The sequence below is a fragment of the Nylanderia fulva genome, unplaced genomic scaffold (genome assembly GCF_048542155.1).
Source record: "Nylanderia fulva isolate GAGA-0341 unplaced genomic scaffold, ASM4854215v1 Scaffold209, whole genome shotgun sequence".
Taxonomy (NCBI): domain Eukaryota; kingdom Metazoa; phylum Arthropoda; class Insecta; order Hymenoptera; family Formicidae; genus Nylanderia; species Nylanderia fulva.
The window spans coordinates 132,324-193,809 of NW_028190274.1; the positions used below are offsets into that span (position 1 = coordinate 132,324).

The following is a 61,486-nucleotide window of genomic DNA, read 5'->3' on the forward strand; positions in this document are numbered from 1 at the left end:
TCAGTAAATATATTCATACACACACATGTAAATGATAAGTAATTATATTCATACCTACACATGTGAATGATATATATATTATATATATAAGAATCGCATGTAAATATATAAGCCAAAAAACAAATATATATATATATATATATATATATATATATAATATTATTGTGTTCAAACTATGTGATAAAGATAGACACAATTATGTATGTATGTTTTACTGTCATTGACACGCTTAGATAAAAACGCGTGTGCGAGATGATTCAACAGTAAAATATTATGTTGTCTAAAAAAATATAATATGTTGAACACAATAAAATTTAACGTATAAGACGGGCAACAAGAGCCAAATCGCGGATGACAATGCGTTATCCTAACGAAACTAAATAATTTTTCATTAGAATTAAATACCGGTGCACAAGGCACCAAATTTTTACTTGGACACGGCCAAGATTTTAAATATGAAATAATCTCATACTTGAGATTTAATTTCAATACCCCTTTAACCCCCCTACGGAAAATAAATAAATGAATGCAAGAGAAAAATATAGATCCGAAAGTCGAAAAAAGGGGTATTGAAATTAAATCTCAAAATATGAGATTATTTCATATTTAAAATCTTGGCCGTGTCCAAGTAAAAATTTGGTGCCTTGTGCACCGGTATTTAATTCTAATGAAAAATTATTTAGTTTCGTTAGGATAACGCATTGTCATCCGCGATTTGGCTCTTGTTGCCCGTCTTATACGTTAAATTTATATTTATATTACAGAGCCTTGTTAAAACTCTTATATTGATACAATAAAATTGTTTTTTTTGACATGTAAATTTTTAATATATGGAAACTGCCGATAATAGCGAAATTAAAATTGTCGGTAATTATCGACAATTTTAGTTCCGCTTAGATGAGGGCGCTAACCCGTCGGAGTTCGGCCAACGCTCCGGCATCCCCTTAAACAATTAATGTTCAGTATTGTTTAATTTCATTTGACGATTTGATTTGGCGCGCTAGTGCCCCTCTTTACTCGGCCGTTCTCGGCCCTGGGTATTGATTCTGTAACTTTTTCTAAAGTAAAAATGTGAAAAATGAAAAATTTCCGCTAATCACGCATTGATTTTAAAATGAAATCGATGTATAACTGGCGGAAATTTTTCACTTTTCACGTTTTCACTTTAGAAAAAGTTACAGAGTCGATATCAAGGTCTTGAATACGGGCGTCTGACACAATTTGAACTCTCCGGTGGAAACATAGTCTATGTTAAAACCGGTCATGACATACATATATATGTCTTTTACATTGGCAGAGCGTGATGTCGCTGTTTCCCCTATTAAAGTACAATTTCATGCAGACGCTCGATACTCATTTTTAGCGTCAAATCTGATCACGTCACAGATTAATAGACAGATTGCCAAAGGCCTGTCTAAAGAGGAGACCGTCATTTTTGCCCCTTACCGACACACTTTGCCTCTGGTTCGAGTCCAGGCTAATAAAATCCTTTAATTTTACCAAAAAACTTTGTCTCTAATGCGAGTTCAGGCTAAAATCCTTTGATTATACGTGTAAAATAAAAAGATTTTAGCCTGAACTCGCACCAGAGGCAAAGTGTTTTGGTAAAATCAAAGGATTTTATTAGCCTGGACTCGAACCAGAGGCAAAGTGTGTCGGTAAGGGGCAAAAATGACGATTTGGCGATCTGTCTATTAATCTGTGGTCACGTGGTAGATTTTTAAATTCGTCGAGAGATAAAAGCTAAACTGTGTTTAGTTTTGACGCTCGACGCTCATTTCAGTCAATCTACCACGTGACCAGATTTGACGCTAAAAATGAGCGTCGAGCGTCTGCATGAAATACCTTTATGCGCTAGAAAGAAATAGACACTCATACTATTTACAATGTGTCTTTTAAGTCGCAGCGAACATCGTCTATTACCTTATAAGCAGTTATTCTTACTATGCCATTTTTACTGGCAGTTTTAAAAGCACACACTTTTGGATAAGCGCATAAGCATATGCATAAGAAATTCGATTGATTGAATTTCTTATGCATACATTTATAGATTAATCAAGATTTTTATGCTTACGCTTATGCGCCTATGCAAAAGTGTGTGCTCCCGCTTTACTGAAAATCTATAAAATACACTATTTAGTAAAACTATTTAGATTTCCAGATTTCCAATTACTAACAATAAAAAAATGCGGCTATATATGTATCTATAGAAAGGTATCTCGCTCCAGTATAGAGCTCAATGGTCTTTATAATATGTATATATGCGCATGCGTAATTTCCCAGGATTTCCCAATCGAATTATGAGAATGTTTTATTAGTCAAAATAAGAAAAAATGTTATTATATATAAACATTAGACTTATAAATACTTTAACAAGTTAATACAAAAATTTAAAATACAAAGAAAATATAATGCTTGCTTTTGTATAAAATTTATAAAGAAAATGTAATCATTTGCTCTTATAATATACATTAATATGTATGATTAATTTAACGATATTTATCCAATCTATTTATGCTGATTGGGTGATTCAGTTTTTCAATGTAATCGTATTTTATTATATAAATCATATATAATATTTATATAAAAATATTGTAAATAAATGAAAATAAGAGAAACATTGTGAATAATAAACAATAATTAAGAAAGTTTGAATCGATTACCTTCAATTCTAAGATTTTAATATAACGTATAATAAATAGAATGTATAATATAAATATAAACAGATTAAATAAATATCATTGACTCGTTCTACTATACTACATTAGAAACAATATCGATATTTATGATAAAAATACATATAACAATAGGCATGATAAAATACACATTAAAATAGTCTTTTCTTGCAACTTTAAGTGTAAATTTTTTTAAAAGATGTAATATAAATTGTAATATAATGCAGCAATTTAAAATCATATTCATCATATTCAGCATCGTATTTAAAAAATCGATGAGAAGTCTAATCTTGGTTTTTTCTTAACTGTATAATAATTTTAAATATTAATATAAAAAAAACTTATTTCAAAAACATTACAAAAATAATTCTGTAAATATAAATAAACAATATATATATATATATCTCATTTTTTCTAATATATTCATTATATAACCAAAATTACGTATATTGCAGCTTCAACTTATATAATTTAAAAATTTTGATAATTTACAAGTCAAATTTGTTTTTAATATGCAAAAATGTACGATTAAAAATAAAAATAAAAATAAAACAGTTGTTAAATTTTATCGAAATGGTCTATTAATTTTTTTAAATTTTGTTTTTTATATACTTTTGAATCAAAATGAAACCGCAGGTTCGAAAAAATAAAACTGTTGAACTTTTTCACTTTTAACGAAATATGTAACAAAATTATATGTATGTACATATATATGTATACGTGTGTGCGTGCGTATGCGCGTGTGTGTGTATTCGCCTTATTTCTAGAGTATACAATATCAACACAATTTGACTGGAAAATCTTAAGACATTCTGTATAAGTAATATAATAACTCATTACTATATACATATATTATTGCAATATACGCGCGCGCACGCACGCACGCGTACGCGCACACAAACACGCGCATACGTATACGACACGCACACACGCATACATACATTATTTTTATTTCTTTATATACGAAGATTCCAAACCAGAATATTTTACTTGTTTATTAACTTATATTAATAACTTGTAATATATATCATATTGAAAGATGAACGAGAGAAAGTAATAAGTTTTTTTATTAAAGAACAGAGAATTCAGATAGAAAGAAATGCTTTTAATAGGTTTGGTTGATTAAAAAATTGCGATTTATTAATTATGAGTAATTTAATTTAAAATGTTCCATGTATAATTTACTTTATTGCAACATGTTCAATCATTGTTGCAGCGTGTATAGATTATCTGTATGGTTATATAATATAATTTCTCTTTTTACTGCTATAAAATGTTCATTATCAAAACTTTAAGTTTTGTAGGGCACCCCGTCTTGTGTGTGTATATATATATGTGTATGTATATATATATTTAATTATCGCCATAACTATGTATAAATAACTTATCTATTTGTATACATACATACATATACATAGCTATGTGTATACATTATATTTATAAGATTTATTTATACTCTCGTGCATATAAATATATTTTCTTAATTATTTCAATATGAACACTGTAGTTATAATACGAGATATTATTCTCTCCATTAAAAAGATTTCATCAATATTTCATTATTTCCAACTATCAAAGTCGATTTTGTCTTCAATTTAAGCTCGAGTCATTGGACAAGACATAAGCAAAAGCTTTCTTTGACTCTTTTAACGGAAGAAAGTACAAAGCTTAATTTTTATTAATATTGTTCCTTGCTTTATTATATATTAACTTCATAGAATATTTAAAGATTTATCAATTTTTTGGTAGCATTCTTCTGTCTTTTTCATGATACATTCGGCAAAGCGTGCAACATAAAATATATATTATAAATACTAATATATTTTCTTAGTCTCTAAGATAACAAATGTTCGTGCTATTTATAGACCAAGAGTGCCCTTTTACACGATGATTAATTTTCAAATAATTACTGCGCTGTCTGTTGCTGTATTTCGATCTTTTCTACTGTCATATCCGGATTCATAGCAGTGGCTTCTTGTATCGCCTCTGCTAAAGCTCGATCGTGATCAATCGGATCACCATCCGATTGTATCGTTATCTTCTGTTCCACTCGTGTCTCCACTACACCATCTTTCTCCGTTTTATACTATAAAACCAACGATTAATTAAAAATTATATAATACACAAATAATATAATATATTGATAAAATGTACAAACCGTAATAGTTTCAACGGTACGGGTTTTACTGGATATGGTCTGTGTGCTGACTATTTCTCCTGTGGCGCTATAGTTACCATCTTCACTCTCGAGAGCTACTTTTCTCGTTTCGGTTGTCACTACGGGTACCGTAGTCGTCGTCGTCACATTGTTCTCTGGTTCTCCCATATAAACATGCTTCTCAGTTGCAATCACGGCTGGGTCTCCCTGAATCAAAATTTATTCACATATCTTTTATTTGAGAATCCATTAAAATATAAATTAAAAAAAACAGTAAAAATTATAATATAAAAAATAAATATTGAAATATTAATAAAGAGAAAATAAATACAATATAAACATGCCTCTCAATTGCAATCACGGCTGGATCTCCCTGAATCAAAATTTATTCATATATCTGTTATTTGACAATTCGTTAAATTGTGGTATAATATTTTTAAAAACAACAAAAATTACAATATAAAATTAAGGCAAAGATTGTATATCAAGGCTCTTTAAATATCCCTCAGGGGCACTACAGACTCATCCCTGTAGTGTACGGGTGTCGCAATCCCGAGGTACCCGAGCTGGAGTGCGTGCGAAGGATGAATGGGGTGTGATGGGCGTGCAGGCCCTAAAAAGGACTTGTCCACTGCACTAGGTGAAGGAAAACACCGAAGATAACACCCGGGGGGGAGGCCCCGTTAGCTGAGTAAGGCAACCTCCTAAGGGGAAGGAAAACCCCCGACAGAAAAAACCACTTTTTCTTTTTCAGATGGGATGACATCGAAGAAAAGAGACGACTTCCCAGGGTCGGATACTGGGAACCGGCGTGGGGGGGGTGTAGGCCTGGCTCCCCTCATGTCGTCATCACACGACAGGTCGTCTGTGGCTTTGCCGGCTGGGGCTACAGATAAGGAAGCGACAGTGCCGAAGGACACTAGGAGGATCCGTAGGGCTCATGAGGGCCTTATGGTTCGGGACGATGGAATCGATCCCAAGTATGTCAGGAGACTACTTGCACGGGTCGATTCCAGGTGTCATGTGTTGGAGGAGTACCGTGTGCTCCTCGAACACAGCGAGAAGCACACCGTTAAGTGTTGGTGTTCGCGGGTACGCTGGGACTTTGTCCAAAAGTGTCCCGCGTGCGGAACCGTGGATTCTCCGTCTCCGGTCATCGGGAGTGAGGAATGCTCGGACGAGCCTGAGGACAGCGGTGAGAGACCGTTCCCGTCTCCGGAGAAGATGCGTGGGGCAAGCGACGACGAGGAAGCTGGGGGAGACCTCACCTTCGTGTCGCTCCCTTCGCCGTTTTCGGAGGACGAGGCAGAGGAGAGGGATCCGACGTGGAGGGTCCATGACGTAAGGATCCTCACAGGCAGAAAGCAGTACCCTCCTAAGGAGAGTGCTGCTGATCAAGCAGGTAAGCGCGGCGCGCGCGGTAGGGGTCGCCCTAAGACTACGGGCGACTATGCTGGTCTCGCGGAAGCCAAAGAACGGCTGAACGAGGCTACGCGTAGGGAGCTCCTCCTTGCGGATCTGCGGAGGGTCCTGGATCCATCTTTGGATCCAGTGCTCACTGCGGTCGGGCGAGAGAATGCGCCTTCGGACGAGGCATTTAGGACGGGGCTCAGGGGTAAGACCGCTCCTGAGCTGGAGAAGCTTGCGGGGGTCTTCACTGCCCAAGTGGAGAGGTTGGCCGGGGTCCATGGCATTGAGGATCTCTTTGCCAGGGAGCTCCGGACTTCCTCGATGAAGCTGGGTGGTGTGCTCGAGGAGTTGGCGGTAAGGGCCTCTACAGATGCCGACCCTGGTATGGACGCGCTTCGTAGCGCAAACCAGGGTCTGAGGACCAGGATCTCGGCTCTTGAGAGGCAACTTGAGAGCACGAGACAAGAACTGGCTTCTCTTCGGGCTGTATTGCCCGAAGTGGAGGCCCGATACTTCCCGGATACCGGGAAGAAGAGGAAGAGGACGCGGCGGGACCGTCCCTCTCCGGACCAGGCTGGCGGATCCCCATTGCTGGCTGCTGACGAGCAGCACGATGATTGTCCGGTTACGGTGGCGGCGGTGTCGTCCCTTATTGATCGTCGTATTAACGACTTGAGGGGCGACATTGCGTCAATTGTCGTGGCCTCGTTGAGGTCAGAGCTTGCGGGGCGGGCTGGGCCCGCTCCCTTTGGAGCGACGCCCATGCGTGCGCCCGTGCAGCGAAGAGTTGGTGGTGCGGTTGCACCGATGCGGTTTCCCGCTCTTGGGGGCTCTGCTACTTCCGCTCTTGCGGAGGTCTCGGCGGATGCCTCCGGGCGCGGGGCTGTAGATGGGGGTCGTGGTCGTCGGCGTCGTCGTCGTCGCTCGGGGCCTGCTTCTGATGGTGCTGCGGCGAGCGCTCCAGCTCGCGGAGGGAAGAAGAGGCGTGTGCCTCCCTCTCTCCCCTCGTCGTCGGTGGTTTCGCTGACGGTCGGTGCGGTGGAGGGGGAGGAGCGCGAGAGAACATATGCCTCGGTTCTCCGTGAGGCTAAGCAGCACGTTGATCCGCCCAAATTGGGCATCAAGTCGATGCGTCTTCGTCGTGGGGCGACGGGCAGCATCCTGCTGTCCGTCCAAGGAAGGGACTCCTCAAGATTGGCGGACGAGTTGGCGTCCAAGCTGAGGGAGGTGAACTTCTCTACCAAGGAAGGAGTCAAGGTTAGTCGTCCCTCTCGCATGGAAGAGATTAGACTGAGAGGGCTGATGGCCCTCATCACAAAGGAGGATATCCTTTCGGAGGTAGTGTCGGCTTCCGGCTGTGAGGCGAGTGAAGTGAGGATGGGGGACATCCGATTGTTCCCCAACTCCGAGGTGGGCACTGTATGGCTTCGCTGCCCGGCCGTGGCTGCGCGCAAGCTGGTCAGGGCCGGGAGCATCTCATTGGGCGGGGGGTGGTGGGAGTTGACGGTCACGTCACTCGCTCGCCGCCCTCTGCAATGTTTTAGGTGCCTCGCGTTTGGCCACACGGCCAATAGGTGCGAGTCGGAGGCAGATTGCAGCGGTTGCTGCTACCGATGTGGCCAGAAGGGACATATGGCAGCCGGATGTGTGGCGCCGCCCCTTTGTTTGGCGTGCAAGAGGGCCGGTAAGCCTTCACAGCACAGGGCTGGTTCCGGGGCCTGCGCAAGGAGGATTATTCCTCCTAAAGGTTTATGGAGGGCTGGTGAGCGCTCCTTCCCTCAAGGTCGTCGGCGTCTCGGTGGGCCCTCCCCTGTGGGTGGGTCTCCGGAGGCGATGCGTGTTTCGGAGGGCGAGGGATCGCCGGGGGCGCCGCTAGGTGACCTCGCGGTTCCCTCGACCTCCTCAATGTCTGTACGTTAGTCACGTCTAATGTGGTTATGGGAGCTGCGGCCTGCACTCGTCCTCCTTTGCGGGAGGCAAGCAGGTCCGGTTACGCTCTCTGTCCTAGTCCTTGTCCTAGCACACTGTGGATTATGGGAGCTGCGGCCTGCAATTTGTTCCTTAATCGGAACTGGCAGGTACGGTTACGCTCTCTGTTTGTGGTCTTTAGTGTTGTCATTAGTCAACCTCGTCGTCTCTTGTCGTGGGTGAAATACCATCCTTTCACCCACTCAATGTGGTTCAGCCTTTGCGCCTTTTATGTTAGCCCTCTGTGGGCTGGGCCTGTGGCCCTTACTCAGTTTGGTCACGATTGTGGTTGTGTACATGTTTTGTGCACCGTGTTCTAGTTTTGTGATGTCCTTGTGACGTCTCAGTCTGGTGATGTCCATGTGACGTCTTGTGTTTATTGTCGGGCGGTTTTCACCGCCTCCGTCGGGGACGGCACGAGTGAGGAGTGAGGGCTCCAATCTCATTGCACGCTGTCCCTGGGACGAAGAGAGGGAGTTCGGAACCCGGCTCCCTCTTGCTGCCCTCTCCCAGGTAGGGTGAGAGTGCACGGGAAGTGTGTTCCTGGAGGAAACACCACCTTCTTCCAGGGGGAAGAGCCTCGAAAGGGGTCATGGCCGAGGGTGTCCACTGGAAGTTTATGCGAAAGCGGTTCCCGGTGGACAATACCCGTCAAGGCAAGGGTTTCAGTGAGGTTTTAGGTTTGGGTCAGGCCATCTCCTTCTGAGGTGGAGAATCCCCCACACGCCTTCTGAGTCCTCCCTCAGGACCCAGTCGGTACGGTTTGTTGGTTAAAGCAAATTTCCTCACTATAAAAAAAAAAAAAAAGGCTCTTTAAATATTAAATCAATAAGTACAACGAAAGAAGGCCTTAAGGGGATCCTAAACGATTGGCCGAACTCCAACGGATGTTTTGAGAAGTGTTTTTTCCTTTTTTATCGACAAAATATAAGGTTAGATAAACTATAAATCTAGATTTATTGGCTATATGAATTGCTTTTAACTGAAATTAGAACGCTTTCTCCTTTGTTAATATTAATACTTTAATTTGTATAGGAAAAGATTTATCAATCTGTATAATCTCATATATCTTGGTTACAGAATTATGAATTCTAAGCATTTATAATTCTATAACCAAGATATATGAGATTATACAGATTGATAAATCTTTTCCTGTACAAATTAAAGTATTAATATTAACAAAGGAGGAAGCGTTCTAATTTCAGGTAAAAAAACAATCCATATAGCCAATAAATAGATTTATAGTTTATCAAACCTCATATTTTGTCGATAAAAAAGGAAAAAAACAAGTTTTCTCAAAGCATCCGTTGGAATTCGGCCAACCGTTTAGGATCCCCTTAAGAGCTATACGTGGATGTTCTTGAATATATTCCACCGAAAATAAGTTTTTCGATGAAAATAAACAAATATGTACAAAGCACCTACTATTCTTGGTGTACTACGAAAACTTGATTATTAGAAATAATCCCTCTTACTTGAAATTTAATTTCTTTAAAACCCCTCCAATAACGCCAGAGAAAATAAATAAATAAATAATTGCGAGAGAAAAATATAGATCCGAAAGTCGCTGAATCAGGGAATCAAACCCGAGACCTTTCGCTTGCCGGGCGACTGCTCTTCCAACTATTTCTTAAGCAATTTCTAAAGCAATTATTCGCGTATGGCTCTTAAGGCCTTCTTTCGTTGTACTTATTGATTTAATAAAATTAAGGCTCCTGGTGCTGACTGACCATGTTGAAATTGTGACGTCAAAGACAAGAAAACACATGCTAAAAATTCTTAGATGCCATTTCGAAATAAAAAGATATGTTGATGAGACAACACTTCAGATAATTTTAACAAACTCTTAAATACCTCGAAAACTATTTTTTTTTCCTTTATAATCAATCTACAGTTGTAAAACGGATTCTAATTAATATGAGATTTAGCATGTCTTCGCACATGCACAGTTATTCCGCATTTTTCGAAATATTTTAAAAGTGTGCTAAAGCCATTTAAGTAGTGTTAATCGAACAATTGTAATTCCAACATTTTAAATTTTTCAATAGTACTATAATTCTTCTCAATAGTACTACAACTTTTGTGTTTGGTACGAGATTTCTATAACGCTACAGTCGATCTCGTAAGAGGCGTTTGAAGCGTCTTGGTAGCGAATATAATAACGTATTTTGTGACCTCATATTTGCTGTAACGTTTTGTAGTGCTAAGAGAACCAACTGTAATGCTACTATAAACGTTCCGCAGTACTCGTAACGCATACCGTACTGCAGCCTAGGTTTGATTGCAAATTAATAAAGAAAATAAAAACAACAGGCAATCAAAGGAATTAATTTTTTACAATTGATAAAATTGATAAATTCAGAAATTATGCTAACGCTGTATTTACGATATCATATTTACACATTTACATCTTAAACCTTTGTATCATATATTGCGAGCTTTTCCCAAGCAAAGAAAAAAAATATTAGGAACCTACCGAGACTCGATCCTAAAATCTTTTAGTAGATTCCAATTTCGCTTACATATTTGCTACAATATATGTAACGAAATCTGCTCTAAAAGATCTATATATTCTGTGTATCGAAAAATAATGCATAAATTACATTTCTTTAAACATTATGCGATACAAAGATACAAGCAAAAATACCTTAATGCAAATATGCACTGCATTGAGATAGCTGCTAGGACAAATATTATACCAAAATATGTTATATGTTCATGAATACCTGTAACCCTCTGCAGCTCTTAAATATACACAATATCCTAATATGTATATTAGTAGAGCAAAGTGATGATTTGATTATTATTTGATCTGACCGTTATTTGATTACCTGATAATATTGATTGTAGAAAGCTTGTTGGTCATCGTCAAGATCAATTGGCGTGCCTGAATCTCCGCTGCTTGAACTCGATGTACTTAGTCTTCGTGAGAACAGCTACGCCATGCAACGTGTTAACCAAGCAACAAAAATTTCACCAGAAACAAAAATAAATAAAAATAAATGAGAATGATTATATATATTATATACGAGTATGTATATGAGTGTGATTAAATGTTCCCAATTAAATTATTATTATTTTATGCTTAAAATATTAACTAATGTTTTATATAAGTATAATTTGCATCCAATAAAGTGTTAAAATAATACCATTTAAAAAAAACAATCAACTGAAAAATGATGAGAATTAAACATTATGTATGGACAAAAATATTATGTATATATGTGAAACAATCTTATATTTGTGCTATATGATCATATGCGATCTTATATATGTATGCAGCACAATGTTATATAAAATGATAAAAACTTAAATGTTAAATAATATAGTTAGATCAAAATCCAAAAAATGTCCACATGTAGCAAAAAAACGCTTACATGCTTTACTTATTAATTTCAAGCGCACAAAAGATTTGAAAAAAGAAATATCCAGAAATTACCTGTTCGCCAGAAAGCACATGACTCGTGGTTCGAACCTCTTGTGTCACTACTCGTTGCTCCTGCCTCGTTGCACTAGTCGCGGTTGTATGTGCTACAGTCTTTTCTTCTACCTAATGTAAAAAATAAATTACAACTAGCAAATAATAGACTTAGGCAAAATAAAATATAAAATATATATATACATACATAAATATATAATATTAGATTGTTCGAAAAGTTCGTTTCAATATAAATTTGAACGGAATATTTTACACAAAGAGGAACTATATTTAAGCACCTATGTACCGTTTCGTTCAACCATCTTGACCCACCTTTCAGAAAGTAACATGATGCCTTTCTTCCCAAATGAAGGTTTCTTACTGACAAAGAATTGATCGAGATGATTTTTGAGGATTTCGAATGACTCGAATTTCTTGTCTCAAAGAAAATTTTTAAAAGAAAGAAATAGGTAGTAGTCAGATGGGGCAAGATCGGGAGAATATGGAGGATGAGGAAAAACGTCCCATTTTACGTCTAATATAGCTTCCTACAGATAGATATCGCGACGTGAGGTCTGGTGTTATCATGGTGAAAGACAACTCCACGCCTGTTGGCCAGTTCAGGGCGCTTTCGTGCGATGGCAGTCTTCAATTCGTCCAGCTGAAGGCTGTATTACCTATGTAAAGTTAGCTAATAAGCAGAAAATCGCCCTTGCATTTACTGATTATATAGAAATGCAGAGCGCACGAAATTTGAAACGAACTTTCCGAATAATCTAATATATATATATATATATATATATATATATATATATATATATATATGTGTATGTGTGTAAGATGTATTTTAATAAACAATTGTATATTTTCTAAACTTAACGTCGTATAAAAAAATATTTTAGATAAAAATAATATTTTAAGAGAGAAAAAATTGCGAATCTTGAATTTTAATTAATATTTTTCAAGGTCACTTAATTACAGGTTAACTTCAAGTGAAGTCATCTCAAAGTAACATTCTTTTTTATATATATAAATCAACTTCTGACAATATTCGGTACAAAAAATTATAAAAATAAAATGGTCAAAAGATGAATAATTTACAAGATATTTTGTACTTTATAATATAACATAATGTTACATAAATTCTAAAATATTTATTTTTTTGATTGTATTACCTTAATATTTTTATACACAAAATATAATAAAAGTTTAGGTAGCAAGCGTACGTCATTTTGATGTCAAGTGACATCATTAGACGTTAAAATAAAAATCAGTTTGACGTCAGTTTACTACTTGGGCGAAATCATTTGGTATAAAAAACACTAAAAAGTTGTTTTCGGATATATACAGTGTTGGCAAAAAGTTCGGGAACGGTTAAAAATCTTGAAAAATATTGATTTATTGGAAAAATGTTTCAAATAAAAGTTGTAGAGCTTTAAAAAATCTATTAGCTAATGATAGCTGATGATATTTATTTGACCTTGAGATGATCTTGAAAAACACAATTCTCGTCAACATAAAAATCTTAAATAGAAATCCCTAATTTTTATTACATATTATTGTAGCTTTAGCTCGAGAGCTTTCCAAAACACTAAAATATTTTTCTCGTACATACTTTTTGACTTATAAAGGTTTAAAGTTAACAATTTTGGACATAAAATGTAAAATATCGTGCAAAATATTCAGTTTTCGGTTATCATACGGTATGATTTTTCCTCAGCGGAAATGTCGAGGGAGGTCATCATTTTTTGCATGTTCCCAATTTTTGCCATCATGTATTTTTATAACTAAACCTTAAATTAAAATTTTATTAAAGTAAACTCTACTTGAAATTAATTGAAGAATGTATGTGGTTTTGTTAATATGTTATTTCCACAAGGCTTAGTTTGCGAAAAACCCTTTATTTTCAATCGCTTATAACTCGAAAATTGATGCCTCAATATTTTTACTGAAAAAAATTGTCTCCAAATAACAAGATCTACTTGCATATTTTAGTGTGACACTTTATGTCAGACATCCTGTATACATATAGCTATTAGTTAAACAGCTATGTATTCTCTTTATACATCCTGACATTTTATACATAAATGTATTGAGATAAAATGATTTGAACATTTTACAAGATATTTTATAGTTTACGTAACACGTCAAATTAAAATATAAAATATTTCGTAAATCAAATTACTTACATGACCATTATTCACATTGATCTTCCTATGACTATAATCTATTTGATATTACAAATGTTCCGCAGCGTTCTTCTTCTCTTTTCTTTTAATAAGGAGAGCATAAAAATACTTCGAAGGATTTGTAGCATCAAGAAGATTGCAACCTATATATCTATTGCTACCTATATATATGTATCGAATATTGTAAGGAATCGATTTATATAAAAAAAAAAAATGTAATTTTATTTTTAAAAAATTTGGTTGATTTTAACATTACTTTGAAAAATGACCTTAATTAAAATTCAAGATTATAAACATTTTTTTCTCTCTCAAAATCTTACTATATATTTTTATACATCAAGTTTAGAAAACATACAGCTATTTCCATTAAAATGGGACACCCTATTATATAAAACAAGTTCAAATAAATTCCCATTAAATTAATATTCTACATACAAAATAACACTAATAATACTAATTACACAAACCTGACTTGTTTTTTGATTCTTTTCAAGATCCTCATGCATCGTAGCAGTACGTGTAGTGACAGCTGTTGCTGTCATATATGGAGTTCTACCATCATCAGATGCTTCTGCCTAAATACAACTACCATGTAACTAAGATCTTGAGACATACAACTGATAAATAATTAAAAAATGTAAATAAATACAAGTTAACTAGTAAGTATATATGTAAGAAAATAATCTTTATAGGCACGTGCTAAATCATAAAGTATCCCATGGGAAAATGCTGAAACCAATCAGCTGTCATTTTTTAATGCATGCAGTTATTGAGAAAACAAAAATTGTGTTAAAAAGAGAAGTTTGCAATTTTTAATGGATATAAATAAAATGTTTATATACTGGTTTATTTTTCTTTTTTTTGTAAAAAAGACATGCAAAGTCAATTCTCGCATGTATTGTTGCCACTTTTCCGTGTTGCTGATTGGTTGTTTCGATTTGCGTTATGTGTTATATTCATAGCATTGAACAGCTGTTAACGCAAAGGTTAATAGTTTGACAGTTGTTCAAAATAATATTTTAAATCAAAGAACGTGAAATCAATGGCGCGCGCGAAGCGTCTAGTATTGATAAAAAGTAATGAAAAAGTGCTGATAATCACAAAATCACATAAACTAATGATAAATATTTTCACCAGTACCAGATTTAATAGCAACTATTAAAAAAATCGTCAATAACATTAAAAATGACATTGTTAGAAAGTTTTTACTAGTTTTCGTTTACTAGTTTAAAAAAATATAATTTTGTACAGATTCAAATGGTCCACTTTGAAAATATTTATCATTAGTTTACATATGTGATTATTAGCATTTTTTCATTACTTTTTACCAATAAACTGGAATACAAGCATTTTATTTATATCGATTAAAAACTAAACTTTTCTCTTTTCAACACAATTTTTGTTTTCTCAATAACTGGATACATTAAAAATTAACAGCTAATTAGTTTCAATATTTTCCTATGCGACATCCTGTATTTTGTAATACAAAGTATAAAATCAGTTGTAAAACAAATTTGCAAAATGAATATATGTTAATTTATATAAAATTATAGATAATAGATGCCGCAATGTTTACAAAATTATTTAAGGCTCCTGGATGCTTGTCGCGGCCATGTTACATGGTGACGTCAGAGGCGAGAAAATACATGCTGAAAATTCTTGACATTTTTAGATAAAAAAATATTTTAATTAAACATAACTTCAGATAACTTTAGCACATTTTTAAAATAATCCGAAAACTATTTTTCCCTTGACAGTCAATCAATAACCATGAAACAATTAAGATTTTATCATGCGGAATAACTGCACATGTGCAAGATTATACGGATCTGGTCTCATATCGTAATCATTGTACAGCTGTTAATAATTGATTATAAAGGGAAAAAGATATCTTTTGAAATATTTTAAAAGTATATTAAAGCCATCTGAAATAATGTTTCATCGAAATATCTTTTCCTTCCTTTTTTGTAAAAAAAGGCATGCAAAGTCGATTTTCGCATGTATTGTTGTCGCTTTTTCGTGTTGCTGATTAGTTGTCTCGATTTGCGTTGTGTGTTATATTTGTAGCATTGAACAGCTATCAACGCAAAGGTAATAGTTTGACAGTTGTTCAAAATAATATTAAATCACAGTACATAAAATCAATGGCGCGCGCGAAGCGCGCGTTTGTGTTGTCTAGTTATCTAAAAATGACACTTAATTTTCACGTGTTTTTTCGCCTCTGACAATTCCAACATGGTCGTCAAGGATCGAAGCCTTTAGTTTTTCATAAAAAACTTACTAGCGTATCTTTTTTATACTTATTGTAAACAAATATATCTCATTCAATTTCATGCAATGTATTTGCGAATGTAAAATATAAATGAAAAGAAATGTTCTATAGCATTGACTAACGCCGACAGAATCAAGATACATCACTACATAATTATAAACATGCAAATCTTATATTTTTAAATTATATGAATATCTGATGATATATTGAATTTTCGACTTATGAAAAGATTCTGTCAATAAATTAGTTTTATTCTTTTCAAACATATCACCTTGTTAACGTGAGTAGATACTGTGACTTGGCCTGTGCCACCCGGTGTAAGATCCTCAACTTTTTTCTGAATATTTTGCGTTACACCTTCCTGATCCTTGACTACAGATTGCTTGGTTGTCGTTTTCACGATTGTCGGTGTCGTAGTAGGAATTGCAGGTTTTTTCAATTTCGCAGAAATGGATTTTGGTGGCTCTTGTAAATCTTTCAGAATCGTCGTGCTATTCAGCAATTGGTTATTGTTTCCATATATCACACCGTCCTTTACGTACGATCCGTCCTCAGAAAAGTGTTCTTGATTATACAATTTTCCCAACTTGTCATGTATCTTGCCGTCCTTAACGAAACCACCATCGGTCCCGAACGGTGCTCGTAAGATCGGTTTTTCATTCTTGTCACATACGAGTCCCTTATGCACCATGGTGATAATCATTGTAAAATGTTTGTCGAGCGGTTTTCCATTAGATGTGCAAATTATCCCATCTTTGACGACATTCCCTTCAGTATCAAAATTCCCTTGTTTCATTGGTTTGCCCGTTTTATCTATCACAATTCCTTGTATAACTTTTAGACCCTCCGGCCCAAATGCTTCTTGAGTCAGCGGCTGACCATTTGCCTCATAAATCTTGCCGCTTTTTACGTAACTACTCTCCAGTGGTAAAGCACCTTGGGAGAGAGGCTTTCCATTGCGCCCGTAAATTAGACCATCTTTAATAAAGTTACCATCGTGACCATAAATATTTTGGTTGAAGTATCCTCCTGCGGGATCGTAAATTCTGCCATTCTTGATTACATTACCGTCATTATCAAAATTCCCGAACTTGAGTGGCTTTCCATTATCGTCGCACACTAAGCCATAACGAACATACGTAATGTTAATTACGCTCCGCCTTTTATTTAACGGTTTTCCATCTGGCCCATATAATAAACCGTTTCTAATATAATTATCATCATTTCCAAACGTACCGTGACCGAGCGGTTTTCTATCCTTTCCGTAAATAATACCATTTTCGATGAAGCTACCTTCGATGCCAAACGAACTATGATTCAAGAGTTTCCCATCTTTGCCGTATATTTTACCTTCTTCAATGTAACTATCACCAGGTAATTCAGAGCCTGCATTCAGCAGTTGGCCTCCCCAGCCGTAAATAAGACCATCTCGAATGTAACATCCATCAGACTTGAACGCACCTTGTCTCAGCAATTGTTCGTTTTTGTCATAGACCACTCCGTCTTGTATGTAACATCCGTCAGGTATCAGCGAGGGTAAATTCTTCGGATTTCCGTGGCTATCTACAATCTTTCCGTTATTGACCGCTATATTGTCTGGACCTTTATCATCTTGCGTTAAAGGTTTGCCGTCTCTACCTATAATAATACCATTTCGAATTGTATTACCATCAGGACCAAATACGCCTTGCGACACAATCCTGCCGTCTTTTCCGCGAACCAATCCACCCGCTACGTATGAGCCGTCAGATCCAAACGATTCTCTGTTTAAAAGTTTTCCCAAATGATTGAATATCACTCCGTCAACAATAAAGCTGTCTTCCGGTAAAGCTGCATTCAACTTTAATGGTTTATTGTCACTGCCATAAATGAGACCATCTTTGACATAACTACCATCCGGTTTAAAAAATGAAAATTTTAATAATTTACCATCCATGTTATATATCTTGCCATCTCTAATAGCTGCACCTTCGGGCACGAACGATTCTTGATTAAGCAACTTTCCATTTTTCGCATAAATAATACCTTTCTTTATATAGCTTCCATTCGAACCAAACAATTCCTGTTTTGCTGGTTTACCGTCTTTGTCTAGAACAATACCATCCTTCACTGATCCTTCAGGGCCAATATTAGTATTTGACATTAATGTATTGTCTGCATTGTACAATATACCTTCTTTAATTACAAGATCATCGGGCTTAAAAAGACCTTGGAATAGTGGTTTATTATTTCTATTGTACACTAATCCATCTTTAATAGAATGACCATCGACTATTAATGGAATTTGATTTAGAGCTCTGCCATTCTCTCCATATATTATACCGTCTTTCACAAAACTACCATTAGATTTGTAAAACGCGTGTTTGATAGACTTGCCATCTTTACCGATCACTTTTCCATCTTTTAGGTGAGCACCGCTCGGTAGCAGCGATCCTTGAATCAAGAACTTTCCATCTTTCGAATAAATTATTCCGTCCTTTATGATAGATCCGTCAGAACTGAAAGATTCATGCTTGATCAGTTTGCCGTCTTTCGAGTAAATTTTTCCTTCCGTAATATTATAACCTTCTGGACCTAATTTCCCGGCATTAAGCAATTTTCCATCTCGTCCGTGAATTAAACCATCGCAGATAAATGTATCATCAGATACAATTGCAATTTGCGTCAAAGGTTTGCCATCTTCGTTATATACTATACCGGCAACTATGTATTTTTCGTCTGTATTATATGATCCCTGAGTCATAGGTTTGGAATTAGATGTAAAGATGAGACCTTCTTTCACGTACATTCCATCCGTACCTAATTGACAATGTTGAACCGGTTTGCCGTTCTTCAATAGTATTTTTCCTTCTTTTACCAATGAATAATTTGGTCCGAGGAAAGACTGTTTTACTATTTCACCGTTGGAAGAATAAATAATGCCGTTCTTTATTGAATTTCTATCCGTACCTAATATTTCCTGATGCATAGGCTTGTTATCTTTCCCGGTTATTAGACCGTTGCTGACATGAACTCCGTGTGGTCCAAAATCGGCTTTTTTCAGCAACTTATCATCTTTCCCGCAGACTTTACCGTCTATTATTTTGCTACCGTATGGTCCAAGATTGCTTTGATCTAATAATTTACCCTCTTTAGTATAAATCATACCTCCGATGATTCTCGAACCATCAGGAAGAGGCAAAATGTGATAGTCTGGCTTAAATTCCGCTGATACTGGTGGCACTAATGGTACAGCCAGATTAGTACTATCTTGACGTTCACCAGCAATGAAAGTCTCTGCTTGATCCTTATCAGCACCTACTTTCTTTTGTTGCTCCTTAAGGGCAGCAGACTCTACGTAATTGAGGCCCGGTGTCTTTAACCCTTGCTTGTCCGCTTCTTTTGTTTTTCTCTTTTCTGCAGACTCTGCTACCTTTTTTTCTTCTCCTGGAGCATAGTTAAATGCCAATCCAGTAGCTTTCCGACTAGCTGTAGGTGACGATTGACTCTGCATTGTTCCTGGCGATGCGGGTCGATCTTCATACGTAAAACCGTGTGAAGTAATTGGTTTTCTCGTGGGCGAAGCTTCCGTTTCTTCATAATCGTAAGGTTTCGTGTAACTGGGAAGTTGAGAAGATTTCGCAGGATCTTCTTTTTTTTCTACATCTGTTTCTTTATCAATCTCCCTTTCTTGCCTTTCCGTAGAAAGATTCAATTCAGCATCACTTTTGTCCATAGATTCATCGAGTTCTTTGTTCTTTTTCTGTTTCTTATCTTTATCCTTTTTCGCAAACAGGAAACCGCCGACAGGACTCTTAGATAATACATAAAAATACATGCAGTACAAAAACATGCTATACATAATGTAAAATTTATATAAAATATATTTCACAGATTTAAAGAAAATTAATAACATCTACTAATGCAAATCTATTATTTATGCAGAAGTAAAAACTAATCCTTCATGCATGTTTAAACTATATAAAAAATATATGCACATTCAAGTAAAAAATAATTATAACTTTTTTTATGAAATATTTGTTCAACATTATTATTGAAATTTGATGCTAGAAAACTTATTGAATTATAAATTAATACAATTGTCGCTCGTATATTGAAAACAAAGTGATAAATATAAGGCCAACTTATCGAGCTGAATATTCGAGATGTTCAGTCAACTACCATTTATTACATGTATAAATTATAAAACTACAGTCATTATATTAAAACTAACGCAAATTACAATCATTCTATAAACGTTTCGACCGCACGCGGTCTTCTTCAGTATAATTATTGAAATATAAATTCTTACAATTCACATAATATCGAAATTTAATTATAGTTATTCAGAATCAAGAGTTTTTGAGCAATTAACGCGTGTTTCAATCCGTCCTGTCCAACAATGTTCGCCTCGATATGATCCCTGATTTTGTTCAGATCTCGGATAGTTTCATCGTTAATATGCGAGAAATTAACCCGTTCCGTAGGCGCTGCGATTAATAAAAAATTACCGATCAACGTATGTCCAAATTATAATATGTATCCCCTACAATTGGTAGTATGCTTACCTATCATCGTTCTTCTTGACAATTTTGCTACTTATTAACAGTTATTAAGGATGACACATAACAAACCAACAATACAGAAAGACAGCTCATTTTAAACTCTACTTGATCGGAGAGCGTGCGTGTTTATATATGATCTAATATCTATGTTTTACTCGTTAATGTCCTATTTGTCCTATTATTATTTCTTGTTCGCTAATATATCCAAAATATCAAAATACGACTCGCTAAGTAACTCAGTATCTTTGTTTAAATTTAGTCCATTTTTTTGTTCCTTGATATGTAGCATCTCAGAAATGAGTCTTTTATAATAATTATTTTCGTTGTCCATGATCTTAACATTGTCCCAATTAAAAGTATGATGTTCATTTATTATGTGTTCAGAAATTACTGAATGTTTCGTTGAGTCCAATCTAATATTATTTTTATGTTCTTTCATTCGCGTCTGCAATTGCCTCTTTGTTTGGCCTACATAAGATGCATTACAATTATTGCAACTGATCTTATAAACCACATTCGAATTGCATGGATGTTTAGTTTTATCTTTCTGCGCTTTAATAATATTATCCAGTTTGTTGAGACATCTATACCCTACCATACAATTTTTATTTTTTACCGAGGAAACAATCATTTCTGAGATCCCATCTATATACGGAATGACAAAGAATTTTTTATTGACCGAGTCATTTCCTATACTTTTTGTTCTTTCTATGTTGGCCTGTCTCTCTATAATGCTCCCCTTAGATATGATGTGTTCTATCCGATGATTAATTTTGTTAAAAATCAGATCAAGAGGGTAACCATTGCTTCAGAAGCAATGGTTACCCTCTTGATCTGATTTTTAACAAAATTAATCATCGGATAGAACACATCATATCTAAGGGGAGCATTATAGAGAGACAGGCCAACATAGAAAGAACAAAAAGTATAGGAAATGACTCGGTCAATAAAAAATTCTTTGTCATTCCGTATATAGATGGGATCTCAGAAATGATTGTTTCCTCGGTAAAAAATAAAAATTGTATGGTAGGGTATAGATGTCTCAACAAACTGGATAATATTATTAAAGCGCAGAAAGATAAAACTAAACATCCATGCAATTCGAATGTGGTTTATAAGATCAGTTGCAATAATTGTAATGCATCTTATGTAGGCCAAACAAAGAGGCAATTGCAGACGCGAATGAAAGAACATAAAAATAATATTAGATTGGACTCAACGAAACATTCAGTAATTTCTGAACACATAATAAATGAACATCATACTTTTAATTGGGACAATGTTAAGATCATGGACAACGAAAATAATTATTATAAAAGACTCATTTCTGAGATGCTACATATCAAGGAACAAAAAAATGGACTAAATTTAAACAAAGATACTGAGTTACTTAGCGAGTCGTATTTTGATATTTTGGATATATTAGCGAACAAGAAATAATAATAGGACAAATAGGACATTAACGAGTAAAACATAGATATTAGATCATATATAAACACGCACGCTCTCCGATCAAGTAGAGTTTAAAATGAGCTGTCTTTCTGTATTGTTGGTTTGTTATGTGTCATCCTTAATAACTGTTAATAAGTAGCAAAATTGTCAAGAAGAACGATGATAGGTAAGCATACTACCAATTGTAGGGGATACATATTATAATTTGGACATACGTTGATCGGTAATTTTTTATTAATCGCAGCGCCTACGGAACGGGTTAATTTCTCGCATATTAACGATGAAACTATCCGAGATCTGAACAAAATCAGGGATCATATCGAGGCGAACATTGTTGGACAGGACGGATTGAAACACGCGTTAATTGCTCAAAAACTCTTGATTCTGAATAACTATAATTAAATTTCGATATTATGTGAATTGTAAGAATTTATATTTCAATAATTATACTGAAGAAGACCGCGTGCGGTCGAAACGTTTATAGAATGATTGTAATTTGCGTTAGTTTTAATATAATGACTGTAGTTTTATAATTTATACATGTAATAAATGGTAGTTGACTGAACATCTCGAATATTCAGCTCGATAAGTTGGCCTTATATTTATCACTTTGTTATTGAATTATATTTAAAAATAATATTTAAAAAAATAATAAAATAATAAACGTTAACTGGAATACACTACTTGTAAAAATATATTTAAAACTTTTTTGTTTAAGATATATATTGTATATACAGAGTGTCCCAGTCCCAGACCTACCGTATCACACGTTAATGGGAGATTACTGAGACGATTTGGAGACGATTTTTTCTAGGTCGGGGACATCCTGTATATAAGAATATATTAAAAAAACAGCAAAGTGCGTACAACACATAATATAAACTTACCTTAACTTTTTCCTTTTTTTCTTTATTTACTTTTTTGGGCGATTCTTTATCCTTCTTTTTCAATTCTTTTTTAGACAATGATTTGTCATCAATATTTTCAGCATGGGCATTATCATTAATCAAATCAGTATTATTCAGATCATTGTGATTTTCTTTTTCATTCTCATTCTGTTCATCCTTCTTCTTCTTTGATAGATTACCGGGCGGTAGGACAGCTATTCCTCCGACCGGTTTCTACAAGTAAATTTGTTCAATCACACGTTACTTCATGCACCAAGCGTAAAGCCACTATTTTACTAAAATTACACGAAAAATCCCTTCTTAAGATGCAATACATGCTCTACATATTGATATACGTTTTCAAAATATGTATATTTGTCGCAATTTGTTATCTTAAATCTCGTATATATATAAATATATATATGTATATATATGTACCGCTTTTGTTTAATATGTAAAAGTTTATTTATACATATTGAATAGTTTATATAATATAGTTTATTAAATAATGTAGTTATATAGTTTATTATATATATAAATAATAAAAAATTCTAAGATTAATATTAAAGAGATCCTAAAGCAGTTTGTTTTACCGATGAAACGCGAAGTTGGATTCAACCTCTAATCTTTTTATTGAGATTGAAAAATCTATACAGATTGAAAAATCCTTTTCTACAATTAAAATACTAATAATAATGAATTGTGGACATCATAATTTTATGTAAAAAACAAAATTTAAAAAAATTTTTTAAGGTCAATAAAAAATTAAGAGTAATTTTTTAACTTCTTTTTACATAAAATTATAGCGTCCACAATTCGTCATTATTATTAGTACTTTAATTGTGGAAAATGATTTTTCAATCTGTATAGCCAATAAAAACATTAGAGATCGAATTTCATCGCGTTTCATCGGTAAAACAGATGGCTTAAGAATTTCAAGATTACTTTAAATATTCAAAATTAATGAAAAATTAATGTTTTAATAACATATTTTTGTTAAAACAATAAAAATACAAATTAACGTTCGTGTAAAATTTAAAATTAATAAAACAAAAAGTAGGCCAAATAAACGAGCCAAAATAATTTAGATGTAAGAATAATTAAAAATTATTTATTCATAATATAAATGTAGACGTTTCGACCTTACTAGATCTTTATCAATACAATCACAACCGCAAGTATAAAATTATAAAATATAATAAAGAAATTTAAACATAATCTCGCAAGCTATGTAAAGACGAAACTTCGATTATCATTCGATTTAATTACAATGGTTGAAACAATTATTCTTAGATGTCTTATGTTTAAGACCATTTCTCAATTAAATGCACGGAGTCCAAATTCGTCGTTGGACAGCGCGAACAGTCTGTTCCGGCATCTTCATGAGGTGAGTCCCATTTATTCAAGCCCTTTTTTCCCACAAAATAGATATATTAAAAGGATTCCAATGAAGAACACTCCGAAAAATATAAATTAGCAATAACTTACATATTGATGTTATGTGTTGATTGTTGCGACTCAGCAATATCAAGGAATAATATGTGTCATTATTATATCATAGCCTGTTTATATAGTCAATAGTGTTGTCAATAGTTAAAGGTAAATTTTTTTTTTTTTTTAATTAAAAAAGTGTGTCAGATAATTCTTCTAAAATGTCAAAATAACAGCTTTTAAGAGATTCGATGTCTTTCTTTAAATTTATGCTATTTTTATGTTCTTTTATGTATAACATTTCAGAAATAAGTCTTTTATTATAGTTGATTTCATGATCTAATATTTCAGTCATGAAATCAACTATAATAAAAGACTTCTAAAATGTTATACATAAAAAAACATAAAAATAGTATAAATTTAAAGAAAGACATCAAATCTCTTGAAAGCTGTTATTTTGACATTTTAGAAGAATTATCTGACACTTTTTTAATTAAAAAAAAAAAAAAAAAATTTACCTTTAACTATTGACAACACTATTGACTATATAAACAGGCTATGATATAATAACGACACATATTATTCCTTGATATTGCTGAGTCGCAACAACCTAACATCAATATGTAAGTTACATAACATCAATATGTAAGTTATTGCTAATTTATATTTTTCGGAGTGTTCTTTATTGGAATCCTTTTAATATATCTATTTTGTGGGAAAAAAAGGGCTTGAATAAATGGGTCCAACGACGAATTTGGACTCCGTGCATTTAATTGAGAGATGGTCTTAAACATAAGACATCTAAGAATAATTGTTTCAACCATTGTAATTAAATCGAATGATAATCGAAGTTTCGTCTTTACATAGCTTGCGAGATTATGTTTTTTCTTTATTATATTTTATAATTTTATACTTGCGATTGATTGTAGTGAAAAAGATCTAGTAAGGTCGAAACATCTACATTTATATTATGAATAAATAATTTTTAATTATCCTTACATCTAAATTATTTTGGCTCGTTTATTTGGCCTACTTTTTATGTTTTATTAATATATTTTTGATCTAACATCTCATATACTGAAGCGATGATCGAATATTTGTGAGAAATACAAATTAAAAAAAAAAAATATATATATATATAGCAACATGCATTTCAAGAAATAAAACATCGAGGGACACACAAACAAAAAATAATATTAATATATAATTATACATACATATATATTATTATAAAATAAACTCAAGCAGAAATTCTAGCTAAAATTTTCTATACCTTTCTCCCACGATCAGCATCATATTCTCCTTCAAGGCTACTGGTACTGCTAGCTGATGTTGTTCCAGCACTTGTCTTTCGTGTAAGCTATTGGTGTTAGTTATGTATTCGTTAATAATTAAGACTATCAACATGTTCCACAAATAGAAAATTTTTTTAAGACTTAGCTCTTCAAATTTTGATAAAGATCTTTGATGATTTTTTAACTTAAGCATTGATGGTGAATACAATTCTATTCTTCTATCAAAAACAATATGTGATACGCAATTCTCTATATGTGCTATATAAATCATTAATATAATATAATAGAATATAAAAGTTTTATTTACACGGAAAAAGGAATAATATGACAAAATGAGTAAGATAATGAGTTATTAATTTTTATAATATAATAACTAATATAATAACAGATGAGCTAATATTTAACTTATTAGAAAAATTTTTATAGGAATAAATAATTTCTTGGAGACTTTCGTTGATAAGCAAATTGACATCAACTGTCTGCGTGTGACCTGCCAACAAAATCTGATAGCAAATTGAGCAGTAATTTTCTTCTCATAAATACATATAATATTCCCAAGGAGAACAGAAAAATCAAAATAATATCAATTTGACGTCATATTGACTAAATTTATATCATTTTTTGATCATGGAAATCTCGATCTCGAAGATGACTAAAAAATTACTTTTTATATTGACTCTTTTTGACCTTTTTAATTTTTAGAAAATGTGATATACATTTTTCGACTGTGTATATACAATGCTTATTATTATGAAGCTAATTAAAGGTTAACATTTTTCATATTCAGATATTATTGCAGTTTGCAGAAGAGTTGAGTTATTGTATTAAAAACTAAATTGTTGATTAAAATATTATTTTAAGCGGCTTACACGTTTTAAATTTGCATCTCAATTATTTTTAATACAAAATAATTTTTTATCATTGTAAACATCAAGATAACATCAAAATTTTATGCAATTTGATGTCATTTTGACGAACTAAAATGACTACATTTTGACCATATTTTGACGTCAATTCGACATCATTTTGACATTTCTGTTCTCCTTGGGATGTATGTAATGTAGCATATATATATGTTATCATAGTTATATCCCATATATCAATTATGTATGTACATATATATAATTATGTATGTGTATATATATATATATATATATATTATTTTACAATTATATTATATTATTTTACAATTATTTTATTATTAATAATATATATATATATATATATATATATATAGTTCAACTTAATTAAATAATAAAATAAATTGTAAAAATAATTAAATTTATAAAACTCGAGACATAATTTTATATCGAAATTAAACTTCTGTTTCGTATAAATAGACAGTAAACAAATAATTTTCAATTTATCTTATTGATTCCGATTAATTTAATATTTTTATTAATTCGTTTAAATCTTCTGCTAGGCTTACATATTAAATAATCAAAAATTAAACTAATAGAAACAGTTACTTTTGATCTTATATTAATAACCGTGTTTTGTAGAATTTATATATGCATATCTAACAGAAAAATACGAAAAAGTATGTCGCATAGTGCTAAACAAAAAAGCTATTAAATTAAATATTAAAGTAGGAGCACACATTTTTGCATAAGCGCATAAACATATACATAAGAAAGGAGGATGTTAAAAAAAGTCGATTTTCCAACTATCGATGGAACCTAAAATTCGAGTTCCATGAGTATCTATGAACCATATAAGATGTAAAAATGATGGTCTTTTTTCCTAGAGACCTGGGGAAAGTATTGAAAATCTATCAAAACTATGGAGAATAGCGTCATTTGATCGATCTGAAGATAACTATAAAATCGATGACATGGATGAATTTTCAATCAAATCAAGGTTAGGGTATCGATTCTGTAATTTTTTCTAAAGTAAAAATGTGAAAAGTGAAAAATTTCCACTAATTACAAATTGATTTTAAAATGAAATCGATATGTGATTGGTGAAAATTTTTCACTTTTCACGTTTTCACTTTAGAAAAAGTTATAGAATCAATACCCTGGTTAAACACTTATCAAATAGGTTTCCAGATCAATAATGTTTTAATACCGGGATCGCAAAATTCAAGATTGCGGATTCAATATGGTAGATCAGTATTGGGAGAAACTAGATTCAAGGATATAGTTGCTTTCGAAAGATCTGATTCCACATTCAAATATATTGTTTTTTAGTCTTTTTATTTAAATATTTTGTTTCATTGTTGAATAACATTCTTTAGTTCTAACATAGAAAATATGAGAACTATTAATATACTCTATGTTAGAACTAAATAATTCTATTCAACAATAAAACATATATGTTTTATTGTTGAATAGAATTATTTAAGTAATTGTGAGCAATCAATTGAGAAATAAAAATATTTAACAAACTAAAAAACATAATGTATTTGAATGTGGAATCACATCTTTTATTCGGAAGTAACTGCATCTTGGCATCTAGTTTCTCTCAATACTGATCCACCATATTGGATCCGCAATTTTGAATTTTGCAATCCCGATATTAAAACATTATTAATCTCAAAAACTATTTGATAAGTGTTTAACCAGAACTTGGTTTGATTGAAAATTCATCCATGTCACCGATTTTAGTTGTCTTCAGATCAATCGAATGACGCTATTTTCAATAGTTTTGAAAGATTTTCAATACTTTTCCCAGGTCTCTAGGAAAAAAGACCATCATTTTTATATCTTATATGATTCATATATATCCATGGAACTCGAATTTTAGGTTCCATCGATAGTCGGGAAATCGACCTTTTTTAACATCTTACTTTGATTGATAGAATTTCTTATGCATATATTTATAGACCAATCAAGATTCTTATGCTTATGCTTATGCGCCTATGTAAAGTGTGTGCTCCCCTTAAGGCTCCTGAATACTTGCCGCGGTATGTTAGATTGTGACGTCAGAGGTGAGAAAACAGACGCTGAAAATTATTGCGTCATTTTTAGATAAAAAGATATTTTGATGAAACGCAATTTCAAGCGGCATTAGCACTTTTAAAATACTCCGAAAGCCATTTTTTTCCTTGACAGTTAATCAACAACCATAAAATAATTGTGGTATCAGACTTTGTCATACGGAATGACTGTGCATGTGCAAGACTACGGATCAGACCTCATATCACAATCATTTTACAGCTCTTGATTGATTATAAAGGGAACAAGATAGTTTCAGTAATATTTTAAGTGTGTTGAAGCTATCTGAGTAATATGTATCATCGAAATATTTTTTGTCTAAAAATTTTTGCATAGCTTAGGTACGCGAGAATTTTTAATGTGTGCTTTCTCGTTTCTGACGTTATAATTCCAATATAGTTGGCAAGGGCACAGAAGCCTTAAAAGTCTTTAAATACCTATCTACATCATTATTCGGTTTAAATAACCAGAAAATATAATTGAACAGTAAAATGACACATTCTGTTTGGATTCTACTATACAATAATCAACCGTCAGATTCTACGTTTAAATTCTGCTTAGTTTCTATCGTCAATCTGATGTCAGGCTTCAGATTATATTAGCAGATCTAATTATTAGATTTCTATAATATCGACAATCTGCCGACTTATTCAATAATAATTCTTACACTAAATTCGTAGCTATTTTGTTGATAATAATTTGTAGCAAGCATTTGGAAAAATTTGCTCTTATTAGATTCAACTATATCTACATGGGTAGATATGTAAAAATTACACATAGAATGTTCCATTTTAAACAGTCTAATTGAATATCTTGAAAACTGAGTTCGCAGCAGGCAAAATATTTCAGATAAAATTTATAGGATTTTGAAAGACAAGAAAAAATTGCTGATCTAAAATTTTAACTAAAGTCATTTTTCAAGATAATTATATAAAAGTTAACGTTTTTTCTTTTTAAAAGACAGAAGTATTGTTTAGCAAATTCCAAAAAAGTGCTCAATTTTGCACCAATAGTTTAGAAGTTATTTAGCATTAAAATAAGCTATTATTTAGCATTAAATTAAAATTTTTTTTTTTAAAGTTTTTCATGATAATTATTTCTGAATTGCAAATTTTACACAACCATTTTGTAACATTTTCTTTAACACAATATTATCAAAAAAGGCCATAAAAAATATTTAAAATTTGGATTTGTTAAGAAATAAATGAGCTTAAAAATTAATATTTCTTTTTGTACTAAGGAGCCGATTTCCCTAAGCTTAAGCTATGCAAAAATTTTAAACAGACACTTTTTCCCCATTTCTCAATATCTATATTCAAAGTTCGCTATTTTGTAAAACATTTTTTATAATTTAATTTTTGTTTTTTGGGTTATTAAGAAAAATATATAAGTTTTAATTTAAGCTTTGGTTTATCTCAATTCAATGATTATTGAATTTATCACAATTCAAAGATGTCAAAAAATTATGATACATTTTAATGGCCTTCTTTTATAGGCGAATACACATATAATATATAATCCGCAGAAAAATTCCCCATAAAATTTTAAACTAGGATAAATAGTTTCAAACAAATTCTGCGCGTAAAGACAAAGGAAATATTTAATTGATGATTAGACACATACACATATGAGAAATAAAAAAACTCACGGTAATCAAGTATCTCGAACGTGAGAAACAAAAAACTAATGGTAATCAAACACTTCAAACGTGAGAGTTAAAGGGACTCACGCTAATAAAACACCCTAAACGGACCGGATACCCACGTCACGTCATCGTCGTGATCCTGAATAACGTTAAGAATTAGAATATAGATACACCTATCTATTTAACACAACGCACCTATGCACACATTCCTACATGCGAGCATTAATAATTTTATATCTAATTTTAATTCTTATATTTTTACTATTGAAGTTATATGTCTTACAATTAAGGTTTTTACGCAAAATTGAGGGAGCTTTTAAAATTTGAAATGTTTTAAACTTCTTTTTATTTAAAAAAAAAAACAAGATTGATCTCTTGACATAACCTTGAAAAATGGCTTTAGTCAAGTTTAAATTTATCACAATTTTTTTCTTTCATTTAAAACATAAAACAATTTTAAATCATTATAGAATAAAAATTTTAAGTTATTATAAAAGTTAAGAAAAATCAATAAATCATAAAATTTGTCATCTTATTCTATAATATATAGTGTATGTTAACAGTGTAATATAAATAAGCGAATCAATGTATTGTAAATTGATACAATCAATAAAAAAATTAATGAATGTAAAAGATAGTAGAGTCAATCAACTCAGCCTTTACTGACTCAATATGGAAAACATGTAATTGATGTTCCATGACTTTACTGATAAAAACTTTTGCAAAAATATTGTATAAAATTTGTTGCAATTTTACTTATCATAAAATTTATACATTACATCACATATTTTCTTCATTAATAGTTATTATAAAAATCGTTTTCTTAATAATTAAATAATTAATATAAAAACATATATAGGATTTAAAAAATACATAATTTATAAATTTTGATATGATTTTGCAGTTTTACGTTTACATGACGAAATTTATATCTACTCTACATTCAAGCAATTAATAATTATAAAAAGAATATGTGATATAATAAAAGGCCAACTTAACGAGCTTATATGCTATTAATTGAACAATTTATTTATTAATTTACTTCATACTATACAAAAGTTCAGATAAACGTTTCGACAGTTTGATTTGAAATGACAGATATCGATTTGTTTTTTAAAAAAATACACATTGTGACTATGTTAAGTAAAAAGAAATAATTTTTTAAAAAAGTGTTATGTTCGTGGATAAAAAATGGTTACATAATATAACAGCATCTGACGCTCTAACTCATGCCAACAAACATGAATTTGTACTGCGTTCGTCATATAATCTTATAATTGTTGTATTTATTTATGATGTCGAAATGACTAAATTAATTTTTTAACATATTATTAGGATATTGAGAAAGACTGTCGTACAGTCGAAACGTTTATCTGAACTTTTGTATAGTATGAAGTAAATTAATAAATAAATTGTTCAATTAATAGCATATAGGCTCGTTAAGTTGGCCTTTTATTATATCACATATTTTAATTGTATACGAGCCGAAGTTTAATTTATAAAATATATATATATAAAAAGAATGTTTTTTCCCTTCCTTCTTTCCCTCCCTCCATCCCCCTTCTTCTCTTCCTCCTTTTCGCCCTATCTCATTCACTCACTCACTCACTCACTTATTCATTCATTCGTTCGTTCATTCGTTCATTCGTTCATTCGTTCATTCGTTCATTCATTCATTCGTTCATTCATTCATTCACTCATTCACTCATTCACTCACTCATTCTCTCTTTCTAATATAAATACATGAACAATCAAAATAAAAAAACATATAAATATTACCTTTTCTTTTTGTTTCTTGATAGGGCTAGGCCGTCGGTCTATATGCTCTATATCATCAGGAAGCGTCTCAGGCTCATAACTCATAGTATGCCGTTTGCTTGGTTCGGAACCATACGTTTCAACTGATTTAGGCACACCTAATGCTATACAAGGCAGTCACACTACTTCAACATCTTTAGTATCGCAGACTTAAAAATATAATTATAAAAAGGCACTTGTGGTTTATAATAGATTTTGAAAATATCTCATAGAAAGGAAAATAGTGTTTTAAAAATTGAAAGATTGAATATTAATAATGCCACTCTAATATTAAAAACACATGCTTATGGATGCCTTAATAGGAAACTTTTAAATCAGATATCTGTCTAATACATACACATACAGGATATCTCACATAAAATGTTACAAGTTGTTTTCTCCGCTACTGCTAGAGATATTAACTTAATAATACGAGATGGGGGGGAAGAACCTCTTATAGAAGCTCTGCCCAAGGCACGCAGACAAAGTCCATTGTGTCGCCGAGATATTAACTTAAATTTTTAAAAATTAAATTGGGCATCTAAAGATCTAAACATTTTATAGATAAAAAAAATGTTGGAAACTTTTAAGGTACAAAAAGGGGACCTCATTCATTTTTTTTTATTAAGTGGAACCATTATAATGTTTTCGTATAAATCAATTCCTTGTAATATTTAGCAATAAAATGTTATAGTAGGGTAGGATGACCAAAAAGTGAAGTTTATGAAATATTTTATACTTCAATTTGACATAATCTTATGTAAACTATAAAATACCTCGTGAAATATTCATTTTTCGATGATCTTACTTCAATAATTTTTATGCATAAAATAATGAGAAATTAATTAGTATAAAGAAAAACAACATGGTTGTCCTTAAGAAATAATATGTAATTACTAGTTACAATTTTTTTAATCATAAAGAATATGTCTTTCTTATACTAATTAATTTATCTTATTATCTCATGCAGAAAATTATTAAGGTTACCGAAAAATACATTACATATATTTATATTAGATATTTTATATTTTTATCCTAATAAAGCATAAAATATAAAACAAAATATAAAGCATAAAATACTTCATAACCGTTCGTTTTTCGATTATTCAATTCTATTTTAATAATTTTTTACGTCAAATATTATAAGGAATCAATTTATATAAGAAAATTGCAGTGGTTTCATTTTAAAAAGTAATAATGACTTCAAAATCTCAAATGCCTCCCATAAAATAATTATTACTAGCATATTATGACTATCTTGATACTGTACAACTTTCATTACAATATTTTTGTTTCTTTTAAAATAGCGGAGATATTCCAGACAGAATTACTACTCCATCCTCCAATTATAATAATTGAAAAGTTTCCATTAAATCATCGTTATTATATCATACATTTGTATTTGGATATTATTCGCAAGTGATAAAAACTTTATTCACCATCCATGCTTCTAGATGCGAGTCGTCGGCCACTTAAAGATCTCTCGAATTGAGGAGGTTGTCTATCAATAGGAGTTTTCTTCGTTTCGTAATGAGTTCTGCCAGAATATCGGAAACGAGATCCCAAATATGGAATTAATCCCACTTTCTTCACAGGTTCTGGACTCATAAGTCTATAAAAATAAAAATTTATTTGTTTCAAATTTAAAGCATCAAAAATTTAAAAAAATATACTGCTTACAATTATTACTCACCTGAAGAAAGTATGATGCTCCACGCACACTTTCCATAATTTTTTCGCTGCTCTATGATTTGCCAATTTGAATCCAATTGTAGATTCGAATTGTTCAAAGTCACCTGGTCTAATTTTAATATAGAAATTATGCCTTTTGTAAGATATTTTTAATATCTTTGGCCAGGCGAATCTATTAATTCTTAAACAATCTCTATAAACCAGAAGGCCTGAAGCGCATACTCCTAACATGATATCAACCCCTTCCGAATCTTTTGCAGGATGAAGATCTACGCCATACATAGCTAATTTTTTCGCATTTTCGAGATAATGCAGCTCTGCTTCAGCGGGTGTTTGACCCCTAAAATATAGCAAAAAATATTATTTCATTAAATAATCTATTTTTTCTCATTCCATAAATAAAAAATCAATTGTTTATGTAAAATAAAACTAACTTATGTGTTTTATGAAGATCCATGACTTTTTCGATTAATTCGGGTGTTTGGTTAGGTGCAAATTTAAAGTCTTTCAAATATGACCTTCCATGTTCCTCAGGATCATAATCTCCAATTTCTGACTGAACCAGATAGGAGCCTAAGAGAGCATGTGTCACAAAAGAACAAAGTAGACGACCTGTAATAATATCGTTTCTGATCTGTAGACATAGTTGATAACGCGTAATATCTTCTTGCAATTGGGCTGGATCCGGTGGATAAAATTTCACTTCAAAATTGAACTTCCATGGTTCAGCTAAAATCATATATTAACTTTAGAAGAAGTACTCTAACATACTATTACCTATCATTGTATAATATAATTTTTTCATAGTGTTTATACTTTTTATAAATTTTATGATTCTTTTATAAAGATCCAACCAATTGCGAGAATCATGTCGGTCTTCATAGATAAAACCAAAATAATCTTTTTCCAGCAAATTCATGCTTTGACAAACCATATCGAGAAGATCTTGCCCTCTCGCCTTTCTCTGCAACAAAAAAATTAAATATATATGTATCTATCATTAAGTATTTGAGTATTCAATATATTTATATTATTAATATCAAATAAATAGAATGTAAATTTGATGCATATAATAAATATAAACAAAATACTTTTAAATATAAGAGTTTTAACAAGGCTCTGTAATATAAATATAAATTTAACGTATAAGACGGGCAACAAGAGCCAAATCGCGGATGACAATGCGTTGTTCTAACGAAACTAAATAATTTTTCGTTAGAATTAAATACCGGTGCACAAGGCACCAAATTTTTACTTGGACACGGCCAAGATTTTAAATATGAAATAATCTCATATTTTGAGATTTAATTTCAATACCCCTTTAACCCCCCTACGGAAAATAAATAAATGAATGCAAGAGAAAAATATAGATCCGAAAATCGCTGAACCAACATTAATATATATAACGGAGAAAAGTATAAAATCGAAAGGATCTGAATAGCTCAGCTGGAAGAGCAGTCGCCCGGCAAACGAAAGTTCTCGGGTTCGTTTCCCGATTCAGCGACTTTCGGATCTATATTTTTCTCTTGCATTCATTTATTTATTTTCCGTAGGGGGGTTAAAGGGGTATTGAAATTAAATCTCAAAATATGAGATTATTTCATATTTAAAATCTTGGCCGTGTCCAAGTAAAAATTTGGTGCCTTGTGCACCGGTATTTAATTCTAACGAAAAATTATTTAGTTTCGTTAGAACAACGCATTGTCATCCGCGATTTGGCTCTTGTTGCCCGTCTTATACGTTAAAAATACTTTTAGACACTTACATCGATGTAGAAATCTCGTATAGTACCATCTAGAAGGGTAATTTTGGCAAGAGTCATTTTTCCTTTGCTAACCGGACTCTTGGTAGGCGAGTTTGTTCCGGTTCCATTTTCCGCCATTGCTTCCGTCGGAGCACCAGTGACCTTTTGCTCTTCCGGCATATTTTCGTATGTATATATATATATATATATAATATATAAATGCCTATATATATATATATATATATATATGTATATATAGATTTTATATCTGAAAATAAATACATAATTTTGTTATAAGATTGAAATAATAATAAGAATAATATACATATGTAAATTATATATTTGTCAATAAAGAAATTAGTTTGAATTACGTAATAGCAGTATAAGTATTTACTATTACATCGTGTAAGATATAGCAAATATTACTTAGTGTTAATAAATATTAAGCAAAGTGATCAGATACTGATACAGTAGGAACACAGCAGAGATTGAGCAGTCTGTTGCTTCGTTATAATGGTAAAAATATAGCAAATGTAGAACACGCCTGGTATAATCACAATTATATTAATACAAATCCAACAAAATCACCTTTTCTTGTAATTATATATCAAAATTGAACAGCATTTTATTGATTAAAAAAATCATATTAAGTTTAGAAATATTTATTTTTCAAATTTAAATATTTTTTATTTACGACAGACTTTGGCAAGTACGTCTGCCAAATTTAAAATTACAAGTACACTCAATAATTACAATTTAATAAGTAATAACTATAATAAAACATGCATTTATGTGTAATAATACTTATAGTTATTAAAGCTACTAGGCTCTCGCCGACTATGTCAAAATTATGTCAGAAGCTAGAAAACACGCTAAAAATTCTTATTGTTAAATGCTATTTCGAAATAAAAAGATATTTCAATGAAACAGCACACACTCTTAAAATATCTCGAAAACTAGCATGACGAAGTTTAATATCACGATCATTTTACGATTGTTGATTGACTGTCAAAGGAAAAGTATAGTTTTCGAGGTATTTTTAAAGTATGCTAAAGCCATCTGAAATAGTGTTTCAACGAAATATCTTTTCATTTAAAAATGACATTGAAGAATTTTCAGCGTGTGCTTTCTCGCCTCTGAAGTAACAATTCAACATGGCCGCGGCGAAAACTCAGGAGCTTTAATAATATTTAGTTATAATATTTTTGTCATAGTTATATTAATATAACTGTATATACTAGATGCTGTCAATTGGTAAATAAAGTAAATCGTACTCTGTTATTGCTACGGCCGTCATGATGGCAACACAATTTTTGTTACATTTTTGCTGTCATATTGTATTTTCAAACTGTGTTATTAGAAACCAAATTTAATGGCAAAGCACACTAAAATCTGCTGTTATAATATAATTGAGTTTGCTGGCATACTGTCATATTGCTAGCATTTTTACTATAATTGAGTCACGCGTATTCGTCTAGAATTATTTTCTATCACGAAAATATAATAGATGTTACAATAATTGGCCAAGATTTACAACTATGTATTATTTCACAAATCAAAAAGAGTTTGCCTGTATGAAGTTAGCCCCCCATTTTTCGAATTTTAAAATTTTAAAGGTTGTTCCAGGTTGTTCTAGACTTGTTCTAAATTGTTCCAAAAGATCAAATTTAAAAAATAAAAATTTTCGCGAAAAATGGAAAAAAAACGATTTTTTAACCTGGCCCCCCATTTTTCGAAAATCGAACTTTTAAAGGTTGTTCCATATTGTTCTAGTTGTTCTAAACATTGTTCCAAAGTGATAATTCCCTAAACAAAATATTTCACGAGATATAATAAAAAAATAGTTTCGTGCGCTAAAACAGTATTTTTACGTTTTCGGCTATAGTTATTATCTTTTAAACACCAAACTGTATATTTTAGCTAAAAACGAACAGAACAACCTGGAACAACTCTCAATTTTGCTAGAACATAATTTTAAAGAGTACTTTACTCTTGGAAATAAACACATTTTTTTTGTTTTTTCATCTTTTTTGCCCGCTAAAGTCGCGATAGCGGTCCCAAACTATAGAACAATTACGTACTGGCATAGAACAACTTGGAACAACTCTCAGTTTTGCTAGAACATTATTTTAAAGGGTACTTTACTCTTGGAAATAAACACATTTTTTTTGTTTTTTCATCTTTTTTGCCCGCTAAAGTCGCAATAGCGGTCCCAAACTATAGAACAATTACGTACTGGCATAGAACAACTTGGAACAATTCTCAATTTTGCTAGAACATAATTTTAAAGAGTACTTTACTCTTGGAAATAAACACATTTTTCTTGTTTTTTCATCTTTTTTGCTCGCTAAAGTCGCGATAGCGGTCCCAAACTATAGAACAATTACGTACTGGCATAGAACAACTTGGAACAACTCTCAGTTTTGCTGAAACATTATTTTAAAGAGTACTTTACTCTTGGAAATAAACACATTTTTTTTGTTTTTTCATCTTTTTTGCCCGCTAAAGTCGCGATAGCGGTCCCAAACTATAGAACAATTACGTACTGGCATAGAACAACTTGGAACAACTCTCAATTTTGCTACAACATAATTTTAAAGAGTACTTTACTCTTGGAAATAAACATGTTCTAGTAAAATTGAGAGTTGTTCCAAGTTGTTCTATGCCAGTACGTAACTGTTCTATAGTTTACGATTGCTGTCGCGACTTTAGCGGGCGAAAAAGATGAAAAAACAAAAAAAAATGTGTTCATTTCCAAGAGTAAAGTACCCTTTAAAATGATGTTCTAGCAAAACTGAGAGTTGTTCCAAGTTGTTCTATGCCAGTACGTAATTGTTCTATAGTTTGGGACCGCTGTCGCGACGTTATCGGTCGAAAAACAAAAAAACAAGAAAAATGTGTTTATTTCCAAGAGTAAAGTACTCTTTAAAATTATGTTCTAGCAAAATTGAGAGTTGTTCCAAGTTGTTCTATGCCAGTACGTAATTGTTCTATAATTTGGGACCGCTATCGCGACTTTAGCGAGCAAAAAAGATGAAAAAACAAAAAAAATGTGTTTATTTCCAAGAGTAAAGTACCCTTTAAAATAATGTTCTAGCAAAACTGAGAGTTGTTCCAAGTTGTTCTATGCCAGTACGTAATTGTTGTATAGTTTGGGACCGCTGTCGCGACGTTATCGGTCGAAAAACACGAAAAAACAAGAAAAATGTGTTTATTTCCAAGAGTAAAGTACTCTTTAAAATTATGTTCTAGCAAAATTGAGAGTTGTTCCAGGTTGTTCTGTTCGTTTTTAGCTAAAATATACAGTTTGGTGTTTAAAAGATAATAACTATAGCCGAAAACGTAAAAATACTGTTTTAGCGCACGAAACTATTTTTTTATTATATCTCGTGAAATATTTTGTTTAGGGAATTATCACTTTGGAACAATGTTTAGAACAACTAGAACAATCTGGAACAACCTTTAAAAGTTCGATTTTCGAAAAATGGGGGGCCAGGTCAAAAAATCGTTTTTTTCCATTTTTCGCGAAAATTTTTATTTTTTAAATTTGATCTTTTGGAACAATTTAGAACAAGTCTAGAACAACCTGGAACAACCTTTAAAATTTTAAAATTCGAAAAATGGGGGGCTAACTTCATACAGGCAAAGAGTTTATATATTTATCCAATACTAATCTATTATTCAATTATTTATAAATTAAACACAAATAATCACATTTTTAAAAGACTTATTTATTTTAAAGGAAAGCATTTGTCGCCATCTTGAAGAAACATTGATTGGTTATTATTAGAAAAGTAGGTTATTATTGAAAAATGTGCTAATACATTTAAATATAAAATATAAAACGAGAATTAATATTAATTATTTATCAAATAAAAAAATTTGAATCGCCAGTGATGATAAAAATTATTTATTTTTATTCATATACGACCAAACTGGCTATGGTTACATAAAAATAGATCACGACGTTTCGACTATTGATTTCGGTCCTTTTCAAGTGAGCTACGAGTACAGACAAAAGATTTTTTGTTAAAAAAGTACAATTATAAGAGAATATCCAATCACAAATTATAATATCTTATTATAATGAATTAAATAAATCATGATCGCCTGAGAACTCCGCAACAGAATTTCCTTCACACATATTAAAGATTGTCAAATATTAAAATAGATGCTTCGCACTTAAATTGACTTTGTAAAGTGACGTATGAAAGTCTGTAAAGTCATGTATGACAAAAACAGCCGAGAAACAAAATGAGGCAACCTATGTTTATTTAAAAGTTTTTTTTCAAGTGATTATTATTTTGTCGTATAGGATTTAAATTTTCCGTGTGCTTATGTAAATTAATTGTATTGTCATATTTTTAATATAAAATATTTCTGCATCTCTTTTTTTCGTGTGTGCCTCACAATGCAAAACCGCCGGATTCAACCACAAAAAATCATGTTCATGTTCTGTCCTATGTTTGCTGACCACACTACTTACCTGGCGTAGAGGTTACCATGATCAACTGTCCAATATATGAAGCGTCACAGTTTGCACAGTCAATTTTATACACAACATTCGTTTTGTTCACATTAATTATTTTGTCTTTTCCTGATTTTATTAGACAATTACGTTTTTTCGGAATCGTGTATGTACAACGCCGATAGCCCACATTTATTAAGTGTGTGATTAATTATTTATGTTTCCTAAGCAAAATGATTGTTATTGAACCTTTTACGTCTTAAAAAACAAAGTTTATAACTATGTTTATACTTACATAGCACAAAATCTTTTAGAAACCTTCACAAAATTTACTAAAAAAATGTCTCATATAACAAGGGAACGATCGTAAATGACCCTCACCGATTTTAATAAACTTGGAATAAGTTTTAGAACATTGAAAAATATTAGACCCGTATTTTTTTAGCTGCGTATCTCGACATTTAGGGAGTAAAACACTTTCTTGAAAAAAATCCGTTTCTTTTATTTCTGAGCTAATACCGTCGAAACGGTAAAAAAATATAAAAAAAAATGTTTCAAATAAAAGTTATATAGTTTTTAATATTCTTCAAAACAGTGCAATCAAATTATGGAGAGGGAGGAATTTGACATTTTTATAAAATTTAATTACACTGTTTTAAAGAACATTAAAAATCATAAAACTGTTATTTGAAACATTTTTTTATATCTTTTACCGTTTCGACGGTATTAGCTCAGAAATAAAAAATACCGATTTTTTCAAGGGGGTTTACTCTCCAAATGTCGAGATACGCAGCTAAAAAATATACGGGTCTAATATTTTTCAATGCTTTATAAAACATATTTCAAATTCATTAACATCGATAAGAGTCACTTCCGATGTTAGATACATGAAAATGTTCGCTATTTCGTCACGCATTTACGTTTATGAAAGATTGCACAAACGTTTCAAATGTTACGTTTTCTATATGTTTTTTAAATGCTCTAATGACGTTTTAGTGTTATTTAGAAACTTTTTGAAACTTTGAAACGTTTCTGCAACATTTCTGTTGAGTTTTGTGCTATATGGGTAGTTTTATCTCCCCACGTACAGGACTTGCATCGAATTGTTTAATGCAACGTGAGTGTAATCATTTTTAGTTCGACCACATTTGACAAATAGTAATTTAGAGCGAATTTGGTTGGCTACTAATGCACACATTGCTGTATTTTACAATTTAAAATAATAAGATAATATTATAAATACTCAATATAAATAACGATCTTCTTATTAATTTCTATATGAAATTGAATTCTAGTAAAATAATGATTTTTTCATATGTTGTAACTAATGTAACTTATGATCTGTTAAACAAAAAATGTAATAGTCTCAAAGGTAATTAATAAACATAATTACTGACTTACAATCAATCAACCACAAAAAATTTAAACTTTGCGAGTATTATTTGACTGCAGATCAATATATATTGTACATAAATGAAAAAATCAGTTGATTTTTGAGATGCAATTTCATATAGGATTAATGTGGGGTTCTTCATACATGATAAGCTTTAATGTGCATCAGTGGCATACCAGTATCCAACTAAATTTAGTTACAATTGCTACTGAATAGGTGTTGCAATGATGAAATGATGGTGAAAAGATCATCGTTCCGAAACTCCCAGAAAGAATTTTTTATGCATTCGTATTTGTGAGATTAAGAACGCGTTCTTAAGAAGAACGCTTTATTAGAATTCGCACACTCTCGAGACATGCAATGAGATAAAAAACGATCGAAATTCTCGATCACACCTCTCGTCGATTAGATAACGTAACAGCTCGATCTTATTCTCCATCGATTCGACGATTAAGTTGACAGGTTTAATAAGCTCTTGCAAGAAATAATAAAAAAAAATGCTAAGTATACAAATAAAAATATTTTAGATAAAAAACTTATATTTGAGATGAAAAAATAACATTTTATTAATCATTTTAAACAAGTTTAAATTCGCTTCAGTGAATGTATACGTTAATAACCCCGAGAATTTTGAGATTTACCTTGTATGTAAAAAAGTTAAATCAAGAAGCAACAATTTTCTAGATAATTAGATAAGTGCGGAAAACATTTTCTAATGTATAATTTTTTCTCTCTGTCTGATACCTACATATATACTTATATTTACAAAAATACATTTTATTTTGACTTAATTTCCACAAAATAATGATTAAACAATTTTATTTTTTCCCAGATAGCCACAGTAATTATTATGACATCAAAATGCATCATTTTGATGGCAAATGATGCATTTTTACATCAAAATGATGTCATAATAATTACTGTGGCTATCTGGGTTATTTGTACCTATATCAGATTTTTTTGTCTTAACTTACTTGTTTATGAATGACACAGAAATAAAATTGACGTCCAGACAAAATAAAGAAGTTTAAATGTACAAATTCAGAAAATGCCATCATCGCTGGAAGTAGACGATCTTTAAGTACACATATACTCTTTACTGGACTGATGAGATAATATTGCTGATTACTGGTCGCGATAATGACACGGCAGCGACAAACGAGGGCAATAGCGACAATGACGATCGCGCACGTATAAGTTTTGCAATAGATTAGATTTTATTGCTGAAAAGGAAATTAATTTAATAAGAATATATAAGATAGGCAGTATCCAAAAAGTTCCAAACACGAAGCGTGTATATGTTAGATATCTTTAATGTGTTGCTAAAATATTTAAACAATTTTTAAAGAAAAATGAAAAGGTGACCAGATTTTTCATATATCTTCTCTGATTAATAAATATTTATATTTACATATATATATTTTACAAATACTTTTATATAAATTTAAGGTTTAATGATCTTTTTGTGATTAATACTTTCTTACAATTTTTTTAATATAATAAATCAAAAAAGATATATAAACACAATTCAAGATGGAGTCAGTGCAAAAATTAGGTGCTTAAAGTTTATGTTATAAAAATAAAATAAAATTTAAAGTAATTTAAGTAATTTCTTGCTCGTTACGTTGGCCCATATCTTTACGTATATCTTTTTAGTTGTTACAATCACGAGTCAATTTAAGCTTTGTATATTTCATAATGGTTTAAAATAAAATTTCTCTATTTTACGTCTCAGTTTTTTTTTTTTTTTTAACTATTTTCAGTAGGTTTTTAAGAAAAGATCGGGTATTTTGTGTCCTGACCTCAATGACATACAATAACAATAACCGTTATAAAATACGGTTGTAAAGTACAGTTGTAAATAAGTCATAAATAAATGAACCGCTAGTGCGCTTATTTTAAATCTTAAGTTAAGCACCCATTTTACAATAGTGCGCATATGTATAGTGCAGACATTCAGTATCTATTTGTCGATTGAGACTAAGATTTCTTTGTCGTTCAATAAACAGCATTTCCGATAGTGATCTATTAATATTTAAACCAATCTTTGTATTAAGTATGTAATGTAATTTGCAATTAGCAACATATTTTTTCTTGAAAACAATTACGTATTTTTTTTTTTTTTATATCATTTGATTTCTCTCACTATTTTGTGCATAAAAGTATTCAGGTAAAATTATCAAAAAATGAATATTTTACATATTTTACAAGATATATTTCATAGTTTATGTCAAGTTAAAATAAAAAATATCTCATGAACTATGCAATTTTTGGCCATTCTATCTTTATAACTTCTTATGCTTTTCTTTATATTACGAGAAATCATTTATATAAAAAAAAATTGGAGTAGTTCTATTTAAAAAAATTAATTATTCTTTACAGAACGTTCCAATAAAAAATAATTTGAATTAAAATTCAATATTATCAACTTTTCTCTTCAAAACCATATAAATTTTGTTTGATATATTTATCTTAAAATATCTAACATATACACATTTAAGTAACACAATTTTTAGATTTTGTATTTTTACGTTATTGTCTTTCATTTTATATTTATTTCTTACATAAAACAATAACTTAAGAAAAAAGTCAATTCCCTAATATAAATATAATTTTCTGCTAAACAATTCCAGCACTTCAATGCTTAATTAGCATTTAATTAACACTTAATTTTGAAATAGATTAAACTTTAATTGTTAATAAGAGGAGAAGATTAACTTAAAGAGAAGTTGAAAAATCAGAGGTGTTTCTCTTAAGTGCCACAATAGACCCTATTATATATTTGTATCCTCTTTTATTTTGAGTAAAGATGGATACATGAATTAAACACAAAAAACCAGTAAGAAAAAACTGCATATGTTACATATATACTTTGATTACGTCATGTACAAGCACGCCGTGACTCACGCCAGGGAGACATACGTATGTAATTTATAATAATTATGGGGGCGTTCCCGTATTGTATCGACATTGGACAAGAGAGTCATATTATTGCGGAGAACGTGCTTCATCCTGCATGGCACTGGGAAAGATACTGTTTCAATGAATATATAATACAAAAGTTATAGAATTAGCTATCTTAAATATTTTCTTCTCTTTGTAGTATTCACATGTTTTTGAATGTATTTATCTGATTTGTTCATTAGCTGACGCAAATTTAAAGAAAAAAAAACTAATCTCTAATATTACGCTGTTTTAATAGAAACAAAAATACGAGACTGCAGCGTTAAAAAGACTAGTTATATCGTATTAAAAAATAAAAAAATAAAAGAAAAATAAAAATCAAGGAGAAACACCATGTTAGAATCTAAATCACAATGCAGCTGCTCCGAAATACGAAATGAGGTTTTGCAGCCAGTAAAAAATGCGTAATGCGTTGCGTAGATTATTAAAGTATTAAAAATCCATGACGCAAAAGTAATGTGCAGTGCACTCTTGTCCCTTTACATAATAACAAAAAATATAAAAATGCAAAATTCGACTCGAAATATTTAAAACTCATAATTAGTATTAATATTATTTTTTTCAATTACATTTTTTCTATCCAAGTCGGAGTTCTTGACTCAACTTAAATAATTTTAAAAAATTATTTCAAAATGGAACACAAAAATATATGTAAACCGCAAATTAATAAATAAAATATTGTGACGGAAAAAAATATATACCTATTAATAGAAAAAAACCGCAATGTGCAAAAATTAATGTCCAGCGAATCCAAGTTCATTATAAATCATGCTGGCATGATACTGACCAGATACTGTTAGATAATTCCACACTCAATGAACCACGCCTTATCTTATGTTTACCTTCCAAATAATACTTAAACCTGATCAGATGTCTCACCGTCACTATTTTCATTGCATTTCTGATGCTTGTGACAGTAGTCAATTAAACTCGTAACATAACATGTTTAGGAAGGCATATATTCAAACTAATTAAAATTATGTTACGTGATAAGTCTTCGACATACTGATATATTGAGCTTATTGTTGGAAAATTGTAAATTAAGCTATTGAGAAATACGGACAATTTATCAAAATTTTCAATTGTTTATTTTAGGAGTTTTTTAAATTCACACATTAAATATTAATGATATAAGAGCAAATTAAAAATAATAATCAATACAGCGATTGTCAAAATCTAAATATTGCTAAAATTTATATATAGGGATTTTTTTAATTATTAAATCTATAAATCCAATTAAAATAAAAAAGATAAATAACAATATCATCCAATCAATATGGTGGCTATAAAATACATAATTACAATCTCCCTCTACAAATTCAAAATTCTAGTGTGTGTGTAAAAATCTTACTAATATTAATCTTCACAATAAATTTCTTTTAAGAATTGAAAGATTTATAAACAATATACATTAATTCTGAATAAAATTTTTTTAATACATTATATGTAATTAAGTAGTTACAATATGCTATGTTAAAATTGTATTTCTTACTATACTTTTTTTTACTATACTTTGCTTTAAATATTTAAAATCAAAGTTGTGAAATATTTTTAAGGTCAAAATCATAATAAATATAAGAAAAATTATCTCAGAAAACAAGATGCTTCCCATACAGCACAGATTATTGCAATTATATTGCAGCAACGTTGCAATGTTGCAAGTTGCAATGCAATATTATAAAGACATTGCAGAGATATAAGTGCACAAAATTCCAGCACACTTGTAGTAACATGACATTAATATTTCGGAAATATTGCATGTAATCCAAATTTTATAATTTATATATTGTAATATATATAAATTAACTACAACGTATTTTCATTAATGATTTATTTACATTTATATACCTGTATATGCAACATTAGTTTATGGTTGCAATAACAATGCATTATTGCAAACTCATAACATATTGCAATATTGTTGTAATATTTTGTTGCAATCTTCCAAAAAGCGGACATTTTAACATTGCTGCAATTCAACAGCAATGATGTAGCAACATTTTGCAGTGAATTTGCAATATTGCAATGTTGCGGTGAAAGATTGTTGTAATGTTTTTGCAATCTATCGGTGCTGTATGGGTTCTAAGTTATTTTTAAAATCGCATTTGCGTGTCTAAATATATAAAATTATAAATCAAAATGCCTCAGAAAGGCATATTTATATAATATTATGTCCTAATTTGATATTTTTGAGATATTGTTTTTAGAACGTCAATTTGATTTAAATCTATAATTTTCATTATCTAATCTTTAAAAGATATTTTGTAAAGGCATACCAGACAAACTTTCTTTATAATTGATTTTTTTCAAATAGCAAAACAGCAGTGTATCAATAAATTCAACCATGACTTTGCAGCAGATTCCAATGTACCTCACTAAACTTAATTTCTGACACAATATAATATGACAATGAAAATATAGCAAAAATCGAATATTATTTACGTTTATTATTATGTCGTGATAACAGATATTTACTAGTAAAGTCTACCATAATTAAACGGTAAAAATGCAACAGAAATCAAGCATTTAAGAATAGATTATGCAATAATATTATTGGATCTATATATCACTGTATATAAATGTATCTGCCCAGCACTATCAGATTTAAATAAGACTTAAATAACAGGTAGTCACACATATATATAGAGAAAAATCAACTGACATTTCTAAAATAGAGAATCATTTCATGAACGCTATTAAGGTTTATCCTCACATTAATGTTTCAGTTTCGACACTATTTATAAATACACATTTAATACACCTATAATTTCACTATTATCATCCATAATGGTTTTATAAGACATAGAAAGCAGAACTGTTTAAAGTAGGCATTAAACTTCTATTCTATTTTAGATATGCCGATATAGCTCTGGCAGTTTCTTATGAATTTTGTTCAAAAAAGTTGATTAAAAAATAGTTGAAATCATTCTTAATTCATTCCATAAAAGAATACAATTCATATATAAGATTAAAAATAATCGTTGCCTCGGCTTTTTAGACTTAAATATAAGAACTATAATTAATATTTAGAATTTAATATTAAGAATTTAACTTAAATATTGAGAAAAATAATTTTAAATTAGAATATAAAACTATTTCTTTTCAGGCTAATATCTATTTTATTTCTCAAAACATCAAGCATAAATTGAAACTATTCATAATGTAATCAACAGAGTTTTAGTTTTGTCAAAAATTTTAGTTTTGTCTTAAAATTCCGTAGAAAAAATATAACCTTTTGCATCAACATATTTATTGAATAACAATATCTTTCGCCTTTCATATATCAGTACATAATTGTCAGACTAAAACATATTTTTTGTGTAACGTCATTTACAAAATCAATTGTAAAAATTGTGTATCTTACGTCGGGCAAATTAAAAAAATTTATATATATAAAGAAATTAAAAATCAGGATAAAAGAACTTATGTTTAATATAAAACATTTTTCAAAAATCAGTTAGTTGTTTATTATATGTTGGAACAATTATATTATAAACGGAGAAAATAATAGAAATTTTAAATTATCAATTAACTATATTACAAAAGATTGATCTTATATAATTGAAACAATTTTTATCAAACAACAAAAAATGGCCTAAATCAGTTATGCAAGGCAATAACTGATTAGAGAAGACGTACCTTTCGTTCCTTGAGACTCTATCAAATAATAATTCTTATATTTTGCAATATTTTTATATTTTATATTTTTTAGTACATAGGCGTTTATATCAATTACTTATTATTAAATAAATAAACGCTCGATTTGCCAATGGAAAGTTAATCACCATTTACATTTCTATCTCAATTACTAAAAGATGAAGAAGCTACGTCTGTATATTTATTATATCTTGTCTCGATCAGCTTATATAATTTATCGACTGGCTCTTTTGATTTTTTTTTGTACAATTTATTTACATTCTCCTTTTACAAATAAATTTTTAGTAATACATTTTTACAAAAGTTTTGTCTATAATTTTGTCAACTGGCAATCGGATCACTTTTTGTTATAATTTTTTCCTTTGAGATTTATATAGAATTACATAAAAGAATCAAGAAAATAACTCCACTAATTTTTGTAACTCAAGGCCTAAAACCTCCAACTAGCATTGACAACACATTTTCTCAAAATTAATCAAAGTTATTGTGTTTGAAAAGTTATCGCATTTTAAAATGACCATCATTATTATCTAAAACAAATTACTCAATAAATTGTTTATTATTTAGATTTATGTAATATGTCGGTTTCTTAATACTGGTACAACAATATACTAGTTATGATCTAGTGACTAGACCAGTCACTAGATGACTAGTGATTGATCACACTGTTGATCTTAAATAATGACAAGAACAAGCCATATGGATGTAATACGCACACCACTCGTACAAGATTTAAATCCGACTTATCCAATTCTAGCCGTGTTCCAAAATTGACTGTCAATACTGAAATGCTATACTATACGTGACATAAACTATAGCATTTTAATACTGATAGTCAATTTTGGAACACGACCTCTATCTCGACGGAGCATCTTGGGTTGAGTAATTATAGTAATGTACAAATAATGACGTGATAATTTTAAGTGAGAGCTTTTTAAACACAATAACTTTGATCGATTTTGAGATAAAATTGAATAACTTTTTAAAACATCATTATAGGAAAATGCTGATGCTTTAATGCTTTGAAAAAGGAATTAAAGAAAAAAATATAAATTGAAAGAATAAGGGTCAAATAAGACTGTTTCGTTCTCTCGTGTACACGCGCCTTGTTCGACAGATGTTTTAAATTTCTTTTCTCGGAGACTACCGGAACAAGATGCACACATTTGTTGATAGACCTATTGTACTCGTCATAATTTTGTAATTTTGCCAAATTATATGCTGAAGATGGTCCAAACTTTGTAGGACCAAAACGTATAAATAAATTAATTTCTTTATCAATTATCACACTATATTTGCGTATTAATTACCACGCTCTTATTTGGCCCTTATTTATTTCCATAGAGGGGTTAAAGGATTATTGAAATTAAATCTCAAAAATGAGATTATTTCATATCTTAAAATCTTGGTCGTGATCAAGTAAAATTTAGTGCCTTGTGCACAGATATTTAATTCTAACGAAAAAATTTAGTTTCGTTAGGATAACGCACTGTCTTCCGCGATTGGCTCTTATTGCCTGTCTTACACTTTAAATTTATATTTATATTACAGAGCCATGTTTAAACTCTTAACCTTATTCTTTTAATTAACAGCTATCACAAATCTAAAATGTGAATTTTGATTAATATTATTTGATATTGTCTATCTTCTGTTATCTAATTATCGGGCTTATTTTAAAATATGTTGATTTTTTGTTACACTGAGTTGTTATTGCTATTATATTGACATTTTGTAAAAAGTTAAAAGTTGTACCATTATAAGTTAAATTATATATTTTATTTCAAACTATTTATTAATGTAGTAACATAATATTATAAAGAATTCAAACAAAAAAATAAAATATTATATTAATAGTTGTAATACATAATTAATATATTTTTAAACAAAAAAAGAATGATAATATATTTATATAATAAATTAGATAAATTAAATAATCTAATTAGATAAACTAAATTAGATAAACTAAAAAAATATTATAAAAAAATTAATGAAAAATTGTGATATTATATGTACTTTGGGATGTTACTAGATAACACGCGAAGCGTGCGCTAAATAAACTTTTTCTCCGCGAGGGTACATAATTTTAATTTGCTGAATTTCAGTTATGTACATAACTTTAATTCTCGAATTTCTATTATATACATAATTTTAATTCATCGAATTAAAATGATGTACATAATAGAAATTTGGGAATTCAAATTATGTACATAATAGAACACATCATTTTTACATTATGAGGCGCTCGAACGCTACGCACTTACCCTAACCACGAATATATCGCAACGCGCCAGCATCCAATCAGATTGCAAATAAAGAGGCTTCAACATTTCGATATATTCGAGTAATCAACTTAACATGCACTTTTTAAACAAAGGATATGTACTTTTGGACATAGACATACTGAATAGGTTATTAAAACTTATTAATAGGGATGGGATAGACACTTTATGCTTTTGAACACCTATGAATTATGACCCTATAGCAGGGAGCACACTCTTGTATCAGAGAGAAAGATGAGAGCGGCCAGGCCGGCGTTTTGGCTGTTACCGTTTTTACGGGACTGCTTGAAGCGCCCCTCGCACCCGTTTTTAATATCGGAACTAACTGCACACCCATTTTCTGGCAGGGTCGATAAAGTTTGTATTTGGTGCGAGTCCGTGCTACGCCCATAATTTTCGTGTTAACACAGTATCACGTATTCATTCTGTATATGTGCGATCTTTTCTCTTTATTTATATATATATATATATATATATATGTATTTATATAATTTGTATAAAAACTAAAATATAATTATTAAAATATATATATATGTATATGTGTAATGAAATATATAAATCTTATTTTAATTAAAATAAAAAGAACGATTAATTGTTCGACCACCTGGATTTTGGAATGTAATTTTTAATATATATTATATTATATTTAATATTTATCGCCGCTTCTATTAATATGAAGTGCAATGTCAACGTGCAATAATGTACAATTATTTAAAGTTTCCATGCCTAATGTATCATGCCGGTATAAAAGAACGTCAAGTAGCATGCGTAGCCGAGCAACTAAGATGACGAGCTGAAATCGTGGACATTTCAAGTTCAAACCCCTGCCTTTTTCAGATTTTTTTTTCACTTTTTTCAAATAAGTTATTATGTGTATAAATGTGTAATAATCAATATATCATTATTTGATAATTTTTTTTGTAATGGAACAAAATAAATTATTTTTTAATTCTGCAAGGAATTTAATTATTAATGCAAACGCCCACACACATAATTTAGATATTCAATTTTTTTTAGTTCAAATGTTTCTTGCAATCTGTATACGACAATCAGTCCACTCGCTGTGCCACAGATTGCATCGCATAATACGCTCAGAGTTATAATACGATAGAGATCGCTTTACGCTGTTTTTCCTTGAAATAAATAAATTTTACGTGTTGTGTACGCGTGTTTAGTATATTTGTTTTTTTCATATTAATTTTAACTATAATTAGTTTTTTAATTAAGATTATTTTAGTGTTAGTTGTTTATTTGTTAGTGTCCTGTTTTCTTTAATTTCGCATTTTTTAATTTTCTTTTTTTTTGGTGTTGGTGCTAATTATTATTTTTATTTTACAATGTCGAGTAAACACCGGTTTTACGATAAATGTGTGTATTTAAATTGCACAAATATTAGGACAAAAGATGGAAAACGTTTATTTCGATTTCCATTACAAACGGGTGCGAGACATGATTTATGGTTACGCAATAGTGGTGAGTTTATAAAATTGATTTACTTATTTATATCAATATATAATATATATTGATATGATATATGAAACAAATATATATATATATTCTTTGTTTTTTTTAATAAAATATGTCAGATATTATGTATGTTTACGTATGGATTACGTTGAAGTGTTTCTTTGCCGCGTTTTTCTGATCTCGCCGAACGGTTCGCGAATCCTGTGCGAATAAAAAACGATGCGCGTGTGTGTGTGCGTGCGATTGTGATGATCAGTTTCAGTTCGTCTTCAACGCTTGACGAGAGAAGAGGTCCCGAACTGCTGTAAGTTTATAAAAACATATTTTTGTATAACACATTAGAACGATTTTATATTATTTTTGAAGCGTTGAAGACGAACTGAAACTGATCATCACAATCGCACGCACACACACACGCGCATCGTTTTTTATTCGCACAGGATTCGCGAACCGTTCGGCGAGATCAGAAAAACGCGGCAAAGAAACACTTCAACGTAATGCATACGTAAACATACATAATATCTGACATATTTTATTTAAAAAAACAAAGAATATATATATATATATATTTGTTTCATATATCATATCAATATATATTATATATTGATATAAATAAGTAAATCAATTTTATAAACTCACCACTATTGCGTAACCATAAATCATGTCTCGCACCCGTTTGTAATGGAAATCGAAATAAACGTTTTCCATCTTTTGTCCTAATATTTGTGCAATTTAAATACACACATTTATCGTAAAACCGGTGTTTACTCGACATTGTAAAATAAAAATAATAATTAGCACCAACACCAAAAAAAAAAAGAAAATTAAAAAATGCGAAATTAAAGAAAACAGGACATTAACAAATAAACAACTAACACTAAAATAATCTTAATTAAAAAACTAATTATAGTTAAAATTAATATGAAAGAAACAAATATACTAAACACGCGTACACAACACGTAAAATTTATTTATTTCAAGGAAAAACAGCGTAAAGCGATCTCTATCGTATTATAACTCTGAGCGTATTATGCGATGCAATCTGTGGCACAGCGAGTGGACTGATTGTCGTATACAGATTGCAAGAAACATTTGAACTAAAAAAAATTGAATATCTAAATTATGTGTGTGGGCGTTTGCATTAATAATTAAATTCCTTGCAGAATTAAAAAATAATTTATTTTGTTCCATTACAAAAAAAATTATCAAATAATGATATATTGATTATTACACATTTATACACATAATAACTTATTTGAAAAAAGTGAAAAAAAAATCTGAAAAAGACAGGGGTTTGAACTTGAAATGTCCACGATTTCAGCTCGTCATCTTAGTTGCTCGGCTACGTATGCTACTTGACGTTCTTTTATACCGGCATGATACATTAGGCATGGAAACTTTAAATAATTGTACATTATTGCACGTTGACATTGCACTTCATATTAATAGAAGCGGCGATAAATATTAAATATAATATAATATATATTAAAAATTACATTCCAAAATCCAGGTGGTCGAACAATTAATCGTTCTTTTTATTTTAATTAAAATAAGATTTATATATTTCATTACACATATACATATATATATATATATATTTTAATAATTATATTTTAGTTTTTATACACATTATATAAATACATATATATATATATATATATATATATAAAGAGAAAAGATCGCACATATACAGAATAAATACGTGATACTGTGTTAACACGAAAATTATGGGCGTAGCACGGACTCGCACCAAATACAAACTTTATCGACCCTGCCAGAAAATGGGTGTGCAGTTAGTTCCGATATTAAAAACGGGTGCGAGGGGCGCTTCAAGCAGTCCCGTAAAAACGGTAACAGCCAAAACGCCGGCCTGGCCGCTCTCATCTTTCTCTCTGCTTGTATAAGCGCATAAGCATTTGCATAAGAAATTCGATTGGTTGAATTTCTTATGCATACATTCATAGACCAATCAAGATTCTTATGTTTACGCTTATGCGCCTATGCAAAAGTGTGTGCTTCCCGCTTATGCCAAAAAAAACGTCTGAAAATGCTCTTATTATGCGCGAAAAATCTAGCAATTATGCGCCAATTAAGCGTGTTAAATCAGCTATTTATGCGAATTTATGTTATTTCAATCTTTCACGTCATATATAACAGCCTATGATGACTTATAAAATTGTATGAAAAATGGGAAACATAATATATAGAAATTGAAGCATTTTAACAACTCTCTTCAAACAAAAATCTAAAAAATTATGTATTTTAATGTGTGAGGAAGAAAGGACAATACAAGACAAAAATAAAGCAAGTATAAGTAAACTCAGAAATAAATATTTTTATCGGCTCTCAATATAAATAATATAAGTATGCTGTCTTCTAAGCTGGGCAATAGAGCCAAGGAAACGAAACGAAAAATTAATTAAAAGATTTTTTCGGACCTATATTTTTCTCGCTTATTTCTCCATATGTAAGTTTCGAAATTAATTTATATGTGGAACTTTGGGATCTCAAATTGAGATACAGTTCCGTTTAATTAATTTTTCGTTTCGTTTCCTTGGCTCTATTGCCCAGCTTAGAAGACAGCATACAAGTATAAGTAAGTTTGAGTATACGATTTTGAAAAATTATTAAAAAAAAAAAATTTTTTTTTCCAAATTCGAGTGTTTTAAATGCAAAAACTGCATTTTTGTGGATATTATGCGAAAATTATGCGAAATCGCACTATGCTGCGCGGAAAGTGTTATTATGCGTTATTATGCGATTGAAATAGTATATTGTGCCACTTTGCCTGCATGTGTAATACAAAATATGTTAATATTAAGTGTATACTATGCATAACTATTAATATTAATGCTTAAAAACAATTTTTGACATATTATGCGATTATGCTCAAAGCATTTAAAGTGCCTATCCTTACTTATTAACTTCCAAAAAACGACCATTACTGGACTAAAAAAATTCCTTTATTTATTTAACTCATAACGTTTTGACCTGTGTTTTAGGTCTTTATCAAATGATTAATTCTTTTAAGATGTCAATATAGTTAAAGTAGTGTTAATTTTTAAAAACATATCAATCACTATATATTAAAACTTGTGTCTCTTAAAACATCTCGTTGGTATGTGTTGATAAAATACCGGTATTCAAAGATTATATAGATTTATTCCAAACAAAATATAGTAATTTAGCGCTTAAACATAGCAATATTATATTGCTAAATATACAAATAAGACAAAAATTTTTAATGAAAGCCAAAAATATTTAAGCTTTGTATGTCATTGCATCACATACTTAATATGCTTAGATGCTTCTGGGCATAATAAACAAAATATTAGAAATATATAAATTAAATAACAGAAATATTAGAAATAGATATAATAAATTAAAAACAGGAATAGGAATTACAGAAATAAAGATTAAATGTAACGCATAATAAAAAAGAATAAAATATGAAATATAATATATAAATATAAAATTTGTCACGCAGCCATAACATGACCAAAAATATTTATTTATATTTTATATTATATTTTGTTATATATTATATATTATATTATATATTGTGTATTTATGTATTATATTATATTTATGTTTTAACTTATATAAATTTAAACAATATTTAAACATTACTAATCAAGTACATTATAAAAGAAATATAGGGAAATCTTGAATCTTAAATTTTTCGAATTTTCAACATTTTTATTATTGTTTAGTTTTCCATTAAGAAGAATTCTACTTATATTAAAAAGCAAAAAGATATACTTATTGTTAGAGAAATATACTTTAAAAATAGACTCTAGATTTGTCCTATTTACAAAAAAATAATTTAGAATCTAAATAATTTTTATTTTATAAAAGAAAAATTATCTAGATTCTAGATTATTTCTTTATAAATAGAAAAATATTATATATTGCTTAAGGGGTTATACCTACCTGCAAGGTCTGAAAAACACGTATTTTTGGGAATTTTTTTTTTAAATATTTGAAGTGCTTTGGAAAGGAACATTTATGTTTTCAAATATATATATTTCAAAGATTATTTAGTATTTTTTTTATTGCAAAATGTTGATAAATAAAAAAGATATGCTTAATCTTCCAGAAGCAGTTTTTTGAAAAGCGTTTTGCGGTGACCACTCTAACTTTGAACTGGTTTACCAGAAATCAAAAAACCCGAGAAATTTAGTTAATATATAAGATTATCTAGTGCCCGATCGTTCATTTTTTTGAAAAATTAATTTGCGACAAAATGGCGGCTGTTCAAATTTGAAGGTATGATTTTGCTACCAAAAATTCACTCGTTTTTTTATTATTAAAAAAAAAATACGCAACGAAAAAACAAAAGCCACGATCGGGCACTAGATTTTTTAGTATTAAAGATGTCTACCAAATTTTATTTCAATCGATGCAGCGGTTTTCGAGATATTTTGGTCACCGATTTTAAAAATGCTGTTTTGAGAAAAACGCATTTGAAGTTTCAAATTAAGTTCACAACCAAATAATATATTTATATATATATTTATATATATTTATATATATTATTTATTTATATATATTTTGGCTTTGTATAGAGACCGCTTTTGTCCGCGTCGCACAGTACCGGCTTTAGGGTAGGGCGCAGTGGGGCGACTGCCCGGGGCGCCGGATCTGTAGGGGCGCTGCTGCCCGGTGCTCCATAGAGTCCCTCTAATAAGATGTCGCGACTCTTATTAGAGGAACTCTAATGCCCCATAGTATGCAAAAGTACCTATATCTCCTCACTGTGTTATACCCTGACATGCTCTCTATACTTTTGTATATCTTTTGATTCTTTTGTCTCACATCTGTATTTATCATGGCTATCGCGTTCTCCGCTTTGTGCGGATCCTCATCGCCACGCTTGACGCTCGACTCCCTCATCACGCGGGCGCCTTCCGTAATCTCTCAAAAACTCTAGTTTAAGCTTTGTCCTCTAAAAAACCCGAAATAATAAAAGTATATAAAATACAAAAAAATACAAAAAATAAAAAAATATAAATATATAAAAAAACAAAAGCAAAAAAGGAATTACAAAAACTTTCTACGTCCACGTCGTTAGCTCTGGGTAAAGCTAAAGGAAAGTTTTTTGAATTTTTATATGCGTGCATTCGTTTATATCCGTTTAGACTAGTAAAAATATCGAAAATTGAATGGGCGCCACGATAATCTTGCCCAGGGCGCCAATGTTGCTAAAACCGGCACTGGCGTCGCAGCTGCCGTTCGATACCTGAGACCCGTTTCTGTACCCTGCTTCTAAACAGCAGGATACGTTCACACCAGTATACCTTTAAACTCACATAACTTCGTTAATTTTTGTCGAATCGACTTGAAATTTGCAGGGAATATTTTTGAAAGTATGTACTTTAAGAAAATATCAAAATCCAAAAATCGATTTTTTTGAAGTTTGCAGGTAGGTATAACCCCTTAAGAATTATGCAGATCTTTTTTTAACTATATCAGAATGACAAATATTATCTTTTAGAAAACATTTTTCCATTTCTAATTAAAAACCAGCAAAAAAACTTTTAACTCCAGAACATTGTTAATTAATGACGCTATATTTATTTAAATTTTTTTCAATTTTATTATTACAATAGTAAATTTTATATTACAATTTTATATTACAATAAATTTTATACTGTAAAAAAATATAAAAGACTTTTTAGACATTCAAAATTATAAGTGATTTTCTTATTTTCTCTTAAAAACGTTTATTTTTTTATAAATCATTGCATTTTGTAAAAATCAATTTATTTATAAACAATATATGTATCATTTTATAAGAATTTTCCTCATATTTATATTCACGTTCAAATCTTTCTCCATTGTTTATATATTTGTGTATTCTTTCTATTTATTCATATTCTTAACAAAATATTTAGATTTCATGTACTCATAGTCGACTGCTATGACTGTATGAGTTATATCAACATTTTATATATTTCGTCATTTTTATTCTTTAGGCCCTGCACACAATAGGAAAAATATTAAATATTAAATATTGAATATACTAATTAAATGCTCTTTAATTCAAATAAAGTATTACACATATAAAAGGCTAATAAGAGAGCAGTAGTAATATTACGGTTATAAAAACTAATTTATTACATTTAATCAATATGTACTGATAGAAACAATAAAGTTTAAATTAATATAAAATTATAAAAATGAACTCGTCAGTACATATTGATTAAATGTAATAAATTAGTTTTTATAACCGTAATATTACTACTGCTCTTATTAGCCTTTTATATGTGTAATAATTAAATATTGAATATTGAAAAATATTAAATATTAAATATTTAATATTTTTCCTATTGTGTGCAGGACCTTACTTCTAATTCTGAATATATTGTACACGTAAGTTCATTTTCGTTTCTTTAATTTAAAATAAAATAATTCCTTAAAAAACAATTTTTTATTTCTAATATTTAATACTTACTCCCATTCCTAACGTTTTCTCTATTACACAGGACTATATATGTTTATGTATGTCTTTTCGTCCGAATACATCCGAATAGATACACGCGATATTCTCGTTATTGATTCATACCATCGACGCATACCATCGATTCGTGCCATTGACGCTTGATATCTGTTCGTTTATATGTATATGTATGTATAATACTTCTCACGTAACCCATGCTTCCTTCACTTATATTGCGTGACCGTATACATACGCGTGTTATACACACATTTATAACACATATAGGCAAGGCGTGGCGGCTTGAGAGGTTAAAAACAATAACGCAGCCAGTCAAACGATGAGATTACTTATAGATCGCGATTATAAATAAGTACTTGTCAAAATTCAAAACTCACAACAATATCAGTTCAACAATTTGCATTTAAAAATATGTATCTAACCATATTTTCAGACTATACAATTTTCGATCAGATCAATGTATTCTACAGGATGCTAAAAAATTAGAACGACAAATTTTGAAGGGAAATAGAACTTCAAAATAAATATTTTTTTTAATATTATTTTTCTCTACGACGTTTAATTTTGTACTACATTATATAAAATAGGAGTTTGTACCTTAAACAATAAACACACATATAAATAGAAAAATTAAGTTGTATATTTTAATCTTAAACAAAACATAAAACGAAAATATGAAAGTTAATGCATTCTTTTTATAGTAAATACTCAAAATTTCCTCCTAACTTCAATATACAAAGAAAACTTCAAAATATTTTTTTATTAATACTAATTTTCTCTATAACATCTGCATGTTCAAGCAATATAATATCGATGTCGAAAAAATAAAAAGTAAATTTTCTCCTTACATCTAAATATAAATCAAAAACATCCGGAGAACGGAAATTTAAATGATCAGATGTACATATAAAAAGTGTTTCTAAAAAAATAACAAATTTTAAAAGATCATTAAACAACTTTTATTAAGCAATCCGTATCTGACAATATCTCCTTAAGATGATTTTTCTTTAACATGGTCATTGAAGAAAGACAAGTGAGATTTATCCGAGTTTTGATGTAAATGGTAAGCAACTATTATCGGATACGGATTGCTTAACGAAATCTGTTCCATAATAAGATTTCTCCATAATGAGAGCTCCAAGATACATTAGAATTACTTCATAGAATTTGTTGCTTTTATTTTGTCAATTTAATGAGATTCGCCAACTCTTGAAATTAATCGCCATTTTGCAGAAACACCCTATATATTAGTTTGACTCATATGTTTACATACATATATTTTATTCATTTCAGATGTATATTTAGGTAATGAGATTAAGAATTATTTTTCTCAGAGTTAAAAATTTCACATCGAGAAGGTACCTGTGAGTGCTTTCCTATTAACGACACAAGCTGACACAAGCTATCATTCTATCTTTTATTATTCCTGAATGTTGAAAAAAGATAGAATGCTTGTGTTGACTTGTGACAATTTGTGTCACTAATAAGAAAGCGCCTTGTATCTTCAAACTTCACTCGAAACGAAAGTCATCAATTTTATTTTCAACTGATACAATCCGATCCTATCCGATATAATCAAAAAATCATTGATCGCGAGAACGACAAATCGTCCATTATGATATGGAAAACACGGCGATCAGGTGGCCATGGAAGCGAAAAAACAAAACCTCGCGATTCACGCAAAACATTTGACAATCGTTACGAAGGATGACACACTTACTTGTAGGATGCGAATACAGCCTCCGCCTCGGTATACGACGCACCAATGTAAAGAAGCGAGGCGTACAATGACACAGACAACCAATATAGTGAGACGGCGGACGGAGGGAGCCGACGGGGGGGATTAGGGCTTGGTTCTCTTCGACCGAGATTCTTCTGTTTCTCAAAGAGCTAAATAGAAAATGAGCTTCACACCAGTTATTATTCACTCCACCTAGCGAACACACGTAAACAACTTTTTTCCTCCTCTTTCTCTCTCGTGTCAGACGAGATGAACGAGAGATCTCTGGTAATTCTATTACAGTATCACAAAACGACGCCAAACAGGGGCCACGGCCCTCATTACTCGCGCCATTTTCAAATAATCCATCAAAAGTACAGAAGAGAAATTGTTTCGCGAGAATAAAGATGCGGGCACCGCCCCGAGAGATTCTTTTGTTTCCTCTCGTTCTCCCGTAGTATACCACTGCGTATAATTGCGAGAAGACAGCGGTACACTCAGCGACGTTATATGTCAAATATCACCACGACACTACCTTTGATTTAATGGTCCTTATGCGATCACTTTGATGGTTGATTGCAACTAGTGGCAACTAGGAAAAGCAGAATTTCTCCCATGACGCAATCGAACAAGTATATACGCCCTATTCCTGCGCATTTTCTCCGCTAGATGGCACTGCACATTCTATAAAGGCTAGTTTACATCGAATACTTGATACGCATATTCTCATTTACACGGCCACAGATTAATAGACAGATCGCCAAAGGCCTGCCTAAAGAAGAGACCGCCATCTTCGTGCGATAGACTTTGCCCCTTACCGACACACTTTGCCCCTGGTTCGAGTCCGTGCTAAATTCGTAGACTTGAACCAAAAGACTTTGCCCCTGGTTCGAGTCCGTGCTAAATTTCGTAGACTCGACCAAAAGACTTTGCCCCTGGTGCAAGTCCAGGCTAAATTCGTTTGACATTACCAACAGACTTTGCCCCTGGTGCGAATCCAGGCTAATTGATCATGAGACCAATTTGAGAGATTTGGCCCCCGTTGTGTGTGTGTGTGTGTGTGTGTGTGTGAGAGAGAGAGAGAGAGAGAGAGAGAGAGAGAGAGAATATTTTACATATATGCATATATATATATAAAATTTATTAAATATAAAAAATATATTTTTTACACATAAAATGTTTTTTTATTGAAATAATCACGATTTTAAATGTGATATAACACAGTGTTCAAAAATTTTTTAATTAAATTTTTTAATTAAATTTTATTAAAGAAAATTACTTGAAATTTTTTACATTAAGAATTTAAAGGCTCCTTATTCTCTTGTAGAAATTTATCACTACGCCAATTAATCACTAATTTTGAGTATTTAAAATACTATAATATACAGTAATTTAAGTATTCGAAATAAAAGTGATTAATTACTCGAAATAAGTGATAAATTGGCGTTACTAGTAATAAATTTCTATAAGGGTTAAAATAAAGTATAAGAGATAAATAGGCTATATGTGAGCTGTATGCGAAATGTGAGATGTAAGACGCATATTGAAATTTAATTTTTCGA

At 30.9% G+C, this 61,486-nt stretch overlaps 1 protein-coding gene across 2 annotated transcripts; it reads right to left on the bottom strand.

Annotated features, from left to right (window-relative positions):
• Positions 1–3,525: 3,525 nt before the first annotated feature.
• On the bottom strand, positions 3,526–60,580 carry LOC114943995 (uncharacterized). 2 transcript variants are annotated; one of them, XM_085482483.1, is made up of 15 exons: positions 59,925–60,580; positions 35,538–35,784; positions 34,589–34,736; positions 34,207–34,501; positions 33,774–34,112; positions 33,520–33,692; positions 32,063–32,205; positions 25,678–25,764; positions 22,974–23,207; positions 16,362–19,883; positions 14,286–14,393; positions 11,651–11,761; positions 11,043–11,147; positions 4,834–5,040; positions 3,526–4,761 (listed from the first exon to the last, which is right to left on the bottom strand). In XM_085482483.1, exons 2-15 carry the CDS (start codon positions 35,694–35,696, stop codon positions 4,582–4,584), a joined length of 5,811 nt encoding a protein of 1,936 aa, XP_085338609.1. In that variant the 5' UTR covers positions 35,697–35,784; positions 59,925–60,580; the 3' UTR covers positions 3,526–4,581. The 2 variants fall into 2 exon arrangements, with proteins under 2 accessions (XP_085338609.1, XP_085338610.1); XM_085482484.1 differs by lacking the exon at positions 11,043–11,147.
• Between the last annotated feature and the right edge of the window lie 906 nt (positions 60,581–61,486).

Coding starts and splice junctions, on each gene's coding strand:
- LOC114943995 (XM_085482483.1), bottom strand. CDS start 35,696: ATGCCGGAAGAGCAAAAGGTCACTGGTGCTCCGACGGAAGCAATGGCG. Junction 34,113..34,206: donor GATCTTCATAAAACACATAA/GTTAGTTTTATT, acceptor GCTATATTTTAG/GGGTCAAACACCCGCTGAAG. Junction 33,693..33,773: donor GAGCATCATACTTTCTTCAG/GTGAGTAATAAT, acceptor TTATTTTTATAG/ACTTATGAGTCCAGAACCTG.